We start from the raw sequence: 60,948 nt of genomic DNA, 5'->3' as shown, positions 1-60,948 counted from the left end.
ACCCGTCTCTGAGATGGCAAAGAAGTCGAGCTTATGCTCATCGATCGTCTCACGCACGAAACGATGCTTTGCCGGATCTCTAAATCCGTCACTATTCCAAAAAGAACCCTTCATCGAACTAAAGAACTAATCAGATGGTTTAGATTTCTTACTCAGGCGTACACTTTGACGCACAACTTTAGGTACCACTTTTGCTCTTCTTGTATATACTTTAATTTTTTTCGCCTCCCGGATAGGATCTTTTCCTTCCGGTGCTAATTGAGCATCATCACCAATGTCCAAGGATAGAGAGGACGCATGTTCTAAAACCTTATTATGGAAAGGGTCATCATTTTTATTAGGTTCATCAACATTCTTTACCTCATCAAGATTTTTTTGAATCATTATTAATGTGCGATGGTTGTCTACCTCTTTGATAGACTCTATAGACTTAGCAGCTTGGGACGTAGAATTCCGCAAAGATACCCCCAAAATCTTAGCCCTTTGCAAGAAAACATCATTTGGGATAGAACTAAGAGAAAATTTGAAGGTCACATTAGTACCTGGAAAAGAAGGAACGTCCTTGGCCTTTGCCAATTTTTGGGCACGCTCCAATTGAGTATCATCGGCGTTCTCCTGAAGACGAATGCGTTCACTTGAACGTGCGTCCAGCAAAGGAGAAGAAATACCCCCAAAAGCCACAATATCATCAACAGAATACCGACCACCAAGATAAACACCCGTGCCAGCCCTGCTAGCACCAGCCTCTTCAATATGGTGAGAGAAAGGATCAACATTAGACAGAGTGGAAGATTTTTTAGAAACATCAATTGAACCAGAAGGCTCTTGCTCCTGATCATTAAAACAAAAATTACCTTCATTAAGGCTATCAACATCACCATCCCTTAAAGAAACTGTCTGAGACTTGACTGAAGACCCAGGTTGCTGAAACCATTAACTTGCAAAGAGGAAACATTCTGTTCAGAAAATTGAGTAAATTGAGAAGAAGCAAATGGAGTCTCTAGCTCCAAAAAAATACCACACGAGATACCTGTGAATGACGTAGAACTATCATTCGTATCCTCTTGAATGTGTGCAGCACTGGGCACATTTGAGGAGCTAACCTTCACGTGCAGTTTCTGAACATGTGATCTTGCAGCATCATCATCAGACACGAAATCAACCGTCTCCATAGCAGCCTCAGCCTCTGCCAAGCGGGGCACATCAGCGACATATACTTCAGAAGAAAACTTGTTTTTCTCTCCCGCGGAAGCAACACAGCCAGGAAACAAACCATCCACTGAGGAGAGCAACACATCCGGAGCAACAACATCAAGAGCATGTGTAAACGCTGACCTAGCAGCAGGAGGATGGGCAGGGGTCGCATGCACTCGAGGCAACGAAGATCCCAGTAACTCATCATCATCAGTATCATAGTCAGCCCAAAGCTTCCGAGGAATCAAGCCAGAGATTTTGCTATCAGACCACGAATACGCATTAATATTTTCCACTCTAGGACAGTCAATCTGGCCCACCTTGATCGCGGGCAAAGAGCAGCCCGAAAAATGCTTATTCTCAGGTGTTTTCATAGAAGGGTACTGCTTAGGTTTAGGTGTAGAATGGTCAACCAAATGGCAGCCTTGAACTTGCTTATTTTGAGGAGAGGAGTGCCTTGGAGGATCTTGCTTTTGCTTTGGCATGGGATTAACCTCAGTACCGAAAGAATCAGTGCCAGTTGGCATTTCCTTAGACTGCCCCTTATCTTTATTTGCATCATCACCAGAGCTAGACTCATTCATCACAACATCTTCCTTCTCCTTTGTCGGCTGATTCTCAAGCTTAAAAAGCAGCCCATATCCCTGCCCGTCATACATATGATCAACAGTAGTAGTCGGGATGTACTCCACCCTGGTTACCTCCACAAGCATTCTAACCGTGGTGTGAGCCCTAGTGAATACCATGTCAACCTCTTTGGTCTTTCCGATTAGAGAACCAACACCAAACAGAGAAAGATAGTCACACCTTTCTTTATAACATACACCATGCACCCTTACCCACACAGGAGTCACACAAAATCTGTCAAGCTCAGCTGCAGACCATTCTTCAAAATGCAAAAACATACTGGTATCCGGAACCGGCACATTTATAATTTTAGTCATTCTAGCAAGGTCGGATTTAGAAGGGAAAATAGCTTTAAAAGAACCATCATCAGTAGGAGTGAGATCCCATTGGTGAGTATCAGATATAATCCAGTGCAGCTCTTTAATAATCTCAGAGGCTGTCAAGATACCTCCATTGACTGAAATCTTACCGACTTTGCCACTGTCATGCTTGAAAGTAACATCATTTGAAGCTGGAACCTCATGAAACAACAGTTCATTGCGTGCAACACCATAAGAAATAGCTACTGGTTTAGGCATAGACAATAGAGGGCAGTTTTTGGACTCATGACTGATCTTTTCACAGTATATGCAAAGAACAGCAGTACAAGCATCAGCAAAATGACCAAAATCATTACATTTAAGACACTGCATTTTATCAATCTTTTTCTGAGCACGATTAGACAGAGCCAAACCAGAATTTTCCACTGAAGAAGCATCCAAAGGCTGTGAACTAGTCGCAGCAATAGACCCGTCCGAGACTGAAGCAGCAATCAGGGATGGATCCGACCCCTGACCAGAGGCATCCACAGCAAGGTTCTCAGTAACATTGAACCGACGCTGATATCGGTTGCTGTTGTTATTATTAAAGCGGCCAGACCCATGAACATTACTATTGAAATTTCTATTCCACTGCCTAAAATTGTTATAAGGACGAGATCGGTAGTTACCCCTATTCTGCGAACCATAGCCATTGCCGTATCCGTTATTACCTTCATAGTAACCCTCCTGAAAACCGCCGTAACCACGATCATCGAACCCATCATACCTCCTGTCACGAAATCCAGAAACATGACCAGCCGGACCAGAACCTCCTCCAGCCTGACGAGACGTCGGCGGCTGCTGAAGCACACCTTGACCACTCCCAGCGGTGGCAACATCACTTGCCACCACAGCAGCGCTCGACGAAGCACCGGCGAACACTCCACCCGCCGCCACACCCCCACCAACAGCACCAGCTTCAGTGCGACCAGGGGTGGACCTTGGGATAATGGGCTGGCGCATCATGGGTGGCTGCAGATTGGCGCCCCGAGGAGGAACAAGCGTGTTCCCAGCCATAGATGGCAGAGCCTTAGCCGCCAGACGAACCCTTGACGAGGGGTTGACCCTGGATTGACGAGAGATTGGCGCTGGCAATCCTCGTGCTATCAGTACTTCCCTAAAACCCTTGAGCGCCAAAGTGGGCTTGAACCCATGGGACCCATCGCCCTGAAACAGCCCTTTGGCTGTGTGGAGCCCATGTGGCCCAGATAATTCGAACTCACGAGATCCACGAATCACGCCGGCAGGAGATCTCCGGCGAGCTCTATGAGAAGGACGGCGGCGCTCTTGGCCGGAGCAAGGGTGATGAGCACGTCTGAACCGACGGCATTGTTCCTTCCGAAACACTTTAACCCACTCAGACGCAACAAAATCCTGAAGGAGAAATACTGTCGGCTCTAGGACAGGATATTTCAACCTCTTTTCGCTCGGAGATGAACTGCACGGTTGCTGTGGCTCCAGCGACGGAAACTGCGATTCCCCAGGCGAGATCGACAAGAGCATAGCCGCACGACGCTGCTCAAAACGCGATTTCAACCTTTTGACGTACCTTGCAGATGGCGAGGCAAAAACCTCCGGTGATGACTGCCGGTAAACCTCCGACGACCGGGGAGAATGGTCCTCCTGAACCTCCTCATCTTCATCCTCAGTAGCTAGACACCAGAACTTGCCGCCGAACGGCGGAGGAACGTCGCCAGGGGCGTCACCAGGGGCATCGCCCAGGGCGTCACCTAACGGCTCCATCTCGCAAGAACCCCTTGAGCTGCCAATCTCTCTCTTCCCCTCCTTGACTTTATCTTTTACATTACATGCACATGTCTTCTCATCTTCTCTCTTTATTCGTTCACGGTGCATGGTGCATATGATCACCACCGCCGCCAATACAAGCGACTGTGCCTCTTAAGCTCCTTATTTTTCTCTTCTTTATAGTTCAAACTTCAGTATGTCTCTCGTGACCCAAAATCTCCAATGGTGTTCACAGAATTCTCCCATGTCAGTTCCGCTGCTCTGCATCAAGCCCATGTGACATACCGTCTATCACCAAGACAAGGGGAGCTTGGCTGGTGGTTATCTTGGCCATGGCCAGTTGAAGCTGTTTTTCAGCATCCGGTTTCTTTCGTCCGTGGTGACTGGCCGATCGGCTGAACGCATCAGGAGTCAGGTTTATGGACTATGCTCTTGAGTCTTCACCCCATGGTGAGGAGGGAGACCGGGATGATCACAGCGGGATACAAATATCTCGGATCATTCAATCATGCTCTTCATGCTACCCTGTCTGTTTATATATATACATATGGTTTTTTTTTTGCGAATTATACATGTGGTTTTCAAGGGCCTAATGCTTTTTCAGTCGTATTAGATGTTAGTACAGCAGAACAAGCCGATGGATGACAAAGGGCTCGATCAGTGAGCATCTCATCTACCTAGCTGCCCATATTTTCTTTTGTTACTGTCTCACCAAGATTTGCGATAAGAGGTTCTTTTCTCTTTTTACAGCCACACGTGCGATTTCTCAAAGGGCTATTCTCCCTCATCTATCAGCATATGTCTGTATATGTACCTTCCAGATTATTTCCTTGCAGTTGATAATTTATAATGATCAGCAGGCCATGAATACGAAGAGAAAAAGTAAGCATGTGCACTGCCGATCTTCAACATGAGAATTTATTTTACGGGTTTGCAATTACTCTTTTCTATATACATACTCTCTCCATCCATAAAAAGATGTCGGAGATTTGCCTAAATTCGGATATATATATATATACACTAAATTTACACAAACAAGTGACATATTTTTATGGACAAAGGTAGTACTTCCATGTCCATGATTAAGTTTCTTTTCATAAATCGTTATATGTCTATTTTGTTTTCATAAACTCTGTATGGAAACTACAAAATTGTCCTCAAATATTCTAGAATTTATGTATATAATCCAAGACCATGTTTGAAAATATTGTGCATTTACCATGATCGAGTTTTTTTCTTTCTTAATTTATGTCGTTTTTGCTTGCATCGATGTGAATTTACAAATCACCTATTATATTTAAGAGGTATTTTCAAGCAAGCCGAAGTGAAATATGATATGGGATATTTTTATTTCTATTTAGCTTATTATGTTTTTGGGAAGAGAGAAGCAGATAATACTACCTGCCTACAATGAAAATCATTTTATCGTTTCTTCAAAAACTCAAGATAACCGGATAATATTCGATAGCCATCAAAATCTTATTTCATATATGTTCTATTCTCACAAAATAATGTTCATTTGGTCCCGTAACAACGTGCGGGGAATCATCTAGTTATAGATAACGGTGTGCCAGCGCCACGAATGTAAGCAGACTTGGCTTTAGTTTAGGCCGGCCTTACAGTATACAAACTAAACAACGCATTTTCGAAAAAAAACAAACTAAACAACGAAACTAAAATACAATAGCTAAAAGGAAGACGTCTGGAAAGCATAGCGTCAAAGCTAAGCAGACACTTTCCTCTCGAGTCTTCAGGTCTCCTCGCGCGCACCGGATCACGCAGCTGCCGGCATCAGGTACCTCTCTTACTATCTACCTTCTTTCTTGCAAGCGCGCGACTTTGGTTGCGCTGCAGCTCTGCCTGCAATCTTGCAAATTGAAGTTTAATAGACACGGGTATTTGCGAGCTTGTGGTATCGATTCAGCATGCCACGATTCTGATGCTTTGGTGCGTAATCATGGAAGATTAATAGGGACTCGAGCTTCAATCAATATATAGCAAGTCCCAAGTCAACGGCCACGAGCCATGGCGATAGCGGCAGTCGGAGGTATGCTCGCCTCTGCCGTCATCAAGCTGGTGATTAAACAGATCGGTTCCGCCATGGGAAGCGAGATCAAGTTGCACTGGAACATGAAGAAGGATCTCGAGAAGATGAAGATGACGCTGGAGTCGGTAGAGGCTGTGCTCAGCGACGCTGAGACGCGGTCTGTCACGGATAACTCGGCGCTTCTTTGGCTGAAGCGGCTCAAGGACGCCATGTACGACATCTCTGACATGCTTGATGACCTCGAAGCTGACACCGACCTGGTATGAAAGAGTCTAACCATTTCATTGCCATCGAACTGGATATGAATGCTGCTGTTGCCTAAGATTTTTTTGTTCAAACTGTGTTGACTCCATTATACTACTACTAGATAACGGGAAAAACAATGAACTGGGTTTCCCTTTTCTAAGATATGAACTGGTGGAACTGAATTGATTTACATAATGAACTAGATCTGAAAACTTTTTTATAGTGACAATTCCATGGTGCTTACAAATCAAATTGTTCCGCAGTGGGCAGCTACGATGAATAAGATTAAGATGCCACGTAAGATGAAGAAGATGCAAAAGCGCCTACAAAAGATAGCAGATGACCGTAACAATTATCGTGTTCTACCAGAAACTCGCAGCGAGGAGAAGCAGGTCCCTGATATCCGGGAGACAGCAGGGAATGTGGAGGAAGCAGAAATCATTGGAAGGACTAAAGAAAAACTGGAAATCTTGGCTCGTATATCTGGGAGCACCACTCAAGGGACCACCATCCTTCCCATATGTGGCATTGGAGGCATTGGAAAAACCACCTTGGCAAGATTAGTTTTCAATGATTCCGAGTTCAAACAATACTCTCAGGTGTGGGTTTATGTGTCCCAGAAATTTGAACTGAAAAAGATTGGCAACATTATAATATCACAACTTTCACCGGAGAGCCCGATACCTGATGATTTGCATAGTATTCATACTCGTCTCCGAGAGCTGTTTACTGGTAAGAGGATCCTAATCATTTTGGATGACCTGTGGGAGAGGGATCCTACTCGGCTACAAGAATTGAAGGCTCTGCTGAAGCAGGGTGAGGCGAGCAAGGTGCTGGTTGTGGTTACCACACGCGAAAAACGCATTGCAAAAGAAATTGCCACTGTTGATCCATTCGAATTACCTCCGTTGTCAGATCAAATGTGCTGGGATATATTAAAAGTGAAAAGTAAGTTTGAAACAAGGCAAGACAAAGAGCACTTGGAGCCTATTGGGAAGGAAATTGCAAAGAAGTGTGGAGGTGTGGCTTTAGCTGCTCAATCACTTGGACACATGTTGAAATCCAAGACATATGATGTATGGGATGCCATCAGATCCAACCATATCTGGAATCTATCTCCGTCTGAAGAAACATCGTCAACACATGAAGTGCTTGCATCCTTGCTGTTAAGCTACAACTTCATGCCTCCACACTTGAAGTTATGCTTTGCTTATTGCGCAATCTTTCCAAAAGGACATCACATGATTAGTGATGATCTAATTCATCAATGGATTGCTCTTGGATTCATGGAGTCATCTAGTACATTCTCTACCTGGCAGATCGGTGAGAGTTTTATTAGGGAGCTTCTGGAGATGTCATTTCTTCAACATTCAAAGGTGAGTCACACAATTCGTACACAAATAATCCTTGTCTTATTTTATTCAAATAATGATTTTTTATAGAGTTGCTGATATTATTTTTCTGCGAAACCTTTCCATGCATTATGTTGGAGTAACCGATTTATAACTCTCCTTTTAAATGACTGATCATTTTTCTAGAAAGAGTACAAATATTTAAAATTTTACATGAAAAATACTAAACCCTTGAAATTTGCTCTTTGATTACTTGCGGTTTATAGTTCTTGACTTTGCATGTCATTAGTTTTTTTACTCATATGATGAATATTGCATGATGAAAAAAATGCTGGCCCTACATTGTAGCGTTGCATCATGTCGAGCCTCATTGACTCTGACTTGGCTTTGCGATTCCAACTCATCCTCTCAATGCAGAGTTTTGTTTATAATTAGTTAGTTATTATTTTATTTGTTCTCTCGAGGAACACTTGGGTGATTTTGAGTTTTGTGTATCTGCGGTAGTCAAATCTGTTTCATCGCGGTTGGTTTGCTAAACTCGAATCCTTACACTAAGTGTATGTTGTTAGTGGTTTTTTAACAGCTTAAATGTCTTGGTAATTTTGAATCGCTGCAAGCTGCTGTGTTGAGCCAATTTTAAAGTTTTTAATATCTTATGTTGAGACACAGTTTGTACTCAGTCTCATTGATTTGCCATAGCTTATCATCAATTGGTGATGGACCCTATTACCGGAATACTACTGTTCCCCACTGTATTCCATATTTTAATAGGAATATGTTAGTAGTCTAGAGACAAGATGTTATGGTTATATGTAGAGTTTTTCCTTATTTTAATTTTTGTATGTTAATAAGAATATCAATAATTTAAGAGTGAACTCTTGAGTAATTTTTTACAGCAATGGTCGTGTGTGTACAAAATACACGTAAAAATTTAGTGTTCATGTCTTTGATTTTACTTGTTATTGGACCTTAGTTTTATACTCTGGAAAAGCATTAGATCAAAATGAGAATGATTAGAGAAAAATAGCTGAAGATCAGAAAAGAAACTGTAGACGTAGAAAAAGGTAAAAATGCAATAAATCAGATGGAAAAGTCAATATAGTTGTAGCCTTTAAATTGCGGATGAAGAATAACATCCAGTTAGCAATTCACTTGTGTTTATTCTCTCCAATTGCTAATAGGGAAAACTGTAAGGCTTACACTACTTCATGTTATTCCTGCAGAACGCCCGCTCTTTGGAAAAAAGACAAGATGCTACACGGTTCATTATGCATGACCTGGTGCATGACCTCGCAAGATCGGTCATGGCTGACGAATATAACTTGGAGGGCCCCAACTGCCGCTATGCATGGTTGACAGATTGTAGTAGGAAGCCATTGCAGTCATCCACAAATTCACTTGCAAAGATAAGGTCACTGCATTTTGCAGACAAACTTTCGAACAGTGATGCATTTTCACCAGCTAAGCACGTCCGTGTCTTAGATTTCTGGACAAATGATATGCATGATTTGACAGATTCTATTGGTCAACTGAAGCAGTTGAGGTATCTTAGCTTCTCATGTTGGGATGCTCGAATTAATCCCAGGGGTATCGGTATGCTATCGAAGTTGAATTATCTTAGAATCTCTTCTTGGGATCTCAGAGTATTGCCCGAGTCGATTGGTGAAATGAAAGGTCTGATGCATCTTGACTTATCAGGTTGTAGCAACTTAAAAGAACTCCCATTGTCATTCGGAAAAATTAGAGAGTTGGTACATCTGGATTTGTCAGGCTGCTGTGATGTTTTAGGAATACCCAAAGCTTTGCGTGGCCTAACCAAACTCCAACATTTGGATTTATCAAAATGTAAATATATCAGAGGGCTGCCTGATGCCATCGTCAATCTCACTGAACTCCGATATTTAAGGCTATCAAATTGCTTGCAATATATCTTTGACAACTCAAGGGATCATACTGGGAGTTTCGTTGACCGTATATGCACCCTTCCCAATATGAATCATCTGGATTTGTCTCAGAATCGGTATCCTCTTATAATACCAGATAGTGCAAGCCTCTTGACCAAGCTAGTGCTCAATGAGTGCTACCAAATTATTAGTCTTCCAGAGTGTGTAGATAACATTAACTACTCAAGAGCCAGGGCTCAGTACTTTTCTGTGTATGCAGGTAACACTAGCAGTAACATCTATTTGCTTGAGCATGTAAGTCCTGCTGAGTTGAACATCTGGCAGCTTGAAAATGTGAAGTCCCGAGAAGAGGCGCACAGTATACATCTGAGTGAGAAACAGACCATCCTAGAATTGACGTTATCGTGGACCAACGGTGCAAATAGATCTATGGATGACATGGAGTTGTTGACGGAGCTAGTGCCACCAACCACTTTGAAGACATTTCGAATAGACGGTTACAGTGGTGTTGGCTTTCCAGACTGGCTAATGAGTATTAGCAATCATCTCCCTAATCTTGTCAAGATGACGATGCAGTATATGCGAAACTGCAAGAGTCTACCGCCCCTTGGCCAACTACCAAACCTCCGAGAGATTAGGCTCACCAGTATGGAAAGCCTGGAAGAATGGGACACTTCATACTTGAGTGTGAATGAGCTTGAAAAAGTGTACATATATGATTGCCCCAAGTTGAGGATAAGACCACACCTTCCTAGAGCAGCATCTTGGTCTATAAGGAAAAGCGATAATGTGCTCCTACCACAGCGGGAGAGGGTGTCACATATTGATTGCCTGATAGCTGGAGACAGCAACATGCCTCTTTATCAATGGGGTTTTCTTTACCGCCTACTCTTCCTCAGGCAGTTAATACTCATGGGTTGCACTAATTTGATGATCTCACCGGAGATATCTGGGGCCCTCCACTCCCTTCAGGAACTGACAATATGGGACCACAAGAGCCTGGAGAAATTGCCCAATAACATGAGGCAACTCACAAAGCTAGAATCATTAACACTGTCTAATTGTCCTAGCTTCAGACAACTGCCACAATGGCTAGGAGAACTGCTGTCGCTCAAGGAACTGAAAATAACATCCTGCAATGCCATCATGACTCTACCAGAGAGCATACACGAGCTCACAAACCTCCAAGAACTGAAAATATTCTTCTGCAGCCCTGAATTAAAGAAGTGGTGTAACGCAGTGGAGAACCATAGGAAGCTTGAGGTACGTGCCCTACCATACTGTTTATCATATATTTATTACTCCTATTTTTTGCATGGAATCCTTGCTAATGGTTATACTAACTTCCTTCATTTTATATTTAATTTTGTAGAATATCAAATTGAACTGGAGGGACTAGCTAATGATGGGGACAGGTTGCGGTTGTTGTTCCCTCATCTGACCCTTGCTGCGAACGGAGAGAAAGGCGCCCATGCGGGAGAGAAGAAAGTTACGGTGCGAAGACCGAACATTCATATTGAATAAATACCAGGCAGGGAGCTCCAACGACCAAGGTAGTTACCGATTCTATGAACACTTGTGTTCTCTCATGGAGAAGAACAACGCTTCTTGTTTGTCCTCCTTAACTTTATTTCACCACTCTGTTGCTATTGCATCTCCTCTGTTTCGCCACTCTGCTGTTGTTTTGTTATTGTCAAAATTGAAATGAAATATATATGATGCTTCCTGCCCAAGCATCTAACTTGGCATCTAACTTGGAATTTGAAGGGCGTGTGTTCAGTCTGCAGTCTTGAGCTTCTCCTCTTTTCTCAGAAAAAAAGAGTGGCTACAGAATATAATGTCTGGCTTACACGACAATATAATGTACCATACTAGTATATTCTGTCCATGGTTCCTGGTGAAAAGCATGCAACTGCTGATGGGTTCAGCATTATTGCGGATACACGACCCCGTGCAACTGCAACGGAACAGCAACAACTACTACAGCGTTTTTGGAGTTTTTGTGGGCTTCGCTTGGGGCGACTTCACCTGTCTCAATGGCCTCCTTGCCCTGCATGTCCTGCACAAGAAGAGACAGGCCTCTTCAACCTGTTGCCCTGAACCGGATCTGTTTGATATCCGTGCTAAGTAAGATTGTAGGAAGTGCACCTTGTTCCTCGTGCTACAAACTATCGTGATGTGACTGGCACCTCTACTGTATGCTAAATTCCCTCTATCTATGTTCACCTGAAGAAGATTATGCTGAATCGGTTGCATTTGAGTTGGCTATTGCCTTGTTTGTAGAGCTCACCCTTACTAGTATTTCACGAGGGGGGAAAGCTGCAGGGAAAATGATAATCAACACACGGTGACACACTATGTATGAGTTTAGAAGGAAAGGAACCTTGACTCCATGAGGATTCATCAATTTAACTGGATTCTCAGTTACAAATTACTCAGAATGTGCACTCATGTGTGAAAAAACCATGATTCCGATGATAGAAGAAAAAAAAGTAAACACACTTTTTTGCACACAAAAGCCATACAATGAAACCGGTCAGTGTTCAGGCACTGTTTTTATGTCAGGCTGGAATGATATGTGCTGATTAACAAGATGTTATTTATACAGAAATCAAGTAGAATGCCCGTTTGTCTGCGAAACACAAAAACTAGCACCAGGAGTGGGGAGTTTCTTATAACTAGGTAAAAAGCTGAAAAAAGGAACTTAAGCCAGAAGATCTTCCAATAAATTCATTTCAGAAGAGATGTGTCCTTGCTGCGAAGGACCACAACTCCCGCTTTTGTTGCCTGCAGAATAAGGTTACATTCCAGGTAAGTTAAACATGAAAATCATACAAAACAACAGCAGTACCAAAAACAGGCGATGTTTATATAGATCAGTATTTTTACTTGCACAGTTTCGATGCATGTTAAGGAACAGAAATCATTGCATTTTCAAGCAGGACGCAAAATTCGAAGCATCCATACTCAACAGTAAGTTAAGCTGTGGCCTGTAGGACTAAGTGTTCAAGACTAGGCAGTGGTGAAAGAACATCATGGAAAAGAAAGGCTGCATTCTTGGAATTTGTCAAGGATTGTCATATTTAACAAACAACACCCCATAGTGATAAAAGATACAAGAGTTTTCCTAGGATCTGTGACTAGGTGGGCTGAATATATGAGAGTGCCTGACACTGGAAATTAATACACTAAAACTCTGACCCTTTTTAAGTATCACAAAACAGAAAACTTTGCCAATATAGAAGGTACATAGAGTTAAAGCTATCATTGTGACGTCTAATTAACTGATCATTTGTTTTGTCACAGCTATTCAATTTGTAGTAAAATAAGTTTGACAAAATAACATTACTTTGCTTGATCGCCAGCACTTCACTGTGTTTTAAACTGGTTGCTCAAGCGTCATTCATCCTCTCTGTTTCCTAATAGATCCCAACCACGAAAATCCTTAAATCAGCCAAACTTTCATAATACATTGTTATAAACTACTACTGTATGTGGAGAGCTAGTTAGAAAGGGTGTTGCTTGCACATTATAGAAAATTTAAATATTAGAAGCCCAGTGTGCAAGAATTGGGAACCATTACAAACTAAGGCAAATTCATCCTGTTCGTTGTACACAAACCAAAAAGGAAGAGGATAATTGATTAGACGAACACATGGTTCCTATTTTCACTTATAGCCTGAACTGACCCTATCATCTAATTTCACCTCACCCCCATGCACCCCCCATCTCCAACAGAGACCTTCGTGCACGACCCCGACACGTTCCACGCTCGTGAACCGTAGGGCGCGAACGCGCCGTGCCAACGACGTTGCGGCAAAGCTGTGACGAAGCCAGCGCCTTGCCACCAAGGAAGAGTCTAACTTCATCAGCATGCTCGAGAAGGCCGTCAAGAAAAAGGCCGCACACTTTGATCTGTCTGCTGCTACGGCCTGGCTCTCGGCGGCGCTCGGCGCCACTGGCCTCGTCGACGACCCAGACATGCCCGCAACAGACACGGCAGCCATGGCTGCCGTTGCCATGGTGTGTGGCGCCACTGACGAGGAGGCGGCTGGACTCTTTGTGCCAACGGTGCCTGCCATGGTGCAATGAGTTACAATGCATCACGACACACGCTCGAGGTGGGCGGCCACACCCACAAAGCTCACCTCCCGCCATTGACAGCATATGCATGTCAGTGTGGCCTACTATCTCTATGCTTATTTCCTTCTACCTAAATCGCTAGTTAGAACACTCATTCACCTATGCTTGTTTATCATTCTTTGTAAGGGTGCACAAGAGTGTCTTTATGATTAATCTGAAGTATTTTTTCTGCTCTTGGAATCTTCGTGGCCTAGGGCAAAAAATGAAATGCGGCGATGTCTTAGTTGAACTAATCGCCATAGATCCCATACTCATGCAAGAAACCAAACTAAGTGAAATCACATCTCTTAAAGCCAAAAGCTTTCTACCATGTCACCTACAATCTTTTTACTATAAACCGGCCAATGGATCTGCAGGAGGAATCCTAAATGCAGCATCCTCCGATCACTTCAATCTGGAAAACTCAACAATTCACAACTTTACAATTTCCTCCATGATCTGATCCATCTCAAATAACCAGCCCCTCACAATCACAAACATCTATGCTCCAACGGATCAGTAGGAACTCTCACAACTAAACTGAACAGACGACATGCCTTGGATGACCCCTGGAGACTTCAACTTAATGTGTTTCTCTGCTAACAAAAACAAATCATCCTTCCATCAAGATGAGGCAGATGCTTTTAATGAGGCAACTAATAATCTGGCCCTAACTGAGCTTCCTCTTACCGATAGGCTCTACACATGGTCGAGTAATAGGAAGGAACCCACGCTACAAATAATTGATCGCGCTTTTGTAAACACGGCTTGAAATCAAATATTCCCAAAGCCGCCGGTCTCATCGTTAACACACTTTGTATCTGATCACGTTCCGCTAATAGTTTATATCTCCACTCTCATCCCGAGTCCCGCCACTTCATTTTGAAAATGCATGGGCTGAACACCCACACTGCGGCCCAATTATTCAGAACGCATGGGTTGCGGCTCAAACTAATTCAAACGCAGCATCCAACCTAGTTGCCGCCCTCTGAGCCTCAAGGCAGGCCATCACGCGATGGAGACAATCACTAACATCCCAAAAAGACAGAATTTTTTTGCAAAACTGGTAATCTCCTTTCTTGGCCACATTGAAGAATCAAGAACACTATCCAACTTGAATTCAATCTCAGACATCTCGTCATCAAAGTCTTGCAACGTGCCATAAGAGAAAGAGTAGCCTTCTGGAAACAAAGAAGTAAAATAAAATTTGCCATAGATGGTGATGAAAACTCTAAATAATTTCACGTGGTCGCCAGCAACACGTACATGAAAAACAAAATTGCAAAACTAGAAATAAATGGATCCGTTTTCACTTCACATGAGCATAAAACGGAAATCCTAACAAATTACTACAAACAGTTGCTTGGACACAACTTTAACCCAACTTGGAACTTCTCACTACACACAATCTACCCTCACACTACCCCAGGTCTATCCTCCCTGGCTGACCCTGTAACTGAAAATGAAATTACTGATGTTTTCTTCCAAATGAAAAAGGAGGCCAGCCTGAGACCAGATGGCTTTGGCCCGGGCTTCTACAGAAAATGCTGTCATAAAATCAAACCAAAGATGATAAACCTCTTCCAAAATTTCTTTTAACAAACAGCCGACACCACAAGCATAAACAGAGCTCATCTCATTCTACTCCCCAAAACCGACTCTGCAATAACCCCGGATGCATTCAGACCTATATTTCTACAAAATTGTCCAATCAAAGCAATAGCCAAAGTCCTGGCAAACAGGCTGCAACACCACATCCCAGAACTAATCCATGGTGACCAAACTGGGTTCGTTAAAGGAAGATCCATCTCAGAAAATTTTGCTTACACTGCAGACCTACTAAACTGCTGTCATAAAAGAAAAGCTCCCACAATGATGATCAAGTTAGACTTTAGGAAAGCTTTTGACTCTGTTTCCTGGACAGAGTTACTGACCTACTGCAACTCCTACGTGTGAGAGGATTCCCTGAACTAATTCTGTAACTGGATTGAAAACATCCTACAAACTAGAAAAAACTGCAATTCTACTAAATGGAGTACCTGACCCACGGATCCAATGTAACAATGGATTAAGGCAGGGTGGCCTAATCTCTCCCTATCGGTATATCATTTTCTCTGACATCATGCAGCAGTTAGCCCGGATAGCTTTTTGTCACAATGAGCTGCTCCACCCTATCAGAGACGGCTTGCCACCAGCAATCCTACAATACACCGATGATACCATTATTCTAGCTCGAGCATCCCCTCCCGCAGCCCAAAAAATGAGACAACTCCTAGATCATTCTGCGCTTGCCACCGGACTCCAGATCAACTTCACCAAAATAACATTCATCCCTATTTATGTTACTGAAGAAATAGCCCAAACAATTGCAGCAAACCTTGGCACACAAGTTCACTCTTTCCCACAGACATACCTAGGTCTACCATTATCCCCAATCAAACTCCCATCATCGGTCTTCCAGACTCTACTAGACCGCATTGACACATACCTAGCAGGTTGGCGTGCGGCTCTACTATCCAAAGGGTGGTAACTAATCCTACTCTCAGCTGTTCTAGACAGCCTGCCCACTTATTTCATGGCCTCTCTTCTAATACCTATCCTCATAATTTAAAAGATCGACAAGAAAAGAAGGGCCTTTTTATGGGTAGGAGAAGACACGTGCTCTGGGGCCCAATGCCTTGTTGCATGGGACAAAGTTTGCGCTCCCAAACTGAATGGAGGTCTAGGTGTCAGAAACATGCATGTACAAAATGTTGTCTGCTACTGCAATTTTACTTCAAAACTCTGCACCAAAACAACATTCCCTGGAAAACATGGGTAACATCACTATCACCATTCCCACTTAGCCAAGGCCTCAACAGCACCTTCCTAGGAAAAACAATCCACAAAAACTTAGCCACTCTCAGAGACATCACACAGTGCAAAGTAGGAAATGGTTTAGCTACCTTCTTTTGGCTTGACAGATGGCTACTGCATGAGCCCCTAGCACAGGTGTTCCCAGCAATCTTTTCACACCACCAATCACCATATGCTTTCATCAGTGATTTCATGCGAACAGACTAACTGACGCCGCAGCTGTCGAGCTTGCCTCTCTGCTGTCATTGTTGCTGGAAATTCAGTTAACCCAGGATGAGGACGACCGCCGCATACTGGACGTCACTCAGTTCTCGGCCAAGGCTGCCTATCTGTCTCTGCATGATGATCACTGCAACGACAGCACAACAAGGCTATGGACTCCAGGGTGCCAGGCCATGCCAAAGTTTTTTGATGGCTGCTACACCTTAACAGGCTAAACACGAGGGATAACCTGCACCACAAGTTGATTCTTGACACTCCCTACTGCCCAAGATGCCCGAACGCCATCGAAGACAGAGAACACCTCCTCCTCTCATGCCCCTCAGCAAAACTGGTATGGCAAAGAGCTAAACTCACTCCTCAACTGACACAATTCAGAAACATATGGAGCAAACCAATGAACTCAAGTCTACCACACTCAGTCTGGACATCAATTGCCTTGACAATCCTGTGGAAGATACGGGACACCAGGAACGTTCTAGTATTCAGAGACGAAGTAATCACAACTCAAACAACCCTCTCCAATGTAATCTCTGATCTATCACTCTGGTTGTATCGCTTTAAAATTCAAGCGCAAAAGGAGGACACCATGCTATGGCGTAACCACCTATCCGCATGCAACTCTGCTACCTAAACATTTGAAATGAATTAAAAAAATCAGCTGGGGGGATCCAGTCCCCGCCGGTGAAAGTTTCAAAATAAATAAAAAAATTGGACAAACTTTTACAAAATATTATACCACTGTTTCACATGTGCCAAATCACATAAACTACCAGTGATCAAAAAATTCTTTCCTAGCTAGAAGGAAAACATAAGCCTGACATACATCATAAGCCACATACTTAATTGTATAAAACTGAGATATGGTTTATGACATAGCAATAAATAAAACCATTTTGAACTATTTCAATATATCGCTGCTATACAATAAGCTTGAGATTTTGTTGTGGTTGCAACATATAAGTTCATAGCTTATGGAGCAATAGCACGCATGTTATCCCACATAGCCTAAGACAAAATTCACCAAACTGCACTATACTTATCAATTATTATCCCCCTCACAATTAGCATAATTTTCAACAGTGGATGGAAGAAATGAGAATGCCCATAACGTTGCACAGTGCCTAAACATCAATTATCTTCCTGAATCTGAGAGGGTCAAGCTAAATGGCAATCCACACAGATTCCTCTTCTCATGGGTTTCACAATAAATAACTACTCAACTTTCTATTTGCACGAGCTGCTGAGGAATAAATCAAAGCTAGGCTAATAATAAGTGAAATGCGTGCAAACTTACAAAAATTGAGATCAATGGCACTCGAATTTTTACATGCTTGTTGGCATCGATGACAGCGGCAGGCTCAGGAGGAACTGCTCAGGAACTTGTGACCTGGATCATGGTTTTCCAGAATAAGATACAAGAGGGGTGGGGGAAAACAGACATTGAACCATTTGGTCGAACACGTACAGGTCATCACCTTCACGAAGACGGGGAGCGCACACAGCCGGAGCGATCACCGAAAACCGTAGCCAGACAGGGGAATGGAACAGCAGCGCGTCGCAAGGCCTTTGGTGAGCGAGAGGAATGTCGTGAGGAAGCAGCGGAGATGCTCATGGCGGCGGGAAGCGGCCGAGTCGGCTCTCGGAGGGTGGAACGGCTCTCGTCCAAGTGCAGCGGCAGCGCACGCTTTGGAGGTCGGATCGGGTGGGGCGGGGAGGATACGGAGGAGGTAGCTGCGGGCTTCCCCGGTGGTGGCCTGGATCTCGCCGGGGAGGATGGTCGCCCGCCTCCGCTCCGCCGGCAGCAGCGGCATACGATACAGTATGCAGGAAACAACCTTTTCGACACTTGTTGCTTAGCCTATCTACACTTGTTACTAGTGTTGCTATCGCCAACTCTGCGCCTGAAGGAAAGCTTCTAGGTTCTTACTATCTTGCTATCGCCATTCTTCGTGATCTTTCCCTGACAGCCAATCTGATCTCAAGATGGGCAAGAACTGCGAGTTCTGCACGTAGTGGCAAGAGCATTGCTACAGGAGCCACATGCCTGACGAGAACAAGTACTTCTTCAAGGAAAGCATGGCTAGTAATCTCCCCCAACTGTAGTGGTCCTTCTGCCCTCCATTTATCTGGCCTTGTATTTCAGTTTGTCAGTTTGGATGACATGAATCTATATGGGTTCGCAAAACAAAGTACGGAGTACCTTTTTTCCTTTTTTTTTTACTGAATCTGTAGTAGAAATGGATGACCTTGAGCCCCTAAGCTTTTCTCGTTGCATGTATTCACTTTGTAAAGTCAAGCATGGATCTGAACTTATGCCATTGTTATGTACACTCGAAACGAAGAAACATCAGACATAACAGTTGTTTTTGTTGTAGAGCATGAATGATAGATTTGCAAAGAGTTTCAACGGGCACATCTCTGAAGACATCAACCTGAAGTCCCCTAGTGGCAGATAATGGAGCACTCGAGTAGCCACTAACCAGCGAAACTGACGAATTAGTCCTCCGATCTGGGTGAAAAGAGTACCCGTACTTGTCGTGTCAAAACTTGCGGTCAACCCCCACTTGACTTAGCTCAGTCTCAGTCTCGACGTCTCCTCCCGGCCGGCCGCCTCCACCGCACCGGATCTCGTCTCCGTCCGGCCACCTCCGCCGCACCGGATCCCGCCGCCGGCGGCATCAACCTGTCCGGATCTGCGGAGTACCCGGCTACAGGTACACCTCTTACTATCCACGCTCTTCCTCGCAAGCGCGGGACTTTGGTTGCTCTGCAATTCCGCCTGCATTCCTGCAAATGCTCAAGCTCGTGGTATCGATTCGACGTGTCATGATTATAATGCTTTGGTGTGTAACAGGGCCTGGAGCTTCAGTATATAACAAATCCCAACTTGACAGACACGAGCCATGGCGATGGTGGCAGTCGGGGGTATGGTCGCCTCTGCCGTCATCAAGCTGGTGATTAAACAGATCGGTTCCGCCATCGGAGGCGAGATCAAGCTGCACTGGAACATGAAGAAGGATCTCGAGCATATGAAAACGACGCTGGAGTGGGTGGAGGCCGTGCTCAGCGATGCCGAGACGCTGTCTGTCACGGATAACTCGGCCCGTATGTGGCTGAAGCTGCTCAAGGACGCCATGTACGACATCTCCGACCTGCTTGATGACTTCGAAGCTGACACCGACTTGGTATGAAAGATTCTAACCATTTCGTTGCCATCAAACTGGATCTGAATGCTGCTGTTGCCAAGATTTTTTTTTTTGTTCAAACTGTGTTGACTCCATTATACTACTAGATAACGGAAACAAACAATGAACTGGGTTTCTCTTTTCTAAGATATGAACTGGCGGAACTGAATTGATTTACATAATGAACTAGATCTGAAAACTTTTTTATAGTGACAGTTCCATGGTGCTTACAAATCAAATTGTGCCGGTTGCAGTGGGCGGCTACGATGAATATGATTAAGATGCCACGTAAGATGAAGAAGATGCAAAAGCGCCTACAAAAGATAGCAGATGACCGTGACAAGTATCGTGTTCTACCAGAAACTCGCAACGAGGAGAAGCAAGTTCCTGATATCCGGGAGACAGCAGGGAATGTGGATGAAGCAGAAATCATTGGAAGGACTGATGAAAAACTGGAAATCTTGGCTCGTATATCTGGAAGCACCACCCAAGGGACCACCATCCTTCCCATATGTGGCATTGGAGGCATTGGAAAAACCACCTTGGCGAGATTAGTTTTCACTGATTCTGAGTTCAAGGAATACTCTCGGGCATGGGTCTATGTGTCCCAGAAATTTGACCTGAAAAAGATTGGCAACACCATAATATCACAACTATCACCGGGGATCCCGATACTTGATGATTTGCATAGTATTCATACTCGTCTCCAAGAGCTGTTTACTGGTAAGAGGATCCTGATCGTTTTGGATGACCTGTGGGAGAGGGATTCTTCTCGGCTACAAGAATTGAAGGCTATGCTGAAGCAGGGTGAGGCAAGCAAGGTGCTGGTTGTGGTTACCACACGCGAAAAACACATTGCAAAAGAAATTGGCACTGTTGATCCATTCGAATTGCCTCCCTTGTCAGATCAGAAGTGTTGGGATATACTAAAAGTTAAAAGCAAGTTTGAAACAAGGCAGGACAAAGAGCGCTTGGAGCCTATTGGAAAGGAAATTGCAAAAAAGTGTGGAGGTGTGGCTTTAGCTGCTCAATCGCTTGGGCACATGTTGAAATCCAAGACATATGATGTATGGGATTCCATCAGATCCAACCATATCTGGAATCTATCTGCGTCCAAAGAAACACTGTCTACACATGAAGTGCTTGCATCCTTGTTGTTAAGCTACAACTTCATGCCTCCACACTTGAAGTTATGCTTTGCTTATTGTGCAATCTTTCCAAAAGGACACAGCATGACCAGTGATGATCTAATTCACCAATGGATTGCTCTTGGATTCATGGAGCCATCTAGTACATTCTCTACTTGGCAGCTCGGTGAGAGCTATATTACAAAGCTTGTGGAGATGTCATTTCTTCTACATTCAAATGTGAGTTACATGATACCTACACAACTAACTGTTGTCTTATTTTATTCAAATAATTATTTTTTATAGATACTGAGAGTATTTTTCTGCAAAACCTTTCCGTGCATTATGCTGGAGTAACCACTTTACTATCTTCGTTTTCACATGACTGGTATTTAAAAATGTACATGTGTCATTGCAATATTTGATCATGTTTCTGTGAACAGACTATAAATATTTAAAAATGTAAAAATGTTCGTGTTTTTGAGTTTCGTATACCTGAGGTAGTCAAATCTGTTTCATCGTGGTTCTGTTAATCTCGAATCATTACATTAAGTGTGTGTTGTTAATGGGTTTTTTAACAACATAAATGTGTTCTTACCTGTGAATCGCTGCAAAACAGTAGGAAATAGTGGCTTTGATTTCTCTCCATGTTGCTGCATCCATGTCTCCGGTAGTTATAGTCTTGTTGGAAACACGAACGAATTCGAATTGCTATAGCATCTTTTATGCTTTCTGTATGCAATTTGATCATTCGAATAAGCTGTTGTCTTGAGCCACTTTCAAAATTTTAAATATCTTATGGAGAGAGGCATAATATTTTACTCGGTCTCATTAATTTGGTGCACCTCATCATCAATTGTCGATGGAACCTACTACCCGTATACCACTGTTCCTCACTATATTCCATATTTAAGTGGCAATACGATAGTAGTCTAGAGCCTCGTTGACTCTGACTCCAGCTCTGTGATTCCAACTCATTTTCTCCATGCAGCGATTTGTTTATAATTAGTTTGTTATTACTTTTTTTTCTTTGCTTGAGGAACGGTTGGTGTTTTTAAGTTTTGTATACCTGAGGTAGTTGAATCTGTTTCATCACGGTTGTTTTGATAATGTAGAATTCTTACATTAAGTGTATGTTCATGGTTTTTTAACAACTTAAATGTGTTCTTAATTGTGAATCGCTGCAAGCTGCTGTGTTGAGCCACTTTTAAAGTTTTAGATATCTTATGGAGAGAGACACAATTTGTTACACGGTCTCGTTAATTTAATGCACCTCATAATCAATCTGTGAAGGATCCTCTCCCGTATACAATTGTTCCTCAGTCCTCACTGTATTCCATATTTTTTTATCGCAATATGTTAGTAGTCTCGAGACCAGATCTATGTAAACTATTTCTTTATTTAATTGTCGTATGTAGAAGGAATATCAACAATTTAAGAATGAACTCCTAAGTCCATATTTTACTGCAATGGCCAAGTTTGTACAAAATACATGTAAAAAATTTGTGTTCTTGCCTTTGATTTTACTTCTTATTTGCCATTTGTTTTATATTGTGGAAGGGCATTAGATGAAAATGACAATGATTAGATGAAAAAATAGTTGGAGATTACAAAACAAACTGTAGACATAGGGAAAAAGTAAAAATGCAATAAACTGAATGGAAAACTCAACAGAGTTATAAACTTTGAATTGTAGACGAAGAATAGAATCCAGTTAGCAATTCACTTATTTTATTACTTTCAATTGCTAATAGGGCAAAACCAGTAAGTCTTACACTATTGTATGTTATTCCTGTAGGTTAACACCCGATATCTTAGAGGAAAAAAAGGTGCTACATGGTTCATGATGCATGACCTGGTGCATGACCTCGCAAGATCGGTCATGGCTGACGAATATAACTTAGAGGGCCCCAACTGCCGCTATGCATGGCTGACAGATTGTAGGATGCCATTGAAGTCGTCCAAAAATTCACCTGCAAAAATAAGATCGCTGCACTTTGCAGACAAAGTTTCGAAAAGCGATGCATTTTCACCAGCTAAACAAGTCCGTGTCTTAGATTTAATCATAGACAGTATGCATGATTTGACAGTTTCTATTGGTCAACTGAAGCAGTTGAGGTATCTTAGCCTTTCATGTGGTGAGGTTCCAATTAATCCCAGGGTTATTGGTGTGCTCTCGAAGTTGAATTATCTTACAATTCATTCCAATGGTCTTAGAGTATTGCCAGCCTCGATTGGTGAAATGAAATATCTGATGCATCTTGATTTATCTTGTTGTTCGAACCTAGAAGAACTTCCATTGTCATTTGCAGAGATCAGAGAGTTGGTATATCTGGATTTATCAGGCTGCTCTCGTGTTTCAGGAGTACCCAAAGTTTTGAGTGGCCTAACTAAACTCCAATATTTGGGTTTACAATTATGTCAAAACCTCAGAGGGCTGCCCAATGTCATCATCAATCTCATCGCACTCCGATATTTAAATCTATCAGATTGCTTCCGGCATATCTTTGATGACAACTCAAGGGATCAAACTGAGAGTTTCATTGACCGTATATGCACCCTTCCCAATATGAAGCAGCTGGATTTGTCTGAGAATGCTTATCCTCTTACAATACCAGATAGCGCAAGCCACCTGACCAAGCTGGTGCTGGATCGGTGCCGCCAAATTATTCGGCTTCCAGAGTTTGTAGACAACATTCTTTTTGACTACTCAGGTGCCACTATGCGGAACTTCTATGTATACGCAGGTGACACTAGTAGCAGTAATATACATATGCTTGAGCATGCAAGTGCTGCTGAACTGTCAATCTTCTGTCTTGAAAATGCGAAGTCCCCAGAAGAGGCACGCAGTATAAATCTCAGTGAGAAACATACCATCCTAGGATTGACTTTATCGTGGAACAGTCGTGAAAATAGATCTGTGGATGACATGGAGTTGGTGACGGAGCTAGTGCCACCAACCACTTTGCAGAGATTTAAAATAGAGGGCTACTGCAGTGTTGGATTTCCACACTGGCTAATGAGTATGAGCAACCATCTCCCTAATCTTGTCGAGCTGACGATGGAGGATTTGCCAAACTGCAAGAGTGTACCGCCCCTTTGCCAACTACCAAACCTCCGAGGGATTAGGCTCGTCAGAATGAAAATCCTGGAAGAATGGGACACATCATACTTGAGTGATGAGGACAGTGTGAATGAGCTTAAGGAAGTGTGGATACATGATTGCCCCAAGTTGAGGATAAGACCACACCTTCCTAGAGCAGCATCTTGGTCTATAAGAAAAAACAATAATGTGCTCCTACCACAGCGGGAGAGCATGCCACATATTGATTGTCTGACAGTGATAGCTGGAGACAGCAACATGCCTCTTCATGAGTGGGCTTTTCTTCACCACCTACTCTCCCTCAGGGAGTTAAGACTTTTTGACTGCAGTAACATCAATTTGACGATCTCTCCAGATGTATGCGGGGCCCTCCATTCCCTTCAGGTACTGGATGTACGGAACCACGAGAAGCTAGAGGAATTGCCCAATAGCATGAGGCAACTCACAAAGCTACAATCATTAGGACTGTGCGGCTGTCCTAGCTTGAGACAGCTGCCACAATGGATAGGAGAACTCGTGTCGCTCAGGAAACTTGAAATGTGGTCCTGCAGTGCCATCATGACTCTGCCAGACAGCATACAACAGCTCACAGACCTCCAAAAATTGAGAATAATCGACTGCAACCCTGAGTTAATTAAGTGGTGTAACGCAGATGAGAACCGGACGAAGCTTGCTCACATAGAACAAAAGGTACCCGTGCCCACTGCCTGTACTGTAGTACCACATCTTCATTTTCTGTTCTTTGTTTCTTGGAGGAGCTTTTTCTCAAGATGTGTTATATTTTACATGTCCATCGTTTCGTAATTCTTCTCTATTGCCCAAACGGAAATTATGAACTCGATTTCTAGCTAATAATCATACTGACTTCCTTCATTTTGTATTTTATTTTATAGGTTATATGTGATATATGTGATTTGCCCTATATCTCCTGATGGGGATGGGCTGCGGTTGCTGTACCCTTGCGTGGCCCTTGCTGCGAATGAAGAGAAGGCGGCCACGCGGGAAAGAAGAAAGCAACAGCGCAAAATCAAACGTTCATATTGGATAATACCACGCAGAGAGCTCCAACGGCCCAGGTTGTTACTGATTCTATGAACACTTGTTGTCTCTTGTGAAGAAGAACAACTCTGATTGTTTTAGAGTTAGAGTTGTCGCTCTTTATCCTCCTCAATTCTATTTCGTCACTTTGTTGCTGTTGTCTCTCCTCTGTTTCGCCACTCTGCTGTTGTTTTGTTATTGTCAATATTGAAATGAAATCCATAATGGCACTTCCTGCGCAGGCATCTAACTTGGCTTTTGAAGGTGTGGGTTCAGTGCTGAGTGTCTCCTCTGTTTCGCCACTCTCAGAATCTGAAACTATGAAGAAGAGGGACGACCAAGACGAGGACGGTCGATTTGGTGGGCGCGGCTATAGAATATGATGCCCGGCTTACACAAGTACCGTACTGTTGTACATGGTGTAGTGGTAGTGCTCTGTCCATGGTTCCTGGTGAAAGGCATCAATTGCTGACGGGCTCAGCATTATTGCCGACACATGTAATATGGCTTGCTTTTAAATGGCGGAGACCGTGAGTCAAATAACACTGCTTGGTGCAACTGCGACGAAACAGCAGCAGCTAGTGCATTCAACGTTGTCTTGCTTTCAGATCTGCTCCGCTCACATGCTATGCTCTCTTTCGTAGCAAAGATGCTAAACGGAGTTTTCAATTTGCTAGCATCTACAATTCTTCTGTGTAGATGCAAGAAAGACGAACATAATTCTTCGGTGCGATTAGTGTTGGGATTGACAATTTAACTTCTTCCATCACACAACCTAGTTTCTGTGCTGGCTCACAACACTTGACAATATGGTTAGCAGCACTTCTTTGCATCACACAACGTCAGCTACGAGAGCGGAGATAACCACTGGGCGTGGCTGTGACAATGACCTCCTCGCCCACAACATCTGCCTCTTCGAGCTGATGGAGGGTGCACGCAGGTCAGCAGACACTCTGCACCTTGTGCTACGAACTTATCCAAGACTACGTTGCACGAACTATCTGGCACCTCTACTGTATGCTAAGTTCACTCTATCTATGTATCAGTGATCCAGCAGCACATGAACAAGGTTATGCTGAATCCGTTGCATTTGAGTTGTCTATTGCCTTGTTTGTACAGTTTAGCCTTTCCAGTATTTCACAAGGGAGAAAGCTGAAGTAGCAGGGAAAATGATAATCATCGTCACACGATGAGACAGTCCCTATGAATCAAAAAGGAAAGGAAGTCATTGATTCAATAGCACAATTCCAACTTTACCATCCACAGTATTTACTCTCTTTTTTGACAGATCATCATTTACAATAATACTCACAGATCACAGCAAAGATTTGGATTCTCGGTAACAAATTCACTCAGAATGTGCACTCATGTGCGGGAAAAAAAATGACTCCGATGATATAAAAAAAGTGAACACACTTTTCGCACATGAAAACAATCCAATGAAACTTGGTCAGTGTTCACACACTGTTTTTATATCAGACTGAAATGACATGTGCTGATTAACAGGACGTTATTTATATAGAAGTCAAGTAGAATGCCCGTTTGTCTGCGAGACACAACAACTAGCACTAGGAGTGGGGAGTTTCTTATAACTTGTAAAATGCTGAAAACAGTAACTTAAGCCAGTACATTTGCCTAAAATGCTGAAAATAGCTTCATCTCAAAAGAGCTTTATCCTTGCTGCGAAGGACCATGACTCCTGCTTCAGTTACCTGCAAAATAAGGTTTACAATTCAGGTAGGTTAAACATGAAAATAATACAGAATAGCAGAAGTACCAAAAATAAGGCGATGTTTGTTTAAACCAGTATGTTTTACAAAGATAGTTTTGATGCAGGTTAAGGAACAAAAATCATTGCACACGGAAGCAAGACATAAAATTCGAAGCATCCATACTCCACTTTAACTGTTGAGTATGGATGCTTCGAATTTTATGTCCGATGATATAAAAATCATGGCCTAGTCTCCCTCTGTCCCGAATTACTTGTCTCAGATTTGTCTAGATATACATGTATCTAAAGGCATTTTAGTATATAGATACATGCGAGTCTAGACAAATCTGTGACATCTAATTCGGAACAGAGGGAATATTTTTCTTAGTACGAAAGGACCAATTATTTTAGCAATTAGGCGCAATTGTGTTCTTATTGTGTGCTAAAATTGTAGTTTTATTTGCAGTAACAACTAATACATAACTCTATTAGACATATTAGCACTGGAAATGTGTAGTCATTGAAAGATCTCTATTTGCTTATCTTTGCAAGAAATATTTCTGAATTTGTATCCGAAATAGCTTGATTAGTTTCAAAGGGTAAAGTTTAGTTGCTTTGCATTTTATTTGTTAATTCAGACAATGTTTTTTAGGGAGGTAAGCCAAGGCAAGGTGCCCACCCCCCATAAGGCAAGGCGGTAAGGGCAAAGCAACACCTTAGACAACAGCAATCAGCAGTTCACTACATATATTCAGCAATCAGCCAACTTACAAACCATCCACTCCTCCAGTGACTTAATTACACTACCCCAGCCTGCTCCCTTAGCACAGCCATCATCCCACCACAATTCCTAATTTCCTTCCTAACGGCAGCAGGACACGACCCCTCCCTTCTTCCTCACAAAAGCAGCCACAATTCCTTCTCCCTCACCGAAGTAATCAGATGAGCATTTCTGTTAAACACCTGGAAAATATTAACTGACACAACTTTAATTGGTCCGACATGTCTACATAATCTGCATCGCATTGTTGGTAAAAATTGGGTCACAATGTTAAGATAAAAATTCTTGGCTAAAACTACAACATAATCTGCACCACATTGAGAAATTGTTGTAATTTTAGATTACCTACAAGAGGACACACCTGACTAAATCATAGGCCTCTTGTGAACGCGCATGAATACTGGTTAAATTTAGCCATCTAACACCAACCAGAGATATACTGTGTTGGAAAACAGAAGCAGAAACATGGCAAATATTACAGCAGTACAGCACATGCTAGCCCTAAAAACCCCTTAAGAATTCCTCGAAATCACATACGAATCAGTGTTGCAACCCGCGGCGCGGGAAGGGCGAGCGTACAAGGGGAGTAATATGGCAGAGCGGAGCCGAAGCGAGCGGGTGGTGAGGCGAAAGCAAAAGATGAACGGCCTTACCTAGGGTTTGGGCGGCTGACTTGGATCTCTTCCTGTCCCCCAGCCCTTGGGTTTCAGTTACTTTCTGCCGCCGCATCTGCCGGTGCTGACCGTGGCGAAGCAGCACAGCACATCAACGCTCCGGCCAACGGAGAAAATGCGGCGGTGGCCAGGCGAATGGATGAGGAACGCTGAGTAGGTGCTTTTCTCTTCTTTGCAGCTCAGGGCGGTGGGCGACAAACTGGGATGTGCTGGCCTGGCACGGTCGTGTTTTACCGGCCTGGCATGGTTGTGTTTTGTGTTTTACCGGCCCGAAGTAACCAGAATACCTCACTTCTTGTTGATATTTTAGGAGAGAAACTTTTGGATGGGATGATCCCTTGGACCTCCACACCCTCTTATATATAGCATAACATAGGCTTACATCTCCACTCTTACACTAGAACAATCTAGACTCTAGTAGGACACTACTAGTATACTCACACTTTCTAGGATACTCCAGACTATACTAAGACACTAACTCACATTCCAGGTTCCACTGGAATATTCTATACTCTCCTAGGACACTAACTAAGACTCTAACACACTAGAATATTCCAGGCTCTCCTAGGACACCACTACTATACTAACACATACTTCAACACTCCCCCTCAAGATGATCATGGGTTGACAACCATGGTCATCTTGCAACATAAAGCATATTACAACTACCACTAATGAACACAAATCTCAACTCGTAGGATACATGAGAGCATTGCCCTCTCCATCATCTTGCCATTTCGATCCTATCTTCATCAGTAGCAAATTTCTCCATCTTCAGCCATCTTAGCTCCACAACATGGGAGCCCCATCATCACCATCATAGGCCATCTATCAACTCTCACCACCTCCAACTTGTGCTGGTCCCCAGCTGCCTCTCCATCACGGTGACGCCCGCAGCGCCTACAGCTGAGCACCAGACACCTCCTCAACAACCCGCTGCCTCACCTCACAAGTTCCACAGAACCATCCACATTCGCCTCAATGTCCTCAGCCTCACTTCTCCACGCTGCCCTGCCAGTGACCTTTGCCGTCTTCCCCACAAACCCCCGGCTCTCCGGCCTCAACCATCCACACCACAGGCACACATGCCTCTCCCCCGGTCAGGCTTCAACCACTCTCACCTTAGGCACACATGCCTCATCCCCCGGACATCTCAACAAGCATCACCATCATCATTCAACCGCAGCCTCATCATCTCCATCACCACATCTCCTCACAGCCTCAGCATCTACATCTTCTCCCCTGTTTGATGGCCTCCTCCTGCTCCCTGCCATCTCTAGCAGCAGCAACTCCTCACAACACAACTCCGTCACTTCCTTCTGTATATTCTCCTCCTTGGTCCTTGCAGCGAACCAGGTCAAGCCAGCCTCTCTCTCCCCCTCTGCTCCTTGTAGTAAGCATGGAGCAGCAGCACCGACTTCCTTCTCTTCCAATCTGCATATCCACTAATTTCTGCTTCTTTCTCTCTCACAACTCACTACACACGGCAGCAAACTTCCTTCTTCTCCCCCTCTGCTCCTTGCACAAAGTTGAGGCACAGGAGTAGCAACTCGTCTACTCTTCAAGCACACATAAGTACAACATCTACAACTTCAACATCCTGAAACCGAATATTGCCTGGCAACACCAAAGGAACCAGGAGCACTCTCATGCACCTTCACTTGATACCTCATGCTTCTATACGTCTCAATAGCTTGTCTCTCTTCTTTTTCCAGTTCTTGCAGCAACTGCTCAAACGGAAGCCTGCTGCTGCACCTTCCTTTTTCTCCTGCAGCACACGTACAGCCACTCGGGAGACCTCATCCAATTGTATCCCTTCACCACCACAAAACACGCCACACAACTCCAGCCATCACCTCCACAAAATGGACGCCCAGCTTCTTCAAGAAGCCAGCATCACCTCCACATCTTCCCATCTGCAACCAGATCAGAGGTGCTCCTCCACGTCCAATTTCTCTTCGTCCCGAAATCCAACCTCACTAATTCACTCTCCTACTATCAGCACCTTAATTACACCGTTCTAACTATCTTCCTAAGCAACCCCTCTCTGCAGAGCAGCAGCCAAGCCTCACACAATGCACCTTGCAACATGAGGTGTCTACCGCCCGCAGAGAGCAACGTGATGCGGCCTCCCGCCGCCTAGGTGACTACAATGTGCCCGGTGTTATTGATAACAAGAGCCACAGGGGTGCTGCATGCAGTGGTAGAACGGGGGTAGCTGGGTTAGAAAGAGAAACCTAGCTCTGATACCATGTTGATATTTTAGGAGAGAAACTTTTGGATGGGATGATCCCTTGGACCTCCACACCCTCTTATATATAGCATAACATAGGCTTACATCTCCACTCTTACACTAGAACAATCTAGACTCTAGTAGGACACTACTAGTATACTCACACTTTCTAGGATACTCCAGACTATACTAAGACACTAACTCACATTCCAGGTTCCACTGGAATATTCTATACTCTCCTAGGACACTAACTAAGACTCTAACACACTAGAATATTCCAGGCTCTCCTAGGACACCACTACTATACTAACACATACTTCAACACTTCTCCCTCACCACAAAAGGAGATGGCGGAAGCTGGGACACATCAAGATGCTCAGCCAGAGTGCAGGGAGGTGACGCAATCATCGTCTCCAAGACACTGGAGCAGCCAAGCAATGATGCCACGATGACCAGACGGTGGTGGATACTTGTCCGCAGACACCATACGATAGATGACAAAGGCGAGGGAGACAATTTACCATGCTAGGGAAGTTCAGCACTGAAGCAATGCCTAAGATGCTTAGGTGATGCATAAAAACAATGCTTAGGATAGTCATACTTAAGAATGAACATATATATACTTGTTAGGAAGACCCTCTATAAACTGGCATTAGAAAAGGCAATGTCATCTGTTACCACTCCCTAAGAGAAGTCAATGTACAGGGACACTGTTGCATCTGGTGTATCCCCGCATAGGACACACCCAGCACGAGAACACGGCTGCATCTGCCGCTTGGCTATCATCGCTGAGATGTTTACCCTGGAACGAACTAACGATCCCTACACAGTTATTAAGTCATGATTATCCTACACAAAGGCTCTACACTGTTGGTTGCAAAAGCAGTAATTGGAAAAGGAGACCTACATCATCTGCGTGAAAGGGTCCCAAATCATTCCGTCAGTCCCCTGCATCAACCATCTTTCTCATTTTTCCCTATTAAATCCCGATTGTGTGTCCTTATATTAGTTGCAACATAAATTAATCAAAAGAACAAACAGAATACATCATCAGAACAACCCCCACTACGCTATAATATTACTTTGGTCACCCGACAACTACAAATTTAGGCAGGTAAACCATTTTTCAACTGGAACCATGAATAGACCATATCAGTGTTCTAAACAGGGACATCTAGCCCGACAAGTCAGGGTCAGGCAGTCCATCGAATGTGCAGTGAACTGGGCCATAAAATCTTAGTGTGCCAAAATTTACAAACAACACCAGAAAAGAACCAAGGTAAATATTTTGAGTGGCAAAGAGCACACATACCACCAACTAAAATCTGTCTTACGAAAAAACTGATAACAAGAAATAAAGATCACAATTAATGAGCATTTGGCAATGAATTTTGAGGTGCACAGTAATTTTAACCTCATCAGCCAATATCAACAAAGACAGGTATTTGGTTAAGCTAACATTTTTTATACAGCTGCATCTGCCGCTTGGCTATCATCGCTGAGATGTTTACCCTGGAACGAACTAACGATCCCTACACAGTTATAAAGTCATGGTTATCCTATATACACAAAGGCTCTATACTCTTGGTTGCAAAAGCAGTCATTGGAAAAGGAGATCACAATTAATGAGTATTTGGCAATAAATTATGAGGTGCATAGTAATTTTAACCTCATCAGCCAATATTAATAAAGACAGGTATTTGGTAAAGCTAACATATATAGGTCCTATATGGTAGTATTAATAAAAAAAATGCAGCTTTAGTGATGGGATCAGAGCATAAGTTTGCTGATTCTCAAGTTGGCATGATCCTAGCATATGCTTCTGATCAAATAGCTCCTAGATGGTAGTACTAATAAGTGTGCAAACACCTCCTAACATTGCAAAGGATTCAGCTCATGAATTCTCCTGCACAAAGGCGTCATGTATTTCCACCCCTTGAGTTCAGTAGGAAACCCCATTTCCAAGTCGTTCCATTGCTGTATTATTATCGCAGCTATAGTGCATCAAGCAATTTCCACTCAGCAAGACATGATAAAATACCAAGCACATTGTACCCAAATATACTTCAAGAATCAAAACCTTGCCAAAATGCACCCATTTCAGCAGTTAACCAAACAACTGAAAACAATATGCTTATGCAACAACCCACTGGACCAATAGAAATTTCAAATTGTGAGTGAACATTGATAACAGTCCTCCCAATGCACGCATAAAAAATCATCACCGAGATAACGATTGCATCAACATTCATTATACATCTAGAACGTTCCACAAAGCAATTACACATTTAGGATAATAAAATGAGTAGTAGGTTTCGATGCAAAACAGATACGGTATGGTAAAAGTGGTGCAGACACAATCATGACAACTAACTTGTTAGCGATCCTGACAAGTGCGGCAGAAGGTACCCTGGGAGAGCTCACAGCAGGCCCGCGCGCTGGACGCGGAGTACCCCGTCAGCCTTGCAGCCACCGCCGGCAGCGACCCCATCAGCGCCGCCAATGGCCTGCACGGATCGAAAACCACCTGTTAATTTCGCGTCGAACGCCCAGCGTGTCGTGGAGGGGTTTCGTCTCGGCTACCTTGCGGTGGCGAAAGGGGCGGAGGAGGAGGGCCCGACGGTAGGGATGCGTCGGGGAGCGGGCGCGGGCGCGGGTACGGGGCGGAGGCGCGGGGCGGCGGCGGCGGTGCGGGCGCGGACCGCGGCGAGGAAGGAGCGGGAGGCTGCACCGCGCAGCGCCATGTGCTAGGGTTTCGCCGGAGAAGATGGGGACGGTGGTGGTGGCGTGATGGGGAATTGGAAATGGGTGAGGAGAGGTTTTGCCGTTTAGGGTTTTAGAATTAGAAAGGTGGTAGGGTTATAGCCCATCAGCCCAGCCCACTCAATTTCGTTCATTGCTAGTGGAACTGTGGAAGAATGGAGCATTTGGGCTAGGCCGCCGATGCACATGCACTTAGTGGCTTTCCTATTGCACGCTCAGGTTTTAAACAGTTGGGCGAGCCACACGGGCCTGCCCATTAGCGGTAGGTCATCCGGTTTTCCTACAGTTTTTTTCAAGGGCATCTCTCGGTATTTCTTCTGGTTTACGATTTCTGTATGGTTTTTTTTTCTGTGCGGACGTTTTTTCGGAACTATTCCAAATGTATACATATTTTTAAAATTTGAACAATTTTTAATTTGAACATTTTCATATTCAAACATTTTAAATTTGAACATTACTGAAAATTTTACATTTCTAAAATTTGAACCTTTTGTATGTTTGACCATTTTTAGAATCTAAACTTTTTTTATGTCCGAAGTTTTTTGAATACTAGAAAAAATACAGACAAAACCGGAGCTGCTCACGTACACAGCGCGTACTCAAGGTGAGATGTAATACTCGTAATGGGTTAGCCCATTCAGTCGGACCTCGAGGGCGATGCACGCATGCACACGCTGCAGAGGTGGAATAGGAGCACCCCTCTTCCATGAGCTCTCAAATAGGGTCATGAGTACTAGTGGTGGAGGCTTAAAGGGGGCTAAATCTGATAATTCTCAATTAAGGGGGGGGGGGGGGGCAATTAAGCTAAAATTATCTAAATTAGTCTTGTCTAAATTGGCCTTAGCTATATAATTATTTTCCCTAGTCCCGCCACTAATCTTGACGCCAGGTAGCTTTCAACATGTGTCGGATTTTGCGTGGCAAAATATAACATGTACTATCCCTAAAAGAAAATGAACATGTACACCTTTTTATAAATCTTGAAATATATATATGTATGTTTGAAAATAATGTAATAATAGGAAAAAAATGTGTCAGATAATGAAGATCTTCACATGTATACGAAAAGTTATTGTAACTAAATTAATGCCAGCTTGTTTTCAAATGTATTCATGTATCACAAAAAGATCATATACAAATCAAAATACATTCTCATGCACTTTCAAATTTGACCAACTGCACTTACAAACCATGCGTGAGCTTTCTATCCATAGAACCCGGGTGTTCTTTGGTGGGTAGGATTCCAGAAAAAAAATGAAGCAACGGGAAAAAAACACACAAGATCGTAGTGCCACATCTATTCAGATCCTACATAATTTCATTTGCTTGATTCTACAACATGAGAAAAATGATTATTTGTAAGATTTTGAGTGGATTTTGACCAATTTGTACCAAATGTAGTGCAAATAAATCCATAGTAAATTTTTTGATGATATTAAATTTTACCAATCAAACAAGCATAATAGAAAATCCTATGAAAATACTTTGATAAAAAAGTGTCTATCGTGGAACCCTAGACCATTCCTTCATAAGCCGCTACCTAATTATGCCACACTCACATTCGACCATGCCTATCCATGATCACGCTCGATGTAGCTAAATTCTCTTAATTACTGCTTGAAAACTATCTCGAATTGAACCTTGATGTGTTAGGCTAGTATTTCGACCTTGATTACCGCTAAACAAATGTAACGGGTGATACTAGATGGTGGTACACCACCAGGGGAGTATTTCTCAATTGGTGTTGCCTTCATTAAATCTAAGTCCCCGTCTTGAGGTTGTTTGATTGGATCTCTTTACAAGTACTGGATCTCTTTCAATACGTGGTTTCTTAAAACATAGGAATCGAGGAAAAAAAAGGAATATAGATGTCATTGCTCATGAAAATGTATCCTAACAGAAAAAACACATCAAGTTACACATGTTGATTTGTGGATCTATACATAGAGACACTTAATTTATCCTTCTTTAGAGAGAGAGAGAGAGAGAGAGAGAGAGAGAGAGAGAGTCCCTGTCCCTTTGCATGATTTCTCATGATCAATTTAAAAGCATATGTTAAAAAACAGTAATTCGAAATCCGTCAAACAACCTTCAAATAGCCTTCAACCTGAGGCAGGAATTGCACCCTCGGTGTTGTTTTATTAGTTTTACCTCCAACAGGCGCCCACCGACTGAATACAAAACCATCAGCGAGGGCGACCTTCTCTCACCTTATGTTGCTTGACAATGTTGTTAGCCAACAAACCAAAAGTAGATCATTAACACATCTGCAGCCGCAGCAGTCCCGGCTCATGTGGAGTCAGTCGAACGCATGTTTTTTTATCTTTCGCCCCACAGTCCGTTTACTGGTCATGCATGTGTGCTTGCTGCGTGAACATAATTACGTCTGCTCGCTAATGCAATTAATTTAATTTACAGCACCCTGTTGGTCCAGTAAAGCTTATTTTCTGACTTCCAGAACATATCATATTATCATTCTAGGTTTTAATCATAACCATGCATGCAGCTAGATAGTACTGATATATACAGGCGAGCCCAAGCTGGAGAGCAAAGGAACAATAAAATTAGTGTTATGCATGGGAGCATCTAAGGATACAGAGATCGACTTGGAAGCCATCCTTGAAAAACAACTTAATCTATTATATACTAAAAGCAAATTACATAGGTTTAAAATGAAGACACGATGTTAATCCACATCACTAAAATTATCTAATTCGTCTAGTTTTGATGAAACCTAACTATAACGGCTGACTTCAATAGACTTTTGTTAACACGTAAATATGTACAAGGGCAATATTTTGTCACGTATATATATGTATATAATGTGCAAATTGACTAACTTAGATCTAACGTGAATTTAACTGGTCTCGCACTACCGCACGACCCAATTGGCGGCATAACAACCATGTCAATCTCCCGGAGATCCCGGAGATCTCAACCTCACATATAAGGCCTTGTTTACTTCTAGGGTATTTACGGGGATGGAAGGGGATTATTTTGTATCCCGGAAAATCCCCACTAGTCCGTTTACTTCTTCGGTTTTGAACAACATAATCCCAATATATCCCCTCCCATCCCCTCCCATACCCATATTTTTTGCCTAAATCAAAAACTCTCCATCATACTAGTGTATTTTTGGGGAAGGGTATTTGAGGGGATTGGGTGAACACCAAATCCCCTCTCATCCCCATACCACCTCGGTGAGCCTCTTCTTTTTTATAAAAAAAATTAGTTTTATGTGATGAACTTGAATATTAATTAAGTTGGTCACTCATATATCCATGATGTTGTGTAATTAATGATTTTTGATATACATATATAATGCAGATGAGTTGACAATGGATGTACGGTGGCCGGTGCCATCCCCACTTCATTAATGGCATGCATTATTTTCTCAACGTGGCTGAGGCAAACATGCAGTCGAATGGTTTCATCTATTGTCCATGTAGTTCCTGTAAGAATATGAAGGATTACTCTACCTCAAAGATCATTCACGTCCACCTGCTGGAGAACGGTTTCATGCCCAGCTATAATTGATGGACCAAGCACGGAGAAAGAGGGGTTATATTGGAAGACAACGAAGAAGAAGAGGATAGTGACAACTATCCTATATTCACTGAAGACGGTGATAGTAGAATGAGGGAAGACGAAGCTGAAGAAGAGCCCATTTTTGATGAGCCGATTTTTGATGTCCCGGATGACGATTTGGGTCGGGCCATTCTTGATGCGAAGATGAACTGCGGAAGTACAAAGGAGAGGTTGAAGTTGGAGAAAATGTTAGAGGATCACAACAAACTTTTGTACCCAAATTGCGAAAATGGCCAGAAAAAGCTGGGTACCACGCTTGAATTGCTGCAATGGAAGGCAGAGAATGGTACTTCTGACAAGGGATTTGAAAAGTTGCTGAAAATAATAAAGAAGATGCTTCCAGGGGAGAACGTATTTCCCTCTAGTATGTACGAAGCAAAGAAGGTTGTCTGCCCTCTAGGATTAGAGGTGCAGAAGATACATGCATGCATCAATGACTGCATCCTCTACCGCAAGGAGTATGAGAATTTGAATGCATGCCCGGTATGTAGTGCATTGAGGTATAAGATCAGGCGAGATGACCCTGGCGATGTTGAGGGCGAGTCCAACCCCAGGAAGAGGGTTCCTGCGAAGGTGATGTGATATGCTCCTATAATACCACAGTTGAAACGTTTATTCCAGAATAAAGAGCATGCCAAGTTGTTGCGATGGCACAAAGAGGACCGTAAGAAAGATGTGATGCTGAGACACCCCGCTGATGGGTCGCAGTGGAGAAAAATCGACAGAGAGTTCAAGTCAATTTCAGATGACGAAAGGAACTTAAGATTTGGTCTAAGTACAAATGGCTTTAATCCTTTCAGGGAGCAGAGCTCCAGTCATAGCATCTGGCCAGTGACTCTATTTATCTATAACCTTCCTCCTTGGTTGTGCATGAAGCGGAAGTTCATTATGATGTCAGTGCTCATCCAGGGCCCGAAGCAACCCGGCAACGACATTGATGTGTACCTGAGGCCATTGGTTGAAGAACTTTTAGAGTTGTGGCGTGAAGAAGGTGTACCTGTGTGGGATGAGCACGAACAAAAGGAATTTAACCTACGAGCGTTGTTATTTGTAACCATCAATGATTGGCCTGCTCTTGGTAACATTTCAGGGCAGTCAAACAAGGGATACAATGCATGCACATATTGTTTAGGTGAGACTGACAGTAAATATTTAGGAAACAAGAATGTGTACCTGGGGCATCGTCGATTTCTTCCAAAACAACATCACGTAAGAAAGAGAGGAAAGCATTTCGGAGGTGAGGAAGATAACCGAATGAAGCCTACCCGCCCTACTGGGGAAGTTATATATGATATGGTCAGGGATTTAAAAGTGATCTTTGGAAAGGGTCCTGGCGGACAATCTGTTCCGCATGATGTTGACGGACATGTACCCATGTGGAAGAAGAAGTCGATATTTTGGGAGCTACCCTACTGGAAATTCTTAGAGGTTCACTCTGCAATCGACGTGATGCACGTGACGAAAAATCTTTGCGTGAACCTGCTAAACTTCTTGGGCGTGTATGGGAAGACAAAAGATACACCGGATGCACGGCAGGACCAGCAAAGTATCCACGAATGAAACAACTTGAATCCAGAGAAGTATCAAGGTCCTGCCAGCTACGCTCTTACCAAAGAGGAGAAGGTGATCTTTTTTGAAGTCCTGAGTAGCATCAAGGTCCCGTCTGGCTTTCGTCGAATATAAAGGGAATAATAAACATGTCAGAGAAAAGTTTCAAAACCTAAAGTCTCATGACTGCCACGTGATTATGACACAATTACTTCCGGTTGCATTGAGGGGGCTTCTGCCAAAAAATGTTTGAGTACCCATTGTGAAGCTATGTGCGTTCCTCAATGCAATTTCTCAGAAGGTGATCAATCCACTTACTCTACAAAATTTACAGAACGATGTGGTCCAATGTCTAGTCAGCTTCGAGTTGGTGTTCCCACCATCCTTCTTCAATATTATGACACATCTCCTAGTTCACCTGGTCGAAGAGATTGGTGTTCTCGGTCCTGTATTTCTACACAACATGTTCCCCTTGAGAGATTCATGGGAGTCTTAAAGAAGTATGTTCATAACCGTGCTAGGACAGAAGGAAGCATCTCCAAGGGCTATGGAACAGAGGAGGTCATTGAGTTTTGTGTTGACTTTATTCCTGACCTTAAGCCGATCGGTGTTCCTGAATCGCGCTATGAGGGGAGACTGCATGGAAAAGGCACGCTAGAAAAGAAAGCAACAACGTGTATGGACGGACATTCTTTCACTCAAGCACACTACACAGTTCTACATAATTCCATCTTGGTGGCTCCGTACAAAGAGGAATACAAGGATATCTTACACTCTAAATACCCAGAGCAACGTGAAGATTGGATTGATGGAGAACACATGAAGACTTTCGGCGGTTGGTTGCAAACACGTCTCATGAATGTCACTGATGATGAGCAGCTGTACTTGTTGTCCAAGCAACCATCTTCTACTATATCGACTTTTCAAGGGTACGAGATTAATGGGAACACATTTTACACGTTCGCCCAAGACAAAAAGAGCACCAACCAAAACAGTGGTGTCCGCTTTGATGCAGAAGATGATAATGGGAACAAGGTCACATATTATGGGTACATAGACGAGATATGGGAACTTGACTATGGACCTAATTTCAAGGTCCCTTTGTTCCGGTGCAAATGGTTCAACCTGAAAGACGGGGTACAGGTAGACCCGCAGTACGGAATGACTACAGTGGATCTCAAGAATCTAGGGTACGACACCGAACCATTCGTCCTAGCCAGTGAAGTGGCTCAGGTTTTTTATGTGAAGGACATGTCTAGCAAGCAAAAAAAGGCAAGAGGACACATCATACGATGAGCCAAAGCGGCACATAGTTCTTTAAGGAAAAAGAAACATTATGGGAGTAGAGGACAAGACAAACATGTCAGGAGATTATAATAAGTTTGATGATATTCCACCCTTCAAGGTAAAAACGGACCCAAGCATCATCTTAAATAATGAAGATTGTCCATGATTGCATCGCAGTCAGAAGAAAGGGAAACAAACGAACACTACAAGAAAAGTTGCCATGGCCGACGAAGTTGAAGTCGCGCCGTGGTTGCTGGTGTACCATGGCCGACGATTTTGGGTCCCTCCGTGGTGCATGTCAAAACTTTTTTTTTCTCGTTTTTGAGGCCACCTAGCCCGACGAAAGCGGCCAAAACGTCGCGTATGGTGGCCCGGGACGTGGTGCATCTCGAAATCTCGGGTTCGCCGGCCGAGTCAACGCAAATCCGCACCGCCGAGGGATGTAGGGCCCAGATGGCAGCCTCTCTGGCATTGTTTTTTTCTAGATCGCGCCATCTCGTTCAACGTTCTCCGATCGAGTCGTTTACGATGCAGGATCATGGGTCCCGCATGTCATCCTCTATGAACCAAAATTCTTTCTATTCTTGGATTTTTTTTGACCCCCTGATTTCTGGCTACTTCCTTTTTCTTTTGATCCCTTGCCGCCTTGGAAACGTTGAGACCGCTACTGCTAAATGGGACCCGCATGTCATCCTCTATGTGTAATCAACTTTCTTTTCTTGGAGTTTTTTTTGGCACCTCATATTTGGTCACTTGCCTTTTTTTTTTCGATCCCCTGCCGCCTCTCAAACGGTGATACTGCTGCTGCTAAATGGGACCCGCATGTCATGCTCTATGTACTATAAAACTTTCTTTTCTTGGATTTTTTTTGGCACCTCATATTTGGTCACTTGCCTTTTTCTTTCGATCCCCTGCCGCCTCTCAAACGGTGATACCGCTGCTGCTAAATGGGACCCGCATGTCATCCTCTATGTACTATAAAACTTTCTTTTCTTGGATTTTTTTTGGCACCTCATATTTGGTCACTTGCCTTTTTCTTTCGATCCCCTGCCGCCTCTCAAACGGTGATACCGCTGCTGCTAAATGGGACCCGCATGTCATCCTCTATGGACTATAAAACTTTCTTTTCTTGAATTATTTTTGGCTCCTGATATTTGGTCACTTGCCTTTTTCTTTCGATCCCCTGCCGCCCCTCAAACCGTGAGACCGCTGCAGCTAAATGGGACCCGCATGTCATCCTCTATGAGCAATCAACTTTCTTTTCTTGGAGTTTTTTTTGGCACCTCATATTTGGTCACTTGCCTTTTTCTTTCGATCTCATGGCACGTTTGAAACGTTGAGGAACCTGCTGGCTCATGGGACCCGCATGTCATCCTCTATGTGCTATAAAAGTTTCCTTTGTTGGATTTTTTCACCCTACGATTTTTGGCTTGCCTTTTTCTTTTGATCCCCCGCCCCTTTGAAACGTTGAGTAAGTTTGTTGGCTCAAGGGACCCGCATGTCATCCTCTATGTCCATCAACTTTCTTTTCTTGGATTTTTTTTCACCCCCTAATTACTAGCTACTTTCTTTTTCTTTTGATCCCAAGCCGCATTACAAACATTGAGACCGCTGCTGCAAAATGGGACCCACATGTCATCCTCTATGTACAATAAATCTTGGATTATTTTTGGCTCCTGATATTTGGTCACTTGCCTTTTTCTTTCGATCTCATGCCACCTTTGAAACGTTGAGTAAGCTGCTGGCTCATGGGTCCCGCATGTCATCCTCTACGAACAATAAAAGTTTCCTTTCTTGGAGTTATTTTTGACCCCTAATTTACGGCTATTTGCCTTTTTCTTTTGATCCCCTGCCCCCTTTGAAACGATGAGGACGTCATTTGTTGGCAGGTCGGTCCCACATGTCATCCTCTATGAACAATAAAAGTTTCCTTTGGTGGATTTATTTTTGACCCCTAATTAATTTACGGCTATTTCCTTTTTTTTCTTTTGATCCTCGCCGCCTTGGAATTGTTGAGAATGCTGCTGCCTCATTTTTTTTTGGTCCTGTGCCGCCTTGGAAACGTTGAGACCGCTGCTACAAAATGGGACCCGCATGTCATCCTCTATGTACAATAAAGTTTCTTTTCTTGGATTATTTTTGGCTCCTGATATTATGTCACTTGGCTTTTTCTTTCGATCTCATGCCGACTTTGAAACGTTGAGGATCTTTGCTGCCTCATGGGTCCCGCATGTCATCCTCTCGAAACGATAAATGTTTTCTTTTCTTGTATTTTTTTACCAACTGATTTTTGGCTTTTTTTATTTTCGATCCCCCGCCGCCTTTGAAACGTTGACGACGCTGCTTGGCTCATGGGTCCCCGATGTCACCTCCCGTACAAGAAACATGTGATATTTTATTTTGCGTACAATAAACTTTTTATTTCGCTCTGAGCTATTGCAAACGGATAAATTAAATCTTTATATATACATAAACAAACTTATATGTTGAATCTCCTTGTTTTTTGTTTTTGCGAAGCATAGGACTTTCCTGTTTTTTTTTTTTGAGAAAAATCCGACCTTTCTGTTTTGGAGTGGGCTGAAATTGTACGAGTCAAAAGGCCCAGCGGGATAGTTCGAAGGCCCAGATGTCCGATACAGCCCAATTGAAATCTTTCTTTTCTTGGATTTTTTTTCACACCCTGATTTACGGCTACTTCATTTTTCTTTCGGTCTGTGCCGCCTTGGAAGCGTTGAGACCGCTGCTACAAAATGGGACCCGCATGTCATCCTCTATGTACAATAAAGTTTCTTTTCTTGGATTATTTTTGGCTCTGATATTATGTCACTTGCCTTTTTCTTTCAATCTCATGCCGACTTTGAAACGTTGAGGAAGTCTTTGGCTCATGGGTCCCGCATGTCATCCTCTATGAACAATAAAAGTTTCCTTTGTTGGATTTATTTTTTCCCCTAATTTCTGGCTATTTGCCTTTTTCTTTTGATGCCCTGCCCCCTTTGAAACGATGACGACGCAGCTGGCAAGTCGGTCCCAAATGTCATCCTCTATGAACAATAAAAGTTTCCTTTGATGGATTTATTTTTGACCCTAATTAATTTCTGGCTATTTCCTTTTTTCTTTTGATCCCCCGCCGCCTTGAAATAGTTGAGGATGCTGCTGCCTCATGGGTCCCGCATGTCATCCTCTCGTAAAGGTAAATGTTTCTTTTCTTGAATTTGTTTACCAACTGATTTTTGGCTTATTTTTTCTTTCGATCTCCGCCACCTTTAAAACGTTGACGACGCCACTGGCTCATGGGTCCCCAATGTCAGCCTCCCCATACCGCAAATCCTCTTTCTCGCAAAGGTTGTATTTCTAGATAGATAAGGTGGATTCGAATCTGACATGGTTCAGGCAGCTCAGTTAAGCCTTCTTGCACTTATTAATGGAAGTAGTGTATAGCAAGGTCAAGACATGTGGCTCGGTGTAATGAATCTATTTGAATCATGTTGTGGGTTCAATCTGATAGTTCTCTAACAGGTCAGCCAAAATAGAAATTAAGTTTTTTTCTAAAACGGAAATGCAAATTAAGATGAACACAAACATTAGTTATCATAATAGCTGATCATACATACATACTTGCTAAGAGCAAAAGCTTGCCGTAGTTTTACCACCCATACAATTAATTAGCGGTTCGAGATAAGATAAACTTATATAAGTATAACTACAAATGCATTTGCTAAGGGCTCATGGGGCAACAGAACTAGACAACCGCGAACTTTATGACCAGCATGTCACAGCGGCATCGAAAGATCTTGACCTTCAACTTTGATCCAATGCGAAGTTTGGCACCGTCAATGAATTTTTTCCACCTGGAAGTAACAGCCAAGCGGCCATCTGTGGGACTGACGGAGTACCGTCCCTCCACGGTGAGACCTTCACTCTCCATGACGAGGGATATCTTGCCCCTTCGGCCAGCATTGAGATCCTTGGAGATACTTTTAGGCAATTTCTGATTCAAAGCAAGAGATACCACCAAAAATTAGTCAATGGCACCAATGCACTGAACCATGTGAGACTTTGAGCAGAGAAGACATCAAGATAAGAGCAGTTATGCTGTCATATACTCACGAACATAGCCTTCAGATGCGTCCTGGTCACCACACGGGTGGCCACAGCAATGAGCTGAGACCTCGGTGATCTGGTGGGGGCAGTGCGGGAGCACAGGCTGGTACACGAGCTGGTGCCGATGCAGAGACTGCCGGGCGGGTGCGAACGGTGCCTCTGGAGGAACCGGTGCGATGCAGGAGACTGTTGGGCAGGTGTGCAGAACGGTGCAGCTAGAGGAACCAAATCTTGATGCAGAGAGCCTGCTGGGCAGGTGTAGTATATGGGGCCTCTACAGGAACCAATGCTGATGTAGGGGACTGCTGGGTAGATGCAGTAAACGGAGCTGGTACAGGAACCGGTGCTGATGCAGGAGAGTGGGAAGCCGGTGCCGGTGCCGGTGCTGGTGTGGTTGCCCTTTGTGACATCCGCTCATGTTCCATCAGGGGATCTGCAGCTTTGATCATGTTAAACCCAGCAAGCTAGAACAGAGGGAATGGTTTAGAACAATCGCTCGTAACAGTTATCAAAAGATATGAGTAGAAAAAAGTTACATATTATATATTTGGAAGTGTCTCCAACTCTGTAAGCGATTACGTATATCTGCCCGTTTGAGTTTACGATCCTCACTCGTCGCCCTTCTTCAGACCGTAGTCAAAAGCAAACTTTCTCCAATCATGTCCATACAAATATGTGATGGCCTGCGTCTTGTAGACATACACCTCATAGACCGTGTAGGTGTTCATCAATTTGCCATTGCCATGCATAGTGAAAGATCCTTCATGCGGACACATCTGGTTAATCATTGGACGAAGTTCACAAGGTACAGTCTGCATGTGAAAATTGATACAAATGTAAGAAGCAGGAAGACTAAAAACAAGACTTTACTATATGCCAATTCATGCTAAACCACTGAGAATACATACCTGTAACTCTGTGAAGGAGCTACTAGAAAGGTAGATAGAGCCATAGGAGGTGTTATATGCGGGGTATGTACATGGGCCCGCCATATTCCCGCAAGCTCGGCATCAGGATGGTGAAGGAAACATGGGAGGTACTACTGGTGCGTAGCGCTGAATGTAAGTGGAAGAATTAGGTTGTGTAAAGTGCATAGTTCAGAGCAATGCAAATGTTGACAAGCGAGTGCATAACACTATGTTACAAACTGAATGTGAAAAATTAGTGTATGATGAATATAAGCATGCTAATTTGGTGTTTCCGAATTCCAAAAAGCATTAGACAGAGCCGGTGATAATATCAGACATAAATCATGGCATGTATATGTGGCTTAAGAAAATATACCCGAACCCTTGGATGGTTACGGCCCTACTGGTCCTTGGACTTGAGCTTATATAAGCATCCGAAGGTGGGGCCGACAAGAACTTGGTGGTAGCCTCTGCAGATGCCTCATCGCAGCAGCTTGCAATCCTTTTGACCAATGAAGGGTTAGCGCTTTCGATCTGCATATGAAAATTGAAGAGCAACAGACATCAAGAAGTGATATATAAAATGAATCTATGAGACACTGATGCATATAGTGCGGATGTAAGTGTAAGAATAGGTGTGTGTGTTTCTGAACTATTGGTAAGCATTAGACAAAGCCGGCAATAAATGTACAAAAATCAAATCATGTATGAGGATTAAGAAAATATACCTTTGAAAAGGATACCACCCAGTTGGCCCGTGGCCTTGTGCTTGAGGAGGTTTTCAGAAGATGGTGGCGCCACCATCGTCTTCACAGCAGCCTCATCAGGATCATTTTTTTTCCATTTGAGTAGAGGCACGAAGTTTCATCCTGCATATGAATAGCAATGAGAACTCAGCATTGATATTTAATAAATCTAGGAGATAGACTGATGCAAATAATGCGGGTGTAAGTGGAAGAATAGGGTTGTGCATAGAGAACAGTTGACAACAATGCAAATGATTACAAAAGAAGCCAATGGAAATCAACAGTTTATATCTTTGGATGAGACAGACTGAAAAGTGAAAAATTAGTGTATGATGATTGTAAGCAAACGCAGTGTTTCTGAACTTTTGGTAAGCATTAGACAAAGCCAACAGTAATTAAACAGATAATAATGAAATCATGTATGTGGATTAAGAAAATATACCAGATTCATTAAAAGGTCACCACCCAGCTGGCCCATGGCCTCGTGCTTGTAGAGGTTTTCGGAAGATGGTGCCGGCACCATCGTCCTCACAGCAGCCTCATTAGCCTCATTTTGCATCCACTTGAGTAAAGGCGCAGCAGTTTCAGCCTGCATAAGAATGGGAACAGATCTCAGCAGTGATATTGAATGACTCTGAGACAGATTGATGCCGATAGTGATGGTGGTAAGTGGAAGGGTAAGGCCGAGTATGGACAACAGTGCACAAGAATGCAAGTGTGTGATCGGTTCTCTAACAGCGTGGAATCGACTGGAATGGTTCCATTTCGTGAGGAATGGAATGGTTAAATTTTTGTTCGGTTGGGATAAATGGAGAGCGGAAGAGATCGAGGTTAAACTAACCATTTGTCTCAAAATTGTAATTAACAATTGCAAATGAAATTTTAATCTTAAAGTCGTAATTAACAGCGCCTAATGGTGCTCTTTTAATCTAAAAATCGTAATTAACATCATTTTTTGTTGGGTTAGGGGAACTGGAGTAGATGAACATTACTGTATGATGATTGTAGGCAAACGAATTTGGTGTTTCTAAACTTTTGGCTTCGAGATCTTATGGGTTTCAACTCTAGCCTACCCCAACTTGTTTGGGACTGAAAGGCTTGGTTGTTGTTGTTGTTGTTGTAAACTTTTGGCAAGCATAGAAAAAACCGACAATAAACAGAGAAAAATCAAGGCATGTTTTGTGGATTAAGAAAATATACCATATTCATTAAAAGATCACCACCCAGCTGGCGCGTGGCCTTGTGCTTGTAGAGGCATTTAGAAGATGGGTGCGGCATCAACATACTGGCAGCCTGATCAGCCGCAGTTTTGATCTTCCTTTTGAGTAAAGGCCCTAAAGTTTCAGTCTGCATATGAATAGCAAAACAAAAGGCAGACCTCAGCAGTGATATTGAATTACTGTATGAGATAGACTGATGCATATAGTGGATGCTCTTAGCCTTTTGCAGCGTGAACACTAGCTGTGGACAGACAAAAAACTAGTTAACTCAGCTTTGTCTAGATATGAATGTACTACCACCATCCAAAAGCTTAAGCCTTATTTATTTTTGAGAAATCAAAACAAGCAAAGTTTGACCAAAATTTTAGAACATTCTATCAACAAATATAATACTGTGTAGATACCGTAGGAAAATATATTTTATTATCTATTTAATGATATTAATTTTGTATTTTGCATGTTACTGATTTTTGGTAAAAGCTTAGTCAAACATGGTATAGTTTGACTTTCTAAAAATAATATAAGCCCAAAGTTTTGGGATGGAGGCAGTAGTATCTAGAGCTAAAACACATCTAGATACATCCGTATCTACAGATAGTTGAGTCAATTAATTTGGATCTGAGGGAGTATCGATTCAGACTACATCATGGTAAGTTGGTTAAAAAAAATTACCTGGCGGTCCACACCCCAGCTCGGCAAAGGCATTTCGCTTCTTGTGCTCCAGATCGGGCCATGCTCCTGCAGGTGGGGCGCTATTCTCGTTCCCCATAGCCTCAGCACGGAACCCGGAGGTACCAACGATACAGAGAATATAGAGCATGGTGTCACAGAGGCTTTACGCACAAACACACGAAGACATGTGCTACTTTAAGCATATTCCGTAACGAGGAACAGATTGAGGATGTAGAGAGACACTTAAAAGGTAAAGAGTGGATAAGCAAACGGAGTACACCTTCGCGGGGCTGGGGACGCAGCTCGAGCTCGCCTAACCGCCCACATGCGTGGTGGCCTTATGCTCCATTGCCCCCACCGCCGAGGTCTTACCTTTCCCGTACAAGCCGACAAAAGATACGGTGAGGATCGGCGAAACTACAAAGGTTGCAAATGTCGACAAATAAAGGAAGAACACCCCAATCCAAGCAAAGGTAGCCCCCGCCCCCACCCCCATCAAGCACTCCCAGCTCGAGGGTGACCAGAAAGACACCCCTTCGCCCAGAATAGGAAAGAGATGCGCAAGATATCGAGGAGAGGAAAAAAGAACCGACCTCGAGAAAGGAAAGAACATTACTAGTCCTACCTAATCCGCTTGATCTAGATGCAGCTTGCCCCTCCAAGCTGGATGCCTGGACGGTGGAGGCGAAAGGAGGGGATCGAGCTAGCGGCTTGCATCCATCGGCAATCGGCACTCGATCGGGAGAGAAGGGGTGCTACATAAAGGGGAGGGGTAACATATTTTATTACACAGTGAACTTACTGATATGACTAGTCATTACATGTCTCACTGAAACTAGGGCCCATAGCGTGGCACCCCAAATTCACTTGAAGCTGCCCGGCGGGACGCATTGGCGCGTCAAGAAACCCCCGAATTGTAGCGGGGAAATGAAACATTTCACAAAAATTCGAAATTCAAGCACACCGCCACGCGCCAAGCACGCGGCTGTTACTTCCTCTTCATCGGTTCCTCCTCCCCTATCCGAAAAAACCCCAAATACCAAGCTCAAACCAAAAAAAAAACAAATCCCCTGGCCGCCATGCATGTCCTCGTTAACCCGCTGGAGATCGTTCCCGGACGATGCGGACCCCCCGCCCTGAGATCCAGAATTCCGTCCACCTCGAGGCACTGCGTGCTGTTTCGCAGCAGCGGCTTGAGGGCGCTGAAGAGGAAGTTCCGCCGGAAAGTGCTCATGGCAACCGTGCAAGCTCACCGGCGTGCTGCACCCCGAGAGGAACTGGTCAAAGCTTTGCTATTCGCCACACACAAAAAATTGCGGGCCAAGATCTGGTCAAAGCTTCGTCGATGGCTTGCCGCGAGAGGCTTGGAGTCCAGAGTCAATAAACTAGCTGCTCGAGGACTGGGCGGTTTACACGGATTCATATTAACTGACTCAAGTTTGTTAGTCTAGTTAACAAATGCATCTAGATACATCTATATCTAGACAGAATTGAGTCAATTAATATGAATCAGAGGGGAGTACCTGAAAGTGTTTCATGCTACCAACTAATGCGCTGGCAGGAATCGCTGTAGAAGTAATTGTGCTACTACTCATACGATGAACTGATTATGTGGGTGTCGAATTTTGCAACGCGATCATCCACTGAATGCTTAATCTAGCGCCAAAGGTGTACAAATCATAACATACTACAGCACCAGAACATAAGAGTACGAATCATAAAGTAGCTGAACATTTTGCATCAGGGCTGGGTGGTCCTGAGACTACCGGGACGCCCCTGATGATCTCCGGGTGTGCATCCTCTTCAATGCAAAGCTGTGTACTCGGTCCATGGCCTCCTTCTGTAGGCTGGATAATCTCAGGTGCAGGACCTTCGTCTATGAGAGGCTCGTCATCAGTACCATCCACAGTGCATCGTGGCTGGGTGGTCTTGAGACTACCCGGACGCCCCCGATGATCTCCGGCGTGCATCCACTTCAACGCAAAGCTGTGTACTCGGTCCACGGCCTCCTTCGTATGCTTTGGATAATCTCAGTGCGGGACCTTCGTCTATGAAAGGCTCGTCATCAGTACCATCCACAGGTGCATCAAACTGAGATTCATCTTCAAATCTCCCATCAAACTGAGAGACCTCTTCAACTCTATGCTTCTGCAATTAGTACATCAACCGATTAGACAAACATCTAAGGGATGCAACCTGAACAAATGCCGTTTTACATATTTACCTTCTCATCTGGCACAGCACATGTCCCGTAGCTGAAACCCGTTTCCCGAAGCAAGCGCTTTTTCTCTCCTTCCCGTCCATCCATCTCGCAACAAGTTAAATTTGAGTACGTAACCTTGCACAAGAATGCAAACTATTGATTGAAACAGCGGCAGCATCAATATAAATAATTAACTACATATACCAGCACACATACAGTGTGAGCAAGATCTGCTTCTCCTGCTAAAGGATCATTATATGGTTCACCATGCTAGACCCGCCTAACATATGTGCGGTCCATCCCAAAAATGTGTAAATGATCTGCCACTACAGGGTGAGGCCTCTTCTCACCATTCATACATGTGCAGCGCGGGCAATACACGTCCAGGTTGTGACCTTCATGAGCTCTAATAAACCCCATAAAGGGTTGAACACCATTTATATATGAAGGGGAACATAAGTGTCCATGCGATTATCCAAGTTCTGTCCATCTGTTTAATTATGAGATACAGTGGTTGGTGATTAATTTAAGGCGAAGTAGGAAATGTATATCCATCGAGTACAAAACTATACTACATGATTATGCATTTCAGCAATCATGTCGAGTACAAAACAAAAAATGCCCATCGACATTTTAGCAAACAGATCGTGTACAAAACTCTGCCATGGCATTTCAGCAAATTAACGGATCGAGTGCAGAACTGACTCTATATGCCCACGCAAATGAACAAATTGATCGATGACAAATCGAGCGGAAAACTATAAAGTGCCAATTAGTTCGAGCATACCGACGAATTTTTTAGCAGCATCAAGAAAATATAAATCGTTAGGCCGTCTTGCCCGATACATGATTGAGCTAGAGATAGCAGCCCTACCGTGGATCAACTTGACCGCCGGTGCGTCTCGAGAAGAACGACGGGGAGGGGAAGCTTCTTCTTCGCACGGACGGGACGGGAGGGAAGCTCTTCGCACGGAGGGGGATACGTTGTGTTGGGGTGGGTGGGGGGTCATGCGGCCGGGCCGCCAGGGTGATAATTAAGGTTGGTAGGTGGCGTTTAATGGAGTTGCGTGTGTAATTTGCCGTGCACAAGGTTGAGGAATAGGCGGTTCCCTTTGCCGCGCGCACAATTCAAACTATCCCGCCCATGTAGTTTAAATTCGCCATATTTTCGGTAAATCGACATAAAGTCATGTGAGTGGGGGAAAATTAGCAAAGTTGCTTGAAAAATAGTAAAACTCTGGAATTATCCTTTAAATATGCTCTACTTCGTGTGGAAATCGGGGTGTGGAAGCATGTTGAGCTGTTTTATTTGTACTTTCTTCATTAAAACTCCCATTTTATGCACTTTGGATGGAAAGAAATCATTTGTACATAAATTTTGACAACGCCATTTGCAAACACTAATTGTTTTACATGCCAAGATGCACCCATCCACCAAATATATATGGGGCAAAAGTTTATCACAATCTAGCAGATATGCACAATTAGTGAGGGACCCCTTTTGATTTTGTGCAATTTCCACTAATTAGGTAGAGAGAAGGGGTTAATTAATTAGGCCATGTTAGGGGTTATGTGTTTTAGATTAGGTTGTGTGGATTCAAATACAACTTCTTTATTTGTGTGCTATGATTAATCAAAACTAGATTGATCGACTGCGCACACATTATTAGAGGCGCATGCGTTTGCGCACAAAGTGCATGTGTGTGTTGTTGGCCACCAATTAACGAGAGAGAGAGAGAGACAGAGAGAGAGAGAGGTAGAGAGAGATCTACATACGAGAGAGCGATTGAAATCCCCAAATTAAACACATATATATATGCATGGCACATTTAATTTAATTAGAGGACCGCGAGCTAAGGCACCCCTGGCCTGCTTGATGCACAATTAAGTGTCATTGGCCTATATATAGGGTTTAATTAGGGTTTAGGGTTTAGGGTTAGGAGGTTAGGGTTTAGGGTCTAGTGTCTAGGGTTTAATGTTTATGGTGTTTAGGGGTTTAGGGATTAGGGATTAGGGTTTATTTAATTAGGGTTTAAGGTTTATGGATCATCGATCGAGTGCGCACACACACATTATTAGAGGCACACGCGCCTTTGCGCATAAAGTGCATGTGTATATGTGTGTGTTTTTTTGGCCAACAACGATATATAGATGATTGATACGTCTCCGACGTATCGATAATTTCTTGTGTTCCATGCCACATTATTGATGATATCTACATGTTTTATGCACACTTTATGTCATATTCGTGCATTTTCTGGAACTAACCTATTAACAAGATGCCGAAGAGCCGATTCTTTTTCTGCTGTTTTTGGTTTCAGAAATCCTAGTAAAGAAATATTCTCGGAATTGGACGAAATCAACGCCCAGGGTCCTATTTTGCCACGAAGCTTCCAGAAGACCGAAGAGGAGACGAAGTGGGGCCACGAGGTGGCCAGACTATAGGGCGGCGCGGCCCAAGCCCTGGCCGCGCTGACCTATAGTGTGGGCCCCTCGTGTGGCCCCCTGACCTGCCCTTCCGCCTACAAATAGCCTTCGTCGCGAAACCCCCAGTACCGAGAGCCACGATACGGAAAACCTTACTGAGACGCCGCCGCCGCCAATCCCATATCGGGGGATTCTGGAGATCTCCTCCGGCACCCTGCCGGAGAGGGGATTCATCTCCCGGAGGACTCTTCACCGCCATGGTCGCCTCCGGAGTGATGAGTGAGTAGTTCACCCCTGGACTATGGGTCCATAGCAGTAGCTAGATGGTTGTCTTCTCCTCATTGTGCTTCATTGTTGGATCTTGTGAGCTGCCTAACATGATCAAGATCATCTATCTGTAATACTATATGTTGTGTTTGTCGGGATCCGATGGATAGAGAATACTATGTTATGTTAATTATCAAGTTATTACCTATGTGTTGTTTATGATCTTGCATGCTCTCCGTTATTAGTAGAGGCTCTGGCCAAGTTTTTGCTCTTAACTCCAAGAGGGACTATTTATGCTCGATAGTGGGTTCATGCCTCCATTGAATGCAGGACAAGGATGAAAGTTCTAAGGTTGTGGATGTGCTGTTTCCACTAGGGATAAAACATTGATGCTATGTCTAAGGATGTAGTTATTGATTACATTACGCACCATACTTAATGCAATTGTCTGTTGTTTTGCAACTTAATACTGGAAGGGGTTCGGATGATAACCTGAAGGTGGACTTTTTAGGCATAGATGCATGTTGGATAGCGGTCTATGTACTTTGTCGTAATGCCCAATTAAATCTCACTATATTTATCATGACATGTATGTGCATTGTTATGCCCTCTCTATTTGTCAATTGCCCGACTGTAATTTGTTCACCCAACATGCTTTTATCTTATGGGAGAGACACCTCTAGTGAACTGTGGACCCCGGTCCTATTCTTTACATCGCATACAATCTACTGCAATACTTGTTTTACTGTTTTCTGCAAACAATCATCTTCCACACAATACGGTTAATCCTTTATTACAGCAAGCCGGTGAGATTGACAACCTCACTGTTTCGTTGGGGCAAAGTACTTTGGTTGTGTTGTGCAGGTTCCACGTTGGCGCCGGAATCCCTGGTGTTGCGCCGCACTACATCCCGCCGCCATCAACCTTCAACGTGCTTCTTGGCTCCTCCTGGTTCGATAAACCTTGGTTTCTTTCTGAGGGAAAACTTGCTGCTGTGCGCATCATACCTTCCTCTTGGGGTTCCCAACGAACGTGTGAGTTACACGCCATCAAGCTCTTTTTCTGGCGCCGTTGCCGGGGAGATCAAGACACGCTGCAAGGGGAGTCTCCACTTCCCAATCTCTTTACTTTGTTTTTGTCTTGCTTTACTTTATTTACTATTTTGTTTGCTGCACTTAAACAAAACACAAAAAAAATTAGTTGCTAGTTTTACTTTATTTACTGTCTTGCTCTCTATATCAAAAACACAAAAAATTAGTTACTTGCATTTACTTTATCTAGTTTGCTTTATTTACTACTGCTAAAATGAATACTCCTGAAAACACTAAGTTGTGTGACTTCACAACCACAAATAATAATGATTTCCTATGCACACCTATTGCTCCACCTGCTACTACAGCAGAATTCTTTGAAATTAAACCTGCTTTACTGAATCTTGTTATGAGAGAGCAATTTTCTGGTGTTAGTTCTGATGATGCTGCTGCCCATCTTAATAATTTTGTTGAATTGTGTGAAATGCAAAAATATAAAGATGTAGATGGTGACATTATAAAATTAAAATTGTTCCCTTTCTCATTAAGAGGAAGAGCTAAAGATTGGTTGCTATCTCTGCCTAAGAATAGTATTGATTCCTGGACTAAATGCAAGGATGCTTTTATTGGTAGATATTATCCCCCTGCTAAAATTATATCTTTGAGGAGTAGCATAATGAATTTTAAACAATTGGATAGTGAACATGTTGCTCAAGCTTGGGAAAGAATGAAATCTTTGGTTAAAAATTGCCCAACACATGGACTGACTACTTGGGTGATCATCCAAACCTTCTATGCAGGACTAAATTTTTCTTCGCGGAATTTATTGGATTCAGCTGCTGGAGGTACCTTTATGTCCATCACTTTGGGGGCGGCTACAAAGCTTCTTGATAATATGATGATTAATTACTCTGAATGGCACACGGAAAGAGCTCCACAAGGTAAGAAGGTAAATTCTGTTGAAGAATCCTCTTCCTTGAATGATAAGATTGATGCTATTATGTCTATGCTTGTGAATGATAGGACTAATGTTGATCCTAATAATGTTCCGTTAGCTTCATTGGTTGCCCAAGAAGAACATGTTGATGTAAACTTCATTAAAAATAATAATTTCAACAACAATGCTTATCGGAACAATTCTAGTAATAACTATAGGCCATATCCTTATAATAATGGTAACGGTTATGCTAATTCTTATGGGAATTCTTACAATAATAATTGGAACACACCCCCTGGACTTGAAGTTATGCTTAAAGAATTTATTAGTACACAAACTGCCTTTAACAAATCTGTTGAGGAAAAACTCAATAAAATTGATATTCTCGCTTCTAAGGTTGATAGTCTTGCCTCTGATGTTGATCTTTTGAAATCGAAAGTTATGCCTAATAGGGATATTGAAAATAAAATTATTACTACAGCAAATGCCATCCAAGTTAGAATTAATGAGAATATAAGATTAATGGCTGAATTGCGTGCTAGGTGGGATAGAGAAGAAAATGAAAAACTAGCTAAAGAGAAAAATGTAGCTAAAGTTTGGACTATTACCACCACAAGTAATGTTGATTCCTCACATGTTGCTGCACCTCCTACTATCAATGGTAAAATAATTGGTGTTGGTAATGTTTCTACTCCTAGTGCAAAGCACGCAAAATTACCTGAAATTGCTAAAACTGCTGAAACTGCTTGTGATAAAACTGCTGAAATTTTTTCCAACCTTGGGGATGATGATCCCATTGCTGTAGCTCATAATGATTTAGATTTTGATGATTGCCACATCTCTGAAGTTATAAAGTTCTTACAAAAACTTGCTAAGAGTCCCAATGCTAGCGCTATAAACTTGGCTTTCACAAAACATATTACAAATGCTCTCATAAAAGCTAGAGAAGAGAAACTAAAACTTGAAACTTCTATTCCTAGAAAGCTAGAGGATGGTTGGGAGCCCATCATTAAAATGAGAGTCAATGATTTTGATTGTAATGCTTTATGTGATCTTGGTGCAAGTATTTCTGTTATGCCTAAGAAAGTCTATGATATGCTTGACTTGCCACCATTGAAAAATTGTTATTTGGATGTTAATCTCGCTGATAATGCTAAAAAGAAACCTTTGGGAGAGTTGATAATGTTCATATTACGGTTAACAATAACCTTGTCCCCGTTGATTTTGTTGTCTTGGATATTGAATGCAATGCATCTTGCCCCATTATATTGGGAAGACCTTTTCTTCGAACCGTTGGTGCTACTATTGATATGAAGGAAGGTAATATTAAATATCAATTTTCTCTCAAGAAAGGTATGGAATACTTCCCTAGAAAGAGAAAGGAGTTACCTTATGATTCTATTATTAGAACAAATTATGATATTGATGCTTCGTCTCTTGATAATACTTGATATACACTTTCTGCGCCTAGCTGAAAGGCGTTAAAGAAAAGCGCTTATGGGAGACAACCCATGTTTTTACTACAGTATTTTTGTTTTATATTTGAGTCTTGGAAGTTGTTTACTACTGTAGCAACTTCTCCTTATCTTAGTTTTGTGTTTTGTTGTGCCAAGTAAAGTCTTTGATAGTAAAGTTCATACTAGATTTGGATTACTGCACAGTTACAGATTTCTTTGCTGTCACGAATTTTGACCTGCCTCCCTGTAGGTAGCTCAGAAAATTAAGCCAATTTACGTGCGTGATCCTCAGATATGTACGCAACTTTCATTCAATTTGGGAATTTTCATTTGAGCAAGTCTGGTGCCATTTTAAAATTCGTCTTTACGAACTGTTCTGTTTTGACAGATTCTGCCTTTTATTTCGCATTGCCTCTTTTGCTATGTTGGATGAATTTCTTTGATCCATTAATGTCCAGTAGCTTTATGCAATGTCCAGAAGTGTTAAGAATGATTGTGTTACCTCTGAACATGTTAATTTTTATTGTGCACTAACCCTCTAATGAGTTGTTTCGAGTTTGGTGTGGAGGAAGTTTTCAAGGATCAAGAGAGGAGTATGATGCAATATGATCAAGGAGAGTGAAAGCTCTAAGCTTGGGGATGCCTCGGTGGTTCACCCCTGCATATTCTAAGAAGACTCAAGCATCTAAGCTTGGGGATTCCCAAGGCATCCCCTTCTTCATCGACAACATTATCAGGTTCCTCCCCTGAAACTATATTTTTATTCCGTCACATCTTATGTGCTTTGCTTGGAGCGTCGGTTTGTTTTTGTTTTTGTTTTTGTTTGAATAAATGGATCCTAGCATTCACTGTATGGGAGAGAGACACGCTCCGCTGTTGCATATGGACAAGTATGTCCTTAGGCTTTACTCATAGTATTCATGGCGAAGTTTCTTCTTCGTTAAATTGTTATATGGTTGGAATTGGAAAATGCTACATGTAGTAATTCTAAAATGTCTTGAATAATTTGATACTTGGCAATTGTTGTGCTCATGTTTAAGCTCTTGCATCATATACTTTGCACCCATTGATGAAGAAACACTTAGAGCTTGCTAATTTGGTTTGCATATTTGGTCTCTCTAAAGTCTAGATAATATATAGTATTGAGTTTTGAACAACAAGGAAGACGGTGTAGAGTCTTATAATGTATACAATATGTCTTTTATGTGAGTTTTGCTGCACCGTTCATCCTTGTGTTTGTTTCAAATAGCCTTGCTAGCCTAAACCTTGTATCGAGAGGGAATACTTCTCATGCATCCAAAATCCTTGAGCCAACCACTATGCCATTTGTGTCCACCATACCTACCTACTACATGGTATTTCTCCGCCATTCCAAAGTAAATTGCTTGAGTGCTACCTTTAAAATTCCATCATTCACCTTTGCAATATATAGCTCATGGGACAAATAGCTTAAAAACTATTGTGGTATTGAATATGTACTTATGCACTTTATCTCTTATTAAGTTGCTTGTTGTGCGATAACCATGTTTCTGGGGACGCCATCAACTATTCTTTGTTGAATATCATGTGAGTTGCTATGCATGTCCGTCTTGTCTGAAGTAAGAGAGATCTACCACCTTAATGGTTGGAGCATACATATTGTTAGAGAAGAACATTGGGCCGCTAACTAAAGCCATGATTCATGGTGGAAGTTTCAGTTTTGGACATATATCCTCAATCTCATATGAGAATAATAATTGTTGCCACATGCTTATGCATTAAAGAGGAGTCCATTATCTGTTGTCCATGTTGTCCCGGTATGGATGTCTAAGTTGAGAATAATCAAAAGCGAGAAATCCAAAATGCGAGCTTTCTCCTTAGACCTTTGTACAAAGTGGCATGGAGGTACCCCATTGTGACACTTGGTTAAAACATGTGTATTGCGATGATCCGGTAGTCCAAGCTAATTAGGACAAGGTGCGGGCACTATTAGTATACTATGCATGAGGCTTGCAACTTGTAAGATATAATTTACATAACTCATATGCTTTATTACTACCGTTGACAAAATTGTTTCATGTTTTCAAAATAAAAGCTCTAGCACAAATATAGCAATCGATGCTTTCCTCTTTGAAGGACCATTCTTTTTTACTTTTATGTTGAGTCAGTTCACCTATCTCTCTCCACCTCAAGAAGCAAACACTTGTGTGAACTGTGCATTGATTCCTACATACTTGCATATTGCACTTATTATATTACTCTATGTTGACAATTATCCATGAGATATACATGTTACAAGTTGAAAGCAACCGCTGAAACTTAATCTTCCTTTGTGTTGCTTCAATACCTTTACTTTGATTTATTGCTTTATGAGTTAACTCTTATGCAAGACTTATTGATGCTTGTCTTGAAGTACTATTCATGAAAAGTCTTTGCTTTATGATTCACTTGTTTACTCATGTCATTACCATTGTTTTGATCGCTGCATTCATTACATATGTTTACAAATAGTATGATCAAGGTTATGATGGCATGTCACTCCAGAAATTATCTTTGTTATCGTTTTACCCGCTCGGGATGAGCAGAACTAAGCTTGGGGATGCTGATACGTCTCCGACATATCGATAATTTCTTGTGTTCCATGCCACATTATTGATGATATCTACATGTTTTATGCACACTTTATGTCATATTCGTGCATTTTCTGGAACTAACCTATTAACAAGATGCCGAAGAGCCGATTCTGTTTTCACTGTTTTTGGTTTCAGAAATCCTAGTAAAGAAATATTCTCGGAATTGGACGAAATCAACGCCCAGGGTCCTATTTTGCCACGAAGCTTCCAGAAGACCGAAGAGGAGACGAAGTGGGGCCACGAGGTGGCCAGACTATAGGGCGGCGCGGCCCAAGCCCCGGCCGCGCCGACCTATAGTGTGGGCCCTCGTGTGGCCCCCGACCTGCCCTTCCGCCTACAAATAGCCTTCGTCGCGAAACCCCCGCACCGAGAGCCACGATACGGAAAACCTTTACCGAGACGCCGCCGCCGCCAATCCCATCTCGGGGGATTCTGGAGATCTCCTCCGGCACCCTGCCGGAGAGGGGATTCATCTCCCGGAGGACTCTTCACCGCCATGGTCGCCTCCGGAGTGATGAGTGAGTAGTTCACCCCTGGACTATGGGTCCATAGCAGTAGCTAGATGGTTGTCTTCTCCTCATTGTGCTTCATTGTTGGATCTTGTGAGCTGCCTAACATGATCAAGATCATCTATCTGTAATACTATATGTTGTGTTTGTCGGGATCCGATGGATAGAGAATACTATGTTATGTTAATTATCAAGTTATTACCTATGTGTTGTTTATGATCTTGCATGCTCTCCGTTATTAGTAGAGGCTCTGGCCAAGTTTTTGCTCTTAACTCCAAGAGGGAGTATTTATGCTCGATAGTGGGTTCATGCCTCCATTGAATGCAGGACGGATGTGAGAAAGTTCTAAGGTTGTGGATGTGCTGTTTCCACTAGGGATAAAACATTGATGCTATGTCTAAGGATGTAGTTATTGATTACATTACGCACCATACTTAATGCAATTGTCTGTTGTTTTGCAACTTAATACTGGAAGGGGTTCGGATGATAACCTGAAGGTGGACTTTTTAGGCATAGATGCATGCTGGATAGCGGTCTATGTACTTTGTCGTAATGCCCAATTAAATCTCACTATATTTATCATGACATGTATGTGCATTGTTATGCCCTCTCTATTTGTCAATTGCCCGACTGTAATTTGTTCACCCAACATGCTTTTATCTTATGGGAGAGACACCTCTAGTGAACTGTGGACCCCGGTCCTATTCTTTACATCGCATACAATCTACTGCAATACTTGTTTTACTGTTTTCTGCAAACAATCATCTTCCACACAATACGGTTAATCCTTTGTTACAGCAAGCCGGTGAGATTGACAACCTCACTGTTTCGTTGGGGTAAAGTACTTTGGTTGTATTGTGCAGGTTCCACGTTGGCGCCGGAATCTCTGGTGTTGCGCCGCACTACATCCCGCCGCCATCAACCTTCAACGTGCTTCTTGGCTCCTCCTGGTTCGATAAACCTTGGTTTCTTTCTGAGGGAAAACTTGCTGCTGTGCGCATCATACCTTCCTCTTGGGGTTCCCAACGAACGTGTGAGTTACACGCCATCAATGATCGAGAGAGAGAGATTGAAATCCCCAAGAATATGTTCAAATATATATTAAAATATATGCACGAATGCATGCATGGTAGGCCATGCATGCACACTAATTATATATATATTATGAGGAAACTTAATCAAATGTGTTTTCATTCGAGAGAACTTGTCAAAATTCAAGTTAATTAATTTATCATCGATAATTATATAATTAATTAATGAATCTCAGGGAGATGTTATACAACATATGATCGATATAGGCCATGTCGTATATATTAATTGGTGTTAATCTACCGTTTAATTTGCTAGCTAGCTGCTATATATAGATCGAGCATGTTTTTATTAGATCGGGTTATAGCTAGCTAGTATAGTTTAGGGTTATGTGTTTTAATGAACTAGGGTTTGATTAGCTAGGGGTTAGTTATATATATGGTTTAGGGTTAATGCATGGCACATTTAATTTAACTAGAGGACCGCGAGCTAGGCACCCCTGGCCTGCTTGATGCACAATTAAGTGTCGTTGGCCTATATATAGGGTTTAATTAGGGTTTAGGGTTAGCTAGGGTTTAGGGTTTAGGGTTTAGTGTTTAGGGTGTTTAGCTAGGGTCTAGGGTTTAGTTTAGGTTGTTTAGGGTCTAGGGTTTAGGGTTTAATTAGTGTTTAGGGTGTTTAGGGTTTAGGGTTTAGGGTTTAGTGTTTACGGTGTTTAGGGTCTAGGGTTTAGGGTTTAGTGTTTAGGGTGTTTAGGGTCTAGGGTTTAGTGTTTAGGGTGTTTAGGGTTTAGGGGAGTTTTAGGGTTGTTTAAGGTTTAGGGATCATCGATCGAGTGCGCACACACATTATTAGAGGCACCCCGCGCCTTTGCGCATAAAGTGCATGCGTATATATGTACGTGTGTGTTTTTTGCCACCAACAACGATATATAGATGATCGAGAGAGAGAGATTGAAATCCCCTAGAATATGTTCAAATATATATTAAAATTGATATAGGCCATGTATATTTTAATTGGTGTTAATCTACGGTTTGCTAGCTAGCTGCTATATATAGAGCATGTTTTTATTAGATCGGGTTATAGCTAGCTAGTACAGTTTAGGGTTATGTGTTT

General features: G+C 42.8%; 3 protein-coding genes and 1 long non-coding RNA gene across 11 annotated transcripts; 2 read left to right on the top strand and 2 right to left on the bottom strand.

Annotated features, from left to right (window-relative positions):
- Positions 1 to 5,603: 5,603 nt before the first annotated feature.
- Positions 5,604 to 11,220, top strand: LOC127293801 (uncharacterized). Its single transcript, XM_051323464.2, has 5 exons — positions 5,604 to 5,721; positions 5,891 to 6,233; positions 6,483 to 7,595; positions 8,795 to 10,738; positions 10,848 to 11,220. The coding sequence occupies exons 2-5, from the start codon at positions 5,952 to 5,954 to the stop codon at positions 10,872 to 10,874; spliced, it is 3,366 nt and encodes a 1,121-aa protein (XP_051179424.1). The 5' UTR covers positions 5,604 to 5,721; positions 5,891 to 5,951; the 3' UTR covers positions 10,875 to 11,220.
- Positions 11,221 to 11,997: 777 nt separating this feature from the next.
- LOC127293804 (uncharacterized) lies at positions 11,998 to 18,765 on the bottom strand. Of its 2 annotated transcripts, none has more exons than XR_011742774.1 (3): positions 18,141 to 18,765; positions 17,970 to 18,062; positions 11,998 to 12,262 (listed from the first exon to the last, which is right to left on the bottom strand). It is a non-coding gene; the product is annotated as an uncharacterized lncRNA (long non-coding RNA). The 2 variants fall into 2 exon arrangements; XR_007846143.2 differs by having other exon boundaries at positions 18,151 to 18,586.
- Positions 18,766 to 19,253: 488 nt separating this feature from the next.
- Positions 19,254 to 25,735, top strand: LOC127293800 (putative disease resistance protein RGA1). 4 transcript variants are annotated; one of them, XR_007846142.2, is made up of 6 exons: positions 19,254 to 19,389; positions 19,530 to 19,860; positions 20,115 to 21,227; positions 22,786 to 24,780; positions 24,984 to 25,166; positions 25,371 to 25,507. XR_007846142.2 is itself a non-coding variant. In XM_051323460.2 (5 exons), the coding sequence occupies exons 2-5, from the start codon at positions 19,579 to 19,581 to the stop codon at positions 25,509 to 25,511; spliced, it is 3,531 nt and encodes a 1,176-aa protein (XP_051179420.1). In that variant the 5' UTR covers positions 19,254 to 19,389; positions 19,530 to 19,578; the 3' UTR covers positions 25,512 to 25,735. The 4 variants fall into 4 exon arrangements, 3 of the variants coding, with proteins under 3 accessions (XP_051179420.1, XP_051179422.1, XP_051179423.1); XM_051323460.2 differs by lacking the exon at positions 24,984 to 25,166 and having other exon boundaries at positions 25,371 to 25,735; XM_051323462.2 differs by lacking the exon at positions 25,371 to 25,507 and having other exon boundaries at positions 24,984 to 25,363.
- An 819-nt stretch (positions 25,736 to 26,554) lies between these two features.
- LOC127293802 (uncharacterized) lies at positions 26,555 to 33,364 on the bottom strand. Of its 4 annotated transcripts, XR_011742773.1 has the most exons (4): positions 33,111 to 33,364; positions 32,937 to 33,034; positions 28,274 to 31,503; positions 26,555 to 26,840 (listed from the first exon to the last, which is right to left on the bottom strand). XR_011742773.1 is itself a non-coding variant. In XM_051323466.2 (3 exons), exons 1-2 carry the CDS (start codon positions 33,269 to 33,271, stop codon positions 32,905 to 32,907), a joined length of 291 nt encoding a protein of 96 aa, XP_051179426.1. In that variant the 5' UTR covers positions 33,272 to 33,361; the 3' UTR covers positions 26,555 to 26,840; positions 32,902 to 32,904. The 4 variants fall into 4 exon arrangements, 3 of the variants coding, with proteins under 3 accessions (XP_051179426.1, XP_051179427.1, XP_051179428.1); XM_051323466.2 differs by lacking the exon at positions 28,274 to 31,503 and having other exon boundaries at positions 32,902 to 33,034; positions 33,111 to 33,361; XM_051323467.2 differs by lacking the exon at positions 28,274 to 31,503 and having other exon boundaries at positions 33,111 to 33,361.
- Positions 33,365 to 60,948: the final 27,584 nt, after the last annotated feature.

This window comes from Lolium perenne, chromosome 4, assembly GCF_019359855.2.
Source record: "Lolium perenne isolate Kyuss_39 chromosome 4, Kyuss_2.0, whole genome shotgun sequence".
Classification (NCBI taxonomy): domain Eukaryota; kingdom Viridiplantae; phylum Streptophyta; class Magnoliopsida; order Poales; family Poaceae; genus Lolium; species Lolium perenne.
The sequence above is the reverse complement of the archived record's forward strand: the minus strand, read 5'-3'. Positions and strand labels throughout refer to the sequence as shown.

What these genes read in the sequence shown, in the direction of transcription:
- LOC127293801 (XM_051323464.2), top strand. Translation starts at nt 5,952, where the DNA reads ATGGCGATAGCGGCAGTCGGAGGTATGCTCGCCTCTGCCGTCATCAAG. An exon ending in TCGAAGCTGACACCGACCTG is followed by an intron (nt 6,234 to 6,482) that starts GTATGAAAGAGT and finishes ATTGTTCCGCAG; the next exon opens with TGGGCAGCTACGATGAATAA. An exon ending in CATTTCTTCAACATTCAAAG is followed by an intron (nt 7,596 to 8,794) that starts GTGAGTCACACA and finishes TTATTCCTGCAG; the next exon opens with AACGCCCGCTCTTTGGAAAA.
- LOC127293802 (XM_051323466.2), bottom strand. Translation starts at nt 33,271, where the DNA reads ATGGCGCTGCGCGGTGCAGCCTCCCGCTCCTTCCTCGCCGCGGTCCGC. An exon ending in GCCCCTTTCGCCACCGCAAG is followed by an intron (nt 33,035 to 33,110) that starts GTAGCCGAGACG and finishes CGATCCGTGCAG; the next exon opens with GCCATTGGCGGCGCTGATGG.
- LOC127293800 (XM_051323460.2), top strand. Translation starts at nt 19,579, where the DNA reads ATGGCGATGGTGGCAGTCGGGGGTATGGTCGCCTCTGCCGTCATCAAG. An exon ending in TCGAAGCTGACACCGACTTG is followed by an intron (nt 19,861 to 20,114) that starts GTATGAAAGATT and finishes TGCCGGTTGCAG; the next exon opens with TGGGCGGCTACGATGAATAT. An exon ending in CATTTCTTCTACATTCAAAT is followed by an intron (nt 21,228 to 22,785) that starts GTGAGTTACATG and finishes TTATTCCTGTAG; the next exon opens with GTTAACACCCGATATCTTAG.